Raw genomic sequence first — 72,089 nt, 5'->3', positions numbered from 1 at the left:
ATGGAAAAAACACGTTTTTTCCTCCATCTTAACTTTTTCCTCCGACGAAGGCCTGCTCGAAAATTGGCATATCCAACATTTGCCAACTTTGATGTAAATCAAAAAATTGCTTTTTTTATAAAACGTGTGACTGAACCATAGCTAAACGGTGGTGATGGATGGATGCCACAAACAATTTAAAGTAAAGAAAATATCCAGAGCATGTAATAAGAAAGGCAAGTCAAAAACCTGATGCTAAAGAAAGATGTTTTTGTTGATTACCTAACTACAAGAGGTAATTTAAAAATGGCATACATGGACACTCTTGTGGGGATCAACTCAATAGGGAGCCAGTCACAAGGACCAGTGAGGTCCAGCTGGACAGTTACTGGTTGGCTTAAGCAGTTTCCAGTCCAGTTTTAGGTTCCATGGGCAAACCACCATAGACTCCAGCAAACTGGTCCTAATGCGAAGCAGACAAGATGCTGTGCGGTCAACTAGGGCCTTCCTGAGGCTACTCATCGGTCCACGGTCTGGGAGGGGAGGCTTTGGCTGCAGGGGCAATGTCCCTAGAAGTTCTCTTGGCCCAGCAAAAGTCCAGTTGCCACCTGACTACTGGCCTCCAGTCACAGTGAAACCAGCAGATCCCTTTAGGGAAGGCTAGTGTCCGACTTGGGTGACCAATCTGCACTTTTGAGCAGTTGGACTTTTAGCAGTCGGGCTGCACATCAGCAGTAAGAGGGGAACAGGGGATTTCAGCTACTGACCGGCCAGGACAGTCTTCTTCAGTTTTTGTGGCCCTGGTGTGTAACAGAAAGTCAGCCAACTGACTCCGGTAGTAACGTCTTCTGTTGCTCAGGACCAACCTTTCCATGAGCCAGGCACCATAGATGCAGTCCTCTCTTTGCATGCCCCAGGATGAGCGATACAGTCCAGCGGTTGGTAAAGTCTCCCTTACCAGGTCCTAGGACCAGTAGGGCAGTTCTTCTCTGGTCCTGGCCCCAGTCCAGATGTGATATGAGGTCTGAGTGGTAGGGGTGCCAAATTTATGCTCAGAAAGTGCCCTTGGGGGATGCATGGGTCACTAGCCAGTGGGTTACCAGATCCCTGCCCTCCTGATGACGTCCGTCAAAGTGTGGCATCTAGCTATTGCAGAGTACAATATTCTGCCACCTCCCAGGATGGCAAAACCCTTCTTGCAGTGTGTGGAGCTTGGTAACCCACCCAGGAGGTGCAGCTACCTGAGAGCCACACTCCCACGGAAAAACTGGTTTGGCAACTGTTCTTGCCTCTCTGTTCCCAACGCCAACCTGTCTACCTGAACAAAAGAGCAGCCTCTCTTGTGCGTGCCCACCATTTGCCCTTCAACTGTGGTTTCCCCTTTAAAACTCACCATTTGGGCAAACACTCTGTGTGGATTCCTGCCCAGGAGAGGTATTGCCTCCATTGTTTCTTTTCCTGAGAGTTGTTCACACCTCTCCCCAGGAGGGAAGAAGGCTGTCTTGTCGACAGCATTTGCGAATAGCCATTGGAAAACTTGGGCAACAGAGTGGCAACCTTCTAAAAGTTGCATTTCTTTAAAAGTAACATTGAATTCCACTTGGCCATCAAGTTGGGGTTAATGGAAAAATTATTTTGATACCGTAAAGTATCAGCTTTTGTAGTCCCATCCAGGAGTTAGCACAGCTGAGTTTCTATTGTACTCACCAATGAGGCTACTAGCCCTTCCATAGTAAAAACAACATTTTGGGGTTTTTAATTTTAGAATATATTAAAAGATATGTCCTATCTTTTAATCTACAGCACCCTTCCTTCGGACTAGATAGGCCATACACAACGCAGGAGCAGCCTAACTGTACCACCACGTCTCTTTCCACACCCTCGCCAGGTCCCTCTGCTCCACCCAGATGGCCCTGGCCACCATCCCTCGCATCTGCAAAACCACCGCCAGAGGACTATCCTTCACCTACATTGCAGCAAAGAGCTGGAACAACCTCCCTCTGCAACTCAGACAAAGCCTGTCGCTCACCATCTTCAGGAAGAACCTCAAGATGTGGCACATCGGATGTGGCCCCTCAGCTCCCCTCCAGCGCCTTGAGACCCTCACGGGTGAGTAGCCGAGCTTTACAAAAACTGATTGATTGATTGATTGGCCTGCTGTAGAGGGTGGCTTGGATAGATTAAAAAGGGAAGTGTGGGCTTTGTCATTAGTTTAAATTTCAAAGTTGAGTTAGCAGTTGAGAACTTCTTTGCCCGTCTGCAGGGCAGGCTGGGAGACAAGTTTTCACATTGTCACATCCAGTGTATCACAATAAGTGCTGCAGCCTTGGTGGGAACTTCTAGGCCCTAGGTACCCCTGGTGCCATATCCTAGGGACTTGTAAGTGAGTAAAGTTACACCAATTGTGTATAAGCCAATCAAACACATACCTTTAAGAGTCCGACCACTTGCACTAAGGCCTAGTTAGCAGGCCTCAGTGCATTATCAGAGTCCACAAACCAGCAGCATCAGTCCAAAACACTGGGGGTGATCATGAAAAAAGAGGCAGTTCCTTCCACAAATGAAGTTGCTAGGGGACCCTTTCATTCTCTTCTGGTAATGGGCTTTGTAGTACAGCTTGTTCAGTTTGTACTGTCAGCAATGAAGCCCCGCTCATAGGTGAAAGTTTAGCTATGCAGACTGTGGTAGCGGATAAAAAAGGCATAGCAACTGTGAACAAAAGTGCAAAAGAGTAGGTTCCCTGAATGTGGGGAAGAGGGTAAGACAGGTGGATAAAATGAACACAATATCCTGTAGCTATTTTGTTGTTCTTTAGCCTACAGGTCCCTAAATATAAAATATAGGGCCTGATTTACAAGGCCCTAGCGCCTCCTTGCGCCACACTAGCCTAATTTTATTTATGCTCGTGTGACTCAAGGAGGCGATTTTCACAGTGCCATATTTACAAAGTGGCAAATTGCATACACTGCGCCACTTTGCGAGCCTTTGCCCCACATAATGGCTGTGTCAGGCATAATGTTTTCAAGGGGGGTGTTCCCGCATTAGGAGGCCCGCAAAATTGGCGCGGTGAAATTTACAAAATTTCACTGCGCCACTTTTGGCTTAATTTTGAAAGCCTGCTCAAAACAGGCGTTAAATTGACACACTCATTTTAATCAATGCGCCTCCTTGCATTTTGCTGCATTAGCCTCAATATTTTTGTCGCTGGTGCAATAAAGTGCCACAATAGGATCAAAAATATTGACGCTATTGGCCCAACGTGCGCCATAGTGCCCGGTATTGTAGTTACGGCACACCCATGGTGTTGTTAGGTGGTGCAGGGGCGATGCGAGAAAACTGGCGCATTTGTACTGATGCATCTGTTTCTTGTAGTGTACACACATTAAACATTCATGCCAACCAAGCCTATTTCAAGTGGAAGAATCCTGATATTTGGAGTAAAAATGGCTTTATTGTAGCTGACTCCCACCTAAAATTGCCTTGTTTCTAAGTTAGTCAATGGGAAAAATAAATTCCCTTGATTTCTTTGTTCACTTGTTGCTCACTCTTTCCTGTTTCGAAATATTGGCATGTATGCTTAAATGGAAATTGTATAGTAGTGAAACTGATCTGTGGAAATGCATTGTTTTGGCAGGAAAGCTCAGTTGGTCAATGTGATTCCTGGAGACTTCGAATGTCTGTGTGTAACATGAAGGCCACTAATGAGAATCCAATTTGTGCACTGAGAAAAAAGTGTTGTGTATTTATAGTGCTATGAGGATCCATCTTGTGACAGTAAGCACTGTCAGCATGCACCTTATTAGGTTACAAATGTATTTCACACAGTATAACACATGCTACACAACTTAAATATGTATAGGATAGCCATTGTATAAGATAGGCTGCTCCAAAGTCTGCAGAAAAAGATTTGAAAGCAAGTACTTTCTAGTAATCTTCTCAAAATGTGTGTTGTTCATGTCTCCAAAATCTCCCACCCCACCCTGACTCACTGGGTGTGCTACGTCATCGACACGGCCCTCGTGCACAGCAGAATGTAGAAAATGTTAGTGAGCACCCATGCCATACTAGATGAAAAGCCTCCTCCAGCAGGCTTCTCACAGACAAAAAGATAATCCTGGTCTGAACCAGAGGTTGACCAGCACTGAGAATGTGAAGGTGGAGCTGGACACCACACAGTCTTAACATATTGTCAGAGCTTCATCCTGGTGGCCCATTCCTCCCATGATTTGTGGGCCTAGATTCCATGCCCCTCACTTTCCTAGACACATTAGTATATATGACCAGATTCGTACCACATGTCATGCTATACTTGACACCTTTCCATCCCCTCTACCACCTCCTCCAACATTAGAACATATACTCACTCTCCTCCCTGCATAACACCACACAGAACTTGTCACCGGCAGCTCCCCCGCATGCGCGTTCACATTGGGAGGAGATATGGACTTCTCCATGACAGACGCAGAGTGGTCCTTCTGCGGTCAATTAGCACAACTTTCCCCTAATTATAGACTTCGGCTTATCCATTTTAACTTCCTGCAATGCCTTTTCCACATTCCCCTTCAGCTCTTCAGGATGGGTCTGGTTCCTGACTCTAGCTGCTTGTGCTGTAATCTCACACCAACATCTTTTATTCACCTTGCCTGGTTTTGTCCGAGAGTGGCATTCTTTTGGACTGAAGTCTTTTAAAATATTCACATGGTAACAGCTCCCTCTCCCTCTTTCACCCCCTTGGTGGGCCTGCTGAGCTATGCTAAAGATGTACCCAACTCACATTGTCGTCTGACTGCCATGCTGCTTCTGCTGGCTAAGCGTAGAGTGGCTATACACAGGGTGAGGAAACCCACCCCCTCCATCAGGACCTGTTTATGTGATGTAGTGTACTGTCAGCAACAAGTGACAAACTCCTGGAAATTGATGCCTCAGAGATCCCGCCCTAATGATATCTTGGGTCCTTTCATCACCTTCCGTCATAACAGAAACCCTGGTACATCGCCAGCAGCCGCTACCACAGCGGATGCAGGTTCGGAATGAGAGCCCTCCGGCTCCTTTATGTTCAGGATGCCTGGTGGCCACCCCAGGGTCCTTGCAAACTCTCCTATGTCGTTATTTCACAATAATTAAGCTGTCGCAACACCTCCTTTGGGCACGGGGTACTGTATGTTCTCTTATGTGCTCTTGACATCACATAATGTATCGTGATCTCAAGCTTATTGCAGTGTCTTTGCCTACTGGGAGCTGCCAACAAATTACTGCACATTGTGGTGGTTTAATGCTGTTGTTGCAATGTTTGTATAGACAAATGCCAATAAAGAAAATTTAACATTTAAAATGAAATAGCTGGAGACCATGCACGGTGAGCGGGTCAGGAGGATGCAGAGGGCTGGGCAGCCTGAGCATGTCTCTTCTTCGCTGCTGTCACATGCAGCGATATGCGACCCTTGCAGACTCTGGGTCTGAAAATCTAAATCCCACTATGTCCTAGGGGATTTAGATTTCGGCGGATGGGATATCGCTCACCGTTGTGATGGAGTAACCCGTCTGCCAATATCTAAACCAGGTCCTCTCTTCCCTATCACCATTCCTTCTGCGTAGCAAGCCTTTTATATTATGCTCTTCAGACTCCTTCCCTATCATAAGCCATCGGCCCAAGCATCATTTCACATTTATTTACAGAGATACCTTAGAACAGGCAGTTCCATATATTTCTAATCTTTCCAAACACCAATGACTAGGATGTCACGCTGGGACCCTGTGGAGATGCTCATAAGATGAGGGTGTGCTTAGGGCAGGGATTACTTCCGCTCGGTGGGGCAGGCTGGAGAGAGATGCTTATCGGGGGAGTGTTTACAGGGCTCTACCATGCGAAAGAAGATGCAAAGTAGCAGATCGCTGGGGGATAGGAGAGGGAGATACTAGCCTCATTTGGTGTAGATTAGCTATTATTCATTCCAGTGGAGTGCCATTTTTGTAAACAATATTTTAGAGATCATATTCGTGTCAGACAATATTCTGGCAATGATATTCTGGTAACACACCCCAACGGAAATATGTGAGTATCTGGGCAATGTCTTCATTTCAATGAAGATGCTGGCACCCCGCAATAAGTATTTTAATGGTAATGTTTTATAGTAAGGTGTCTAGTCCAGGGTTGGGTAAAATTTGCATTACGCTGGCGTAATTAGTGTAATTTCGCTTAGTGTTATTCTTGTTTCGTGAGTTTCCTGAAATTGTGCATCATATAATTATGTACCGTTTGAGCGCCATTTTTGCAATAAAAAATTACTTCGAATGGACGGGAACAACCAAATCCAAGAGCATGACTGGCTGCTGTACATGTGCTTTTGTTTTTTTTCACACTATTTTTAGGCACAAAATGCATCCTTGTGTTCAAAGTGGATGTATTTGTCTCTAAAATACAGATTTCATGTAATTTTGCTGGAGTTTCACATAATAACACAAAAACAAATTATGCGAATTTCGCTCAACCCTAGTCCTTTCCTGTCATGTAAATAGAGATGCTTACCGGGAGCATTTTTTTGTACTACTAGCATGTAGGAGAGATGCTGGCCTCATTGAAAGATGTTCTCCTGGAAATGTTTTCATAGCAGGGGTTCCCCTCATCTGAAGGGAGATGCTGACACCCTGCAGGGATGTTACAATCAATGAATGTTTCCGTAGTTGGGATCTCTGCCATGGAAAGGGAGGTGCCCAGGCTGGAGCGTAGTTTCTATTGATGCAGCAGGTGAAGTGGCAGGGGGGACCACTGAACCCTGATTATTATTTTATTCTATATTTCAAACAGCATCCTTCCTTGCACTAAGGCCCTTGACACACTGGCTATAGTATTGGTCCTGGCTACAGAGAGATGTTCCTATAAAGAGAATGTATCTTGTAGATTTGACTGCACCTGTGTTTGCGGCCTCCCTGCGTGGGAACGCCCCCCTTGCATACATTATACCTAGAGCAGGTATAATGTGGTGCAAGGGATTACAAATTGGCACATTGCTAGCATTGCACTACTTTGTAAGTATGGCAAAGGAGAATGGCCTCCTTAACACCACATTAGCGTAAAAAAAATGATGTTAGTATGGCACTATGGCCCTATTTGACCTGTTTTCATGATGAAAACATCTGGAATAGATGGCAGCTGTGCGAACTCTCTTGAGGCACATGACCTCATTGGCCCACCACCAAAATTACCACACTCAGCACCACCAGCACGAACTGGTGTGTGGCCCACCACCAGAATCACCACGCACAGCACAACCAGCTCGGCAGCCATCTTGGATGTGTGTGTGGCCCACCCACAGAATCACCACGTCCAGCACTGCAGCCATCTTGAAGTGCTGTGTGGCTCACCACTTGGATCACCACACCCAGGACCACAAACATTTCCGCCATCTTGGAGTGGTGTGTGGCACACAAGAAGGCCTTGAAGAATGGAGGGCTTGAAGGTGCAGCGCCTCGGAAATATAATTCTTGCAGAAGAGAGCCTTTATCGCCGCTGCTAAAAATGTTTTCTGTTTGAAATGTGAATTTTTGTACTTGGTAAAGATTTGTCCATAAAGCAGTGACACCTTCTGTGTTCATGTGCTTGTTCTGGTAAATAGTTTGATGATTATTAATTGAGAAGTTTTTTTTGGTGACACAGACTCATTGGCTTAGTTTTTAAACTGCTTGTTGCTCCGTGAGCCTGATTCTTCCACTTCCCCCCAGTTCTCCGCCTCCCGGTCACTCCAGTTTGGACTCGTCAACCCCAGAGCATGAACAGAGTGAACAGCCTTATCTGTTACTGACACTATTCTGTGACTTCTTCTGACCATTCACTGCGCAATGTCTTCTTTGCCACCCACAGATGAACTCCACGTGGTATTGGCTTCTGATGGTTACCTAATATCATTCCCTGAGCTAGCTCCCTGTGGCTCCTGGGTGAACTCCTCGGAAGGAGTGCCATTGGTACTTTATTTGTAACATAGTAAGAGCAGGTGACCAATGAGCTGCTCAGACACCCGCGGCTGGACCTACATGAGGTCAGAGCGCGAATAGCGGGGGCGCAGTCCCAAATCCACCTCAGGCCTCTTTAATTTACTGCCAGGCACTCCCTGCCCCGTTATCTCACTCTTACAGGTGTCTGCTTTCTCTCTATGGGACAGATTTTCTGTATTTCTTTTCCTCCGTCTTTACGTTTTGTTTGTTTTTCCCTCTGTTGGCCTCAGGAAATTTCTGATGTGGAGGTATTAGTGCCTGTGCCCTCACCAGCAACCACCGGCTCAAATCAAGCACTGAGTGCCATGACTGGTTGTAAAATGCCCATTTCTGCACCTGGGTGGACTCTCCAGGTATACACCATGGGTATGAGTAAAATGATTGGCCCTCTGTAGAGTGGGCCTCCAATAGTAGCCAGACACTCTGGGTGTGTTGGAACACCTTTATCATCACATATATTATACTGCTCTAAAGACCCCGCACACTTCCCCGCTCTAACCTTTATACATTCTCTGAGGCTCACATCAGAGTTATTATTGGCACCAAAAAAGGGAGAGGGGAAAGTGTCTCAACTACCCTCCCTGGGGTCGTATCATGGTGCAGGACCTTAGAGAGATGACACTACACCCTCTGTTGATATATAGAGGGGCCCATCCCAGCATATACCATGGCTGGGTCTCCACTCCTATAGGTTGCTTCCCTGCTACTCCTGTGCTGACTTGAGAGCCTATACTGTATATCATTAATACTCAAAGTTGGTCTGGTGGCAACATGCTGCCCCCGACCTTCACATGCTGACCCTGGGCTGCTGTTTACTGACTCAGCACTGGGGTGCTGTTTACTGACTCAGCACTGGACTCCTGTTTACTGACTCAGCACTAGGGGGCTGCTTACTGACTTAGCACTGGACTCTTGTTTACTGACTCAGCACTGTGGTGCTGTTTACTGACTCAGCACTGGACTCCTGTTTACTGACTCAGCACTGGGCTGCTGTTTACTGACTCATCACTGGGGGGGCTGTTTACTGACTCAGCACTGGGGTGCTGTTTACTGACTCAGCACTGGGGGGCTATTTACTGACTCAGCACTGGACTCCTGTTTACTGACTCAGCACTGGGCTGCTGTTTACTGACTCATCACTGGGGGGGCTTTTTACTGACTCAGCACTGGGGTGCTGTTTACTTACTCAGCACTGGGGTGCTATTTACTTAAATAAACAGACAAGCATTTATTTAAAGTTTAATTGTGTGACAGTAAGGAAGTAACTTGGAAGTCCTGCACCCTTAATCTTTAGGAACACCTTCCCTTTTAAAGACATACTGCAGCTAAAGTTCAAAAATATGATAAAGTCTCTTCAAAATTAAAAAGGAATATTTAATCAACATGCAGAACCTTGTCACCTTATTACAGCAGACAATATTAGTGCATTTAGGAGCATTATTATATAAATGACAGTTTTCAAACATGAATGAAGAAACATTAATTCCTCCCCCCACCCTGACAACAATGCCAATAGTGAACTAAGGTGCAAGTCAGTTGTTACGTACACTCTTGGGGTAGTCTGGGTTCTAATACAAGAACACGATAATAGTTAATTAAATTGAACACAGCACATATCTTGAAGTCATGGATTTCAAAGTCTTTCTGTATGTGATGATAAAGAAAAAGAGGAGAGAAAGTGAAATAAAACCATTGCCTAGGATTACACATTGTATACATTGGGGAAGCTGAGATTAATCCAAGGTTTTTTAGTTTCACATTGTGCGATTCAGTCACTAGAAGTTTATGCTTTGTTTTCCCTACTCCCACCTTACCACTAATTCCCCCCCGCTGCCCAACCGCTACCCCACTGGCATCAATTTGGCCCTTGGTCACATCTCAGACCATACTTTTTGACCTCTTGGAAAATGTTTGTGAGTACCCATGCTATATATGATACAAGATTGCACCCAGTAAGAGTAGCATCTTTTTACCTCTGGGCACTTCCTCTGCCCTTTATTACTGTGTTTAAACTATGACATACAGATCACTCCAAAGCTAGTATATACTGGCATGGATGGCCAAGCCTTTAGCCGCACTGTCTCCAACGCCCTTGCTTAGGCACAGCTACAAGACTGCTGTGACACCATTTTGAGCAGTCTCTGTTGCACATGCACAACCCCAAAACACTTCTTACAAATGTCACACTCTGCTCACACACCTTCTGTCCGCCCATACACTTATATAGTATCTAACGCTTAAGCATTCTCTCATCTCTTTTCAATTTACATTCATGGGTAGGCGGAGAGATAAAACACTATAAAGGCACCACTCTGGACCTCATGCACAACATCGAAACACTATCCAAGTGCACCACTGAGACACACACTTCTCTCTATAGCACTCTCACAGATTAGCATCTTATCTGCCCACAAATGTGCTTCGTTGTCTGGCCATGGATGTGAAGAGCTATAGGGCTAAAGCTATAATGGAACACAAACAAACGCTTTTTCATCCGAAAGGTGGTTTGTGTCTTTAGAAGCAATTGGAGTTTTTGGAAATGAATTCAGCACTTTTGCTCACATGTTTGACTTGGTGGCAGGGCCAACCCATCCATTCATCTTTCCTCCCATTATAAATTGAGGAGCACATTTACTAGGAATTGGCATAGGGCAGTGCCACAAGCCTTTCTGCTGCTCTGCCCTATGCAGAAATGTACCATATTTACAAGATACAGTGCATTTCTGTCCTTTCCCGCGGTGCTGGTTCACAAATTGCTGCCCAGTGGCAACACAGGCATGGAAGGCAGTGCTTAATTTGTAAATAAAAAGGTGCTGGTACCCAAAGCTCTCCTTTGAAACTTGCGGCTGCTGCAATTATATGTGCAAGTACAGAATACAGAGTCCTTTGTGACGCTTTTTAATTTTTATTTTCCTCTGCCTTTCCCATATGTGTCCTTTGTTTGCAATAAATGCCTGATGCAGAAAACTTAGTGCCGGCCCTCAAAAATAAGTGCCAGTGCCCCACACCGGAAACCACCAGCTCAAATTAAGCACTGATGGAAAGGACATATTCCTGCACAAAAACAATCACATAGAGGAAACAACAAGAAGAGGTGGAGATATTTCGCCTTGTTGCACCTGTCCTGGGAAGGTGTACTGTTTTGATGCATTCCCAAGTATACAGATTCTTGTAAATTCGGGAATTCGTCAAAGCCTATGGGTGTTGCATGGGATCACCCACCACAATGCACATGAAACGCCTCCCCAACTCAGAGTAAGACAATGCAGTGACTTGCGATGCGTTGCCTTACACCAGGTGCCTCCAAATCATGAACCACCAGTATCTCCCAAACCCCTTCACAGTAGCTCACAGCCCTGAGTTTATCTTCAAATAAGCACAAGGTCACATTTTTTCTTTTAAAGTTAAGGGAAGGCTCTGTTTATTTTACATTATTATCTTCAGGCTGCAGATAGCAGGGCCTGAGAAGAAGCAGTGCTGGAGTCAGAATTGTGACCGAGGGCAAAGACGTGAAGAACTGAAGCATTGAGGTATTTAATTCTTAAACAAAAGTCCTTGTCAACTCAATATTGGAGGTGAGATCAAAATTATGTTTCTCATTGCTTTTAAATCAGAGAAAATGAAAATGAAAAGTTACCTTATTAATCAAGTTAACTTTTCTTTTTCTTTTTTTCAATTGGTTTTCAAAGTGTGTCATTTACAAACAGCAGGCCTCTTGCTCCCAGTGGCCAATAGGACAGGGTGCCATTTTTAGAAATTTAAAGTGCAGTAAAATGTTCCATATTATGAACATTTTTGCATAATAAATTTTTCCTATTTAAAAAAATGTTTGTGCTACACATATATTAGTGCCACATACGGCAAAAGGTATGTCTTGTGCCAAGCTACATATGGCACAGGTTTTCAGTCACCCATACACATATTGCCTTTCATACATCTCCAAAGACACCCAGCTATATCATAGTGCCGCTAGTCAAAGTATTTAGTATCTGGCTCTCTGGCTCTCTGGCTATTAGGCCTAAATTCAATGACTGTGGGCGTGGAGGAGTCTGGTAAAAATGCACGAGTTGTTTAGCCTTCAGTAGCTCACAATGATATTCACTGACAAGGTTGGAGCCCCTGCCTTACACCACATCTACGAGGCCACGTAAAGCCATGCAAAGTGACGCACCAGAGGCACAGGGGGCTTGTAATAATAGATAACTGATGACCGAAAACCGATGTCCTAGCACAAGGGAATAGAAAGCGGTGGTGTCTCCCACATTCATTTTGGCCTGTGACTGACATCACTACTCACCTTTAGCACAAATTGCCCATTTGCAAAGACTCGCAAAACTCCTGGTGCATTAATATTCATGAGGCAGTGGTCGTTTCGCGACTCCCTGCAAACTGCTGTCAAGGCAGGGATGAAGGCATGAGAGAGACACCTGCATCACTAAAAGCTGAATTTTTTTTAGTGGCATGCCCTGACCTTTAGGGGGGCAGGGGCTGCTTTAAATAAGAGGTGGCGCGCAGTGGGTGGGATTGGGGGAGCCTGGATTCAGGGACTGCTGTCTGTTTGCCACAATGCCACCTACCCACAGCCATCCCACTGGGAGAGTTTCTTTGCGGGTGCATGCCACTCCCTTTTGGGTGTCAGTGCATCATCAGTTGATTATGACACCCCATTTCAGTCTGTTTCATTGATGTATTACTCGGTAAAGTGTCAGGTGGACGGTGGGGACTCCCACCTGCAGATGTCCCCCAAACCCTTTTATTAACAAGATATTGCAAAATGTACTTTGCGAGTTGGAAAACATTTTGCGATACCCAAAGCCTGTGCTTTTCAAAGCACAAGTTTTGCAACCACAGAACAGTTTTGTACAGCTGGAGAAAGTGTCAGTATACAGCAGGGCGAATAGATGCAGTGGGGTCTCTCCCATATGTTTATATAAACTACACTCCTTTGGGGTATGTACAGCTCACAAGGGGGAGAGTGGGTGGTGATGGTGGTGGGGGACTCTCCCAGGAGGTATGTTTATGTAAGCTACCCTCCCTTGTGTCTGTACAGCTCACAAGGGGGCAAGAGGGGTTTCTGTGAGACCCTCCCAGCAGGGACGTGTGCCTAGAAGGTGACCTTCGCCTGAAAAGCGCCCAGGGCCCTCTGCCCCTCACTGTCCACCAGGCAACTCTCCCCAGTGATGGATTCACAGACAGGATGTTCAGAGCTGCCGTCCCCCTGTGTCTCTCTTCATTGCCCGCTGCTGTCAGCGACCAGAGGCACCTGCTCAGAAGGGCCTGGCCCCTGTCTGAAGGGTGAAAGATGGAGCTGTGGACCAGTGGAGCGGGGAGTGCCGGAGGCGGCGCGCCTGGGGGGTCGCCAGACCCCCTGACCCCTCTGAGCACTGAAGTAAACAGTCCTCAAACTGCTGCATATTTATAGCTTCTGACGGCAGCGCTGGGGGTGGGAGCTCTGGGGCTGGTGCAGGAGCGGCACAGCGCCCAGTCCTTTCCCAGGCAGGCTTCCTGTGGGGGGTCCTCAGGACGTAGTGCCCCCTGGACCTGCCCTGGGGGTGCCCTGACCTACAGAGTGAAGAGAAGACACAGCTATGTTCTTCTTTTCCTTCTTTATTAGGTGAACAGCAGGAAAACCAGCACGCACATCCAACCCTGGCAAGTCCAGCAAGCAACTGAACTCTGCCCAACATTCCCCCCAAGACATTCTATTCTATAACTGTAACTAGGGAAACAATACATTCTAATCTCAAAATACAGCATTTCTCCCCGTAACAAAACGAATAACAGATGAGTTAAAATAAGTTAAAACATTTACATACATCAAAACATTTAAATACCTATACACGCCATCCAAACATTTGAATACCTATATATACATTCCATAACACTCAGCAAATTTGACAAACTACATCATTTAGTATAATATTTCTCCAAATAACTTGGTCTCCTACTCACCCTCTTTCCTATTTGTGAATCCTCCGCCTCCTTCACCACTTTATCACCACATTTATCATTCCGCTTCTGCACATTTCCATCATTACACTTTACCACACTCTCCGTACTCCATCTTTTCCCATCATCCAAAACCACAGTATATTTCCTCGCATCAATCACTTGTTTTGGGATAGACCACTTTGAAAGACCTTTCCTGTTACCTTCACACATCCTGGTTTGCACCCAGTCTCCTTCCACGAACCGGCCTTCCATAGATCTACTCATTAATCTTCCATCATACCTCTTCTGCACTTTTTTCACTCGACCTAACAACCCTTCTTCATCAATCCTACTCTTACCAGCCCTTCCCATCCACCCAGGCACCGCAATGGTACATGGTTTTCTGCCTTTTAGCAACATGAACGGGGTTTCCATTGTAAGAGAATGCGGAGTAGTTTGATAACTCCACAGCAATTTTTTTATTTCTTCCTCCAATCCAAACCACTCTGGAGCGATAACTGTATATTCTCATTCAACACCCTGTAAAACCTTTCCACCAGTCCATTTTCCCTGGGATGAGCTACTGCTGATCTAATGTGCTTAACCCCACAGCAAACCAAATACTCATCAAATTATTTCGATCTGATGTGAGGACCATTATCCGTCAGTAGGATTTCCGAATAGCCCTCCCTTCTCCACACCTCCTCACAAAACTCTATGATAGCCCCTGATTTGACATCTTTCACCATACTCACCTCAGGCCACTAAGAATGGTAATCCATCATTACGATTGCATTAAGCTTCCCGCTGCCACTAACTTCAAACAGGCCACCCACATCCATCCCTACCTTCTGCCACGGTTTGTTAGGAAAAAGCACTGGGACAACCGGAGTCTTTTCACACCTATGTGTTTTATCGCAACAAGCACAACACACAATTTCTCACAAACCGCTCCACATCTCAATCCATACCGGGCCACCAAATCTTCTCTAGCCTTCCTTTTCATAACCAACATGCCTCCATGACCTTCATGTAGATTTTCCAATACTTGCTCCCTCAAACTATATGGTACAATTAGCTTGTCTCCTCTCCTCACGACAACCCCTTGCTCAGACAGTTCGGATCACACATTCTTATAATTCGCCAATTTGTCCACACAGTCCACTAACTCGAACCACCGCTTACCCAAATTTTCCTTCAACGTTTGTATCTCCACATCATTTTCCACAGCTGTTTTCCACATTTCCTTTTGCATCTCCACATCATTTTCCACAGCTGCTTTCCACATTTCCTCCGATATAGCCTTAACATTCATATCTCGAATATCAGCCACCAACCAGTCCTCATCATCTTCCTCACCAGTTCCCTCTACAGGTAATCTAGACAAACAGTCTGCATTCACATTCCTCACTCCCGGCACATGCTTTACTGAAAACGTATATTCCTGTAATCGGTACAACTACTTGGCAATCCTGGACGACGCTGGACTGGCCCACCTGGTAAAAAACAAATTAATTAGTGGCTTATGATCCGTTCGCAATTCGAACTTCCTTCCCCACACATAATTTCTAAAATATTGCACACCCCACTAACATGCGAGTGCCTCCTTTTCTATAGCAGAATAAGTCACTTCAGCACCCCTCAGTGCCCTCGAAGTGAATGCCAAAACATGTTCTTTACCCTGATGTGCCTGCATTAAAACAGCCCCCAATCCATGCATACTCGCATCCGTTGCTACTATGGTAAATCTCTGAGCTACAAAAGGTATCAACTCAACCGCTTTGATTATGCTCTTTTTAAGTTCCTCAAATGCCCGTTGACACTCATCCGTCCAAATATACTTCTGATTTTTTTTCTATCAAACCATGCAAGGGTTGCGCTACATCAGCAAAATTCTTTAGGAATTTGGCATAGTACTCTGCCAACCCTAAAAATTATCTCAATAGGTCTTTATCTACAGGAGTAGGTGCCCTCTCAATTGCTTCCAACAAATTTGTCTTAGGCTTTATCCTATTCCCAGAAATAGTATGCCCCAGATACTCTACTGCGGAATATCCAAACTTACATTTACTCAACTCAGCCGTTAAACCAGCCTCTTCCAAAATCCGACATACCTTCCTCAAGACATTATCGTGTTCATCCACACTCTCTGCCCACACCAACACATCATCTTGAAAAAACCTCACATTTTTAACACCTCCTAACAGACTTTGCATCACTCTCTGAAACACTGCTAAAGCAGACGCAAGACCAAATGGCATGCGCCTGAACCTGTATGCACCCTCAGGTGTAACAAAAGACGTGAGATGTTTCGACTCCGGATGCAATATTTGGTGGTAAGCACTTGAATAAATCCAAAACTGAAAACACCTTACCACCCTCAACTCCAGCTAACAACTCATTTATGTTTGGTATGGGATGTCTATCTATCCAGATATTGTCATTGAGATCCCTCAAATCCACGCACATCCTGATCTTACCATTTGGCTTCCGGGCCAACACCACTGGGCTCAACCACTCTGACGACTCAGTTTCCTCTATCACCCCCAACACCAACAACTTATCCAAGTCTGCCTTCAATGCATCCTTCAAAACTACTGGCACAATCCTCACTTGTGCTGAAACTTCTTCAGACAACCTAGTTTCTCTCCAAATAAATTAGGAAACTCCCATTTCCACTTCACTGCACTCTCGTCATGTGATACTGACAGAACTTGTGTCAACACCTGCTCCTCTGCATTAGTGTCTAGCTAAATCTTTAATTCCGTCTGTTCGTTCCACCCCAACAAACACCGACCATTCTCCACCACATATGTCCAACATGTAATTTTTTTGTGCTTAAACATTATCACTCCTTGAAAACACCATAAAATAGGTATCCGGTTCCCCCCATAACCCACCAATTTCACCTTGGGTTCAGAAAGGATATTTTGGCCTACTTTATACCACGTCTCTTTATCGATTAACGTGTATGGGGAACACAAATCTGCCCACGCGTTAACCAGAACACCATTCACCTGCACACTACACTTCGGCGGCTTATACAAATCATTCTCTAACATCAAAAGTTTCCTTTCACATCCATCCATCGTAACATCATTCAGCATAAACACTTCTATCTGACTGTTATCACTCTCATCATTGGATTGGATCTGCTCCTTACTCTTTATCTCCTGGCGAACCAAATTTGCGCTTTTCTTCTTCCGCAATGTTCTCTTTTGGTTACACACCTTAGAAAAATGCCCTTTCTTGTCACATTTAAAACATTTAGGCGGTCATTCTGACCTGCCAGGGCCGGGGACCGCGGGAGCACCGCCAACAGGCTGGCGGTGCTCCCAAGGGCATTCTGACCGCGGCGGTATGGCCGCGGTCAGAGATGGAAAACCGGCGGTCTCCCGCCGGTTTCCGCCGGTTTTCCGCTGCCCTGTGGAATCCTCCATGGCGGCGCAGCTTGCTGCGCCGCCATGGGGATTCCGACCCCCTCACCGCCATCCTGTTCCTGGCGGTTTTGACCGCCAGGAACAGGATGGCGGTGAGGGGTGTTGTGGGGCCCCTGGGGGCCCCTGCAGTGCCCATGCCAACGGCATGGGCACTGCAGGGGCCCCCGTAAGAGGGCCCCTAAAAGATTTTCAGTGTCTGCCATGCAGACACTGAAAATCGCGACGGGTGCTACTGCACCCGTCGCACCCTTCCCACTCCGGCGGCTCCATTCGGAGCCGGCTTCCTCGTGGGAAGGGGTTTCCCGCTGGGCTGGCGGGCGGCCTTCTGGCGGTCGCCCGCCAGCCCAGCGGGAAACACAGAATAACTGCGGCGGTCTTCTGACCGTGCAGCGGTATTTTGGCGGCTCCCGCCGGCACCGTGGTTACCGCGGCCGGCAGGAGTCAGAATGACCCCCTTAGCCTCCAAAGCAGGACAGCTCACTGAGGATGCTAAATGCTTCGTGCTCCCTCACCGATAATTTTTTTTGACAACTGCCCCTTCACATATTCTTTGCTGCATCTGTCCTTGTCAACAACTTGCACAAACGTGTCCCCATCATCCTTTTTCCCTAATTCTTCCACATACCGGGAGGTATCTTCAATGTGTTTTGCTATTGCAACCGCTTCCTCGACACACACAAATTGATCAACAGACTCATTTGGAGCTTGTACTCTTGAAAAGAACCTATGTCGTTCCACTACAATACTAGTCTTCCTACTATAATGCGATTCTAATGCCCCCATTGCCCTGGTATATACATCATCGCCCTCATTTTCCGCGATTGGAACCACCTTCCCCATCACCAATACTGCTCACTTGGGGTAAAGTTTTGAATACCTCCTGGCGAACCAGGGTAGGTCGCTCCCCCTGCCGCTGCAGCTCCTCCAGGTTCCTGAGTTCCTGAGACCCACCTCACAGTAAGTACCCCCCCCTTCCAGCCCCTCGCTCTGCCCCGCGCTACTCACCCTCTCTCCTGCTCCTGCTTCTTTTCTTCTTCTCTGTTCTTCTGTTCTTCCTCCTCGCTCCTCGTCTGTAATCTTCTTCTGTACTCTTCTTTCCCCCGTCTTCACTCTTCTTCTCTTCTTCCTCATCTTCTTCTGTGGTCTTCTGCCCTCTGTTCTTCGTTTTCTGTATCTTCTTCTGTGTTCTTCTGTGTTCTTCTGTGTTCTTCCGGTCTTCCTTTCTTCTCTCCTTCCGGTCTTCTGATCTTTCTTTCTTCTCTCCTTCCGGTCTTCTGTTCTTCTGTTCTTCTTGTCTTCTGCCTTCGGCTCTTCTGCCTCCTCCGTCCTCTTCTCCCCGCGCCTGCCCTCCTGCTCCTGCCTCATCCCCCTCCCCCACTCGCATCCCCCTCTGTATCTCCCCTATCTAACCCGTTCACTATCTACCTCCCTCACTCCTCCTATCTACCTATCTCTCTATCTCTCTATCCCACTATCTAACTCCCTCACTCTCCACCTCCTGCTATCTTCCTATCTCTCTATCTATTTCCCTATCTATCCATTTCCCTATCTATCCATTTTCTCTATCTATTTCTCTATCTCTCCCCCCCTCCCTCACCCCCTCTATTACCTATCTTCCTATTCTCTCACTCTACCTCTCACCCTCACCCACCTCTACAACCCCCCCTCCCCTATCTTCTCAACCCTACTCCTATCTTTCTCCCTTATCTCCTAAACCTCCTAACACTCACCCCCCTCCACCCTTAAACTCCCCTCCCCCAGCTCTTCTCACTCTACCTGTCCCCCCCTCCCTCGCGTTTCCCGCCGCGACCTCCTGCACGCCCCCGCCCCCCAGCTCCCATTCGCCCCCACCTGACCCCTCCCCCCCTCCTACCTCATATGGCAGCCGCTGCGCGGCAAGCCCGTCTGCGCCCGTCCGCGCCTGTCCCGCGCCCAGCGCCACGACCCCTGGTCCCCAGCTCTCCCAAGCCCCGCTGACCCGCTACGACCCCACCACCCTCCACGCCCTCAACCCAGGATGCTCCAACAATTGCTTCCAAGCTCACCCCAAACGCACCCATGGACCCTTCGCCTGCAACTCCTGCAAACGCACCTTCCAGCAGGCAACAACCACGACCACAAGCCCACGCGCCATCAACCACCTCAAGTGCATCCTAGTCAACGCTCGCTCCGTCCACAAACACGCCGTTGAACTCTGGGACCTCCTGGACTCCATAGCACCGGACTTCGCCTTCATCACGGAGACCTGGATGAAAGCCTCCTCGGCCCCTGACATCGCCACTGCCATCCCCGAAGGCTACAAGATCTCCAGAAAAGACCGCACCAACCAGGTAGGAGGAGGTATCGCCATCGTCTTCAAAGACTCCATCAGCGTCACCACCTCCACCGAAGACACCCCTCTCGCCGCTGAACACCTGCATTTTCAGATTCGCACCGATCCGAGGACCACCCTCAGAGGATCCCTCATCTACCGTCCTCCCGGGCCACGCGCCCCTTTCAGCGACGCCATCGCCGACTTCATCTCCCCGCACGCCCTCGCCTCGCCGGACTACATCCTCCTAGGTGACCTCAACTTCCATCTGGAACAAAACAACGACCCCAACACCACCACCCTGCTCGACAACCTCGCCAACCTCGGCCTCAAACAACTGGTGAACACCGCCACCCACATCGCCGGACACACGCTTGACCCCATCTTCTCCGCCAGCAAACACGTCTTCTTCAGCCACGCCTCCGCCCTACACTGGACCGACCACAGCTGCGTCCACTTCACATTCCGACACGAGACCCGCCACCTCCGCACCCAACCCATCCCTCGTCGACAGTGGAGCAAGATCCCCGAAGAGCAACTCTTCTCCGCACTCGCCGCCAACCAACCCACCCTCACCACCGACCCTAACGATGCAGCCCTCAACCTCACAAACTGGATCTCCAACTGCGCAGACATCCTTGCTCCCCTCAAACGCACGCATCGACAGACCAACACCAAAAAACCTCTCTGGTTCTCTGACACCCTCAAAGAATCAAAGAAAACTTGTCGCGCCCTTGAGAAAGCCTGGCGCAAGGACCGCACCCCTGACAACATGACCGCCCTCAAGAACGCTACCCGCGAACACCACCACCTGATCCGCGCTGCCAAAAGGAACTTTTTCACCGACAGACTGGACAAAAACAGACACAACAGCAGAGAACTCTTCAGCATCGTCAAGGAGTTCTCCAACCCCAGCGCCAACGCCAACGCCGTTACGCCCTCACAGGATCTGTGCGAATCCCTCGCCACTTTCTTCCATCGCAAGATTAGCGACCTCCACGACAGCTTCGGACACCAAACCCAACCAAACACCACCGAACCGGCATCCACAGCCATCACCCTCAACAACTGGTCCCACATCAACACGGAAGAAACCAAATCCATCATGAACTCTATCCACTCCGGCGCCCCTTCGGACCCCTGCCCGCACTTCATCTTTAACAAAGCCGACGACATCATCGCCCCGCACCTCCAGACCGTCATCAACTCTTATTTTTCTTCTGCTACCTTCCCCGAATGCTGGAAACACGCCGAAGTCAACGCCCTACTAAAGAAACCTACGGCTGACCCAAGCGACCTGAAAAACTTACGCCCCATCTCTCTTCTGCCTTTCCCAGCCAAAGTAATAGAGAAGACCGTCAACAAACAGCTGACCACCTTCCTGGAAGACAACAACCTGCTCGACCCCTCACAAACCGGATTCCGAACCGACCACAGCACTGAAACCGCCCTCATCTCAGTCACTGACGACATCAGAACCCTGATGGACAACGGTGAAACAGTCGCCCTCATTCTGCTCGACCTCTCGGCTGCCTTTGACACCGTCTGTCACCGCACCCTAATCACCCGCCTCCGCTCCACCGGAATCCAAGGCCAGGCCCTGGACTGGATCGCCTCCTTCCTCTCAAACCGTTCCCAAAGAGTTTACCTCCCTCCGTTTCGCTCAGAACCCACCGAGATCATCTGCGGAGTACCCCAAGGCTCATCACTCAGCCCGACACTCTTCAATGTCTACATGAGCCCCCTCGCCAACATCGTACGCAAGCATGACATCATCATCACCTCCTACACCGACGACACCCAACTTATACTCTCCCTCACCAAGGACCCCGCAAGCGGCAAGACCAACCTACAAGAGGGTATGAAGGACGTCGCAGATTGGATGAGGCTCAGCCGCCTAAAGCTGAACTCTGAAAAAACGGAAGTCCTCATCCTGGGCAACACACCGTCCGCCTGGGACGACTCCTGGTGGCCCACGGCCCTCGGCACCGCACCGACCCCCACAGACCACGCCCGCAACCTCGGCTTCATCTTGGACCCTCTTCTCACCATGACCAAGCAAGTCAGCGCCGTGTCCTCCGCCTGCTTCCTCACCCTCCGCACGCTCCGCAAGATCTTCCGCTGGATCCCCGCCGACACCAGAAAAACCGTGACCCACGCCCTCGTCACGAGCCGCCTGGACTACGGCAACACCCTCTACGCCGGGACCACAGCCAAACTCCAAAATCGCCTGCAACGCATTAAAAACGCCTCGGCCCGCCTCATCCTCGACATACCCCGCAGCAGCCACATCTCCGCACACCTGAGACACCTGCATTGGCTCCCAGTCAGCAAAAGGATCACCTTCCGACTTCTCACCCACGCACACAAAGCCCTCCACGACAAGGGACCGGAATACCTCAACAGACGCCTCAGCTTCTACGTCCCCACCCGCCTCCTCTGGCCTCGCACTCGCTGCTGTCCCTCGCATCCGCCGCTCCACGGCGGGTGGGAGATCTTTCTCCTTCCTGGCGGCCAAGACCTGGAACTCCCTCCCCACCAGCCTCAGGACCACCCAGGACCACTCCGCTTTCCGGAGACTCCTAAAGACCTGGCTGTTCGAGCAGCGATAACCCCCCTTTTTCCCCTAGCGCCTTGAGACCCGCACGGGTGAGTAGCGCGCTTTATAAATGTTAATGATTTGATTTGATTTGATTCCTTCCCTCCACCCCCAAATTGTGTTTCAAAAAGGCTAACTTTCTTTTTGCTGTAAAAATATCCCCACCTAATGCCTCGAAGTACGTTTCAAAAGTATCACGCCAATCCTCCCATGTCAAAGTTGGCTCTCCAGGCATAGCAAAGAACGTCAGTGGAGCAGCTATGGATTGCATGTTGCACCTCAACAGGAAAAAAGAAAAAAACAAGAAAAACTACAAATACTACTACACCCAACAAAAAACACAGAAAACCCACAAAATTGTACAAGTCTTATAAAACAACAAACAAAATAGAAAAAGTAGCTACCGATGTCAAACGCCGATGTACATGACCAAATCCATAAGTTCTGGTTCCAGGTTCTGAACTTCAACGATGATTACAAGTACATATTCCCATAGACGACCTGTGCATGAATCCAGTACATATGCAGGAAGATGAAAAGTGAAACTCCCAAAAACTCGCTTCCAGAAGACAAAATGTGTAATGACACACGAAGAAATATATCCACAAACTGTACATTTTGTACCACTTCACGACGTTTAATGATACACCGCACGCTTCATCTTGTTTTTACAGCTGCTCCCAAAATAGGCATGATATCGAGGGACTTCCCCTCGGAGAAAGTCTGCAGTCTGCAAAAAATACTGCTGGTTGCTATCGCAACCAAACTCCAACACGGACAAGTCTTCACGCGCGAATGCGCGTCACACCTCAGTGCATGCTGTGAGGACGGAGAAAGTCTGCAGTTCGTCTGCAGTTCACAGAACGCTGCTGGTTGCTATCACAACCAATCTTCAAGGGGGACCCAATCTTTACACGCGGATGCGCATCAACTTCAATGCACGCTGACAGCACGTCAGCACAGAACACAACACTCCACGGATTCCGCAGTCCGCGCTGACAGTATGTCGGTGCTCGAAGATGCTTATTGAAAGTAAATAAGCACGCACAAGCCAACGGCAGCACCAGGTAAGTGCAAACTTCAAATATATATGCACTTCAAATACTGAATACCTTCGGAAAGTGCCTACCAGCCGATCCTCACACTGGTAAAAAAACAACGATGTAAGCACGACAGTCCTTCATTTGTAAACACCATCCAACATCCTGGGTCCACAAAAATGGCGAATACAACACAGAAGGTGCTTGGATCAAGCAACGCCCACCCCCCCCACCCCACCAATTCCATGAGGAGATCACACCTGCCCTTGAGGGTGCCATGACCAATGGAGGGTGCTTGGAGCAAGCAATGCCGCCCCACCCAGCAATTCTTTGAAGGGATCAGACCTGCCCTGGGGGGTGCCATGACCCTCAGAGGTTGCTTGCAGCAGGCCCTGCTCTCCTGTCCCCCAGCCATGCCATGGAGAGATCAGAACTGCCCTGGTTGTTGCCTAGACCAACAGAGGGTGCTTGGAGCAGGCCACGTCCCCAGCAATAAAATTAAGGGATCAGCTATTCACAGGCAGAGTTCTCATCTGGCATAGGCGGGGGAGAGGGCATGGGAGTATCCTTCAACTCTGGGTCTCCTTGGGAGAGGAGCTGGGCACAGTAGCAGGAAGGTATCCTTAGATATGGCACTCTCCCAGCTGCTCAAAACTGTGTCAGAAGTCCTAGCACCAAGAACAACATGAAATCAGAATCCAGCGGTGTGTGTGAGGCTTACCCATGCTGTAAGGGGCCCTCAGAGTCTAGTGATGTGGCTGTGAGGGTTCCTGTCAGCATATCTTGCAGGGGAGGTCACATTGTCAGGGATTTCTTAAGAATTTTGGGGGCCCTGGGCCAAAGGTATTTTGGGGGGCCCCTATTGGGAACAGCTTTGAATTTATGATTCAGTTTCAGCTCTTTCGCGCCCAATTTGGCCAGGCAACACTTCCAAGTTCTAAATGTGGTTACATCTAATATTCAGGGACAGTGATTTCGGTTTTTAGCATTGTAACATAGCAGCAGGTCACTAATATATAAGGTCGATAAAATGAGTACCATTGAGTTGGGTAACAATAAATATCTGTTATTCAGCGCCAAGATGCCTGCGGGTGAACGTGCGCTTTACAAATACATATGTTACGTTATGTTAATATTACTGCAAGTAATCTCTGTTACATCCTCCCATTTCTCGTATCTGAGGTTCAGTTTTGATCTGACAAACTTTTTTTATGGATGTTGCATGAAACAGAAACACAACATTTCTCTGCATAATGTCTGCAGAAGGCTCTCACACACCACGCACATTGAAAATAAATGAAAGGAAAATGGCTTTTAAAACAATCTCATTGAGAATTATTCAAGGTAATCAGGCCAAGAGTCTCTACATAAAAGAGCTGGCTCTTCCAGGGGCCCTAAGCCAGAGCCCACTCTGTCCAAGCCTTAAACCGTCTCTGCATGTTGTGTTCGTCACTGGCCAGCAGAGGTGTCGTCAGTTAACCATTCAAAACCGCATGCTGGTGGCGCCCTCTCCTGCACTGAACAAAGCACTGCACAGGAAGGGTCGGAGGGCAGAGGTGGAAAGTGAGCCAATCATACTGTCCCTGAGGACAGAGGGAGGGGCTAAGATTCAAGCTACCCTACTTGTTTCCTGCTGCTTTACTGTTAAACACTGTAGGAGGCTGGCCCTCTATGTACTGTGTAAAGCTAGGCACACTGTGCAAGGTGTCCAGGCAACCACACATTTGTTTACAGAGGTAAAAACTAGATCACCTAATGCTCTAATTTTTAAGGTAGCTTGGTCGAGGAGTTAGGGCAATCTTGGAGAAGTGCAAAGCATTTGTTTTACTCACAGTATCAATCCTGCAACTCACACACTCAAAGGAATAACTCAAGATCAATTTATAAAAAGACTTCAGATTTATATATACATTTTAATGCCAAGGTTATCAAAATTGGTTAAATACTTTTAGATAAATGGATTTTTGAAATTTAAGAAAAATATAATTTTCGCGCGTAATTACACGCTACAGGAATCAGTGGAAGGTCACCTTTAGAAATACATAAAAAATTACACAATTGCTTTACCGAGTACTTCTTTTGCAGCTTGGTCGAGGTCGTCGGTGGGCTCCCGGTTCCGGTGGAAGCAACGGGGAAAAGTCTCTGAAGCTGGTGCAAGGCCACTGCGGGGGACCACTTGGAAAAGCACTGCACAGGTAAGTTTAGAGGTGGTTCCTTGTGGTCCCCTTGGAGTGTTGAGGTCGCAAGGGTTGGGGGGCCCTTAGGGCACAACAGGTTCTGTGTTGCAGGACACAGGGAGGCTGGGTGCAGAGCGAATTGGTGAGCCAGCAACTCTGCGCAAAGATGCCCTTGGAATCTGAAGGTAAGTCACTTTAAGGGTTGCTTACAGGACAACGGGGGCACTCTGGCGGGAGGTCCAGGGTGTTCCTGAAGTCCCTCAACTGGATATTCCTCATTGTCCTTTTTCAGCCCCGGGCGGGCTGGTTTTCCTGGTGTCTGAAGGCAGCTGACCAGTACCCAGGGTATTAGTACGGTTCAGCCCCTGGAGGGTGCAGTGCCACTAAACTTGGCACACTTGCAGGGTTTGTCCTTTTGGTTGTTGGTGTGTCGTCGGGTCTGGCTGAATTCAGGAGTTACCGGCCAGTCTGTGAAGTGATGCTGGAAAATATGGCGGCAACAGTAGCTTGTCTAAGGCCGCACCTTCCCATTCAATTTATTGAGAACAGTAATGGTGCTCAAACACTAAGAAGAGTACCTGTTGCCAAAGTATGTATACTGGGATAGAAAAGATCCTACACCAGTTAATATGAAGTCAAAAAAAGGGGCAATTTGTGGAGCACACGTATATACAGAATTTCCAGCTGTCAAACATACTGGATTCAATAATCTATACACACTGGCAGAAACATATGAAATTACAGTACACAAATAAAATTCACACAAAAGAAAAAACAAATTATCAATTGATACGTGGCAAATATATATAAATCTATTTAATATACATAGTTGTATCCATTGCAAAATATAATTCTTGACAACCACAGTTCAGCTTATGTTGAAATATATTGGTATACAATTCAGCCTGGTTGGAAAAATAAATCGAGATAGGTGCATCTGTAAACAATCTCGCATGAGTTTCCAGGATTCAGCCGACACGTGTTTCGTCCTGTAATAGGACTTTTTCAAGGCTGATTGAACAACAACATATAGAAATAATATTACAAATATTATAAATACATTAGTTTATCAAATTACACAGTATTACACAAGTTAAAAGCCTCTTAATATATTCCCACCATGTGTGGTGAGACAGATATCAAGTTAGTGACCATTAGAAAATATACAAAAAACTAAGCCACATGCCAAAAACAAATCACCAAGTAAAAAGTCGAATCCAACAAATACAAATAATAAAAATAATGAAAAGCGAAAGGGATGAATATTAAGAAGAGAAACCCCATAAGAGATCCATGTTTTAGAAGTGTAGTGGAATTAGTATGTTGTGAATAGACAGTATTCCATATTAAGACAGTTGAGTCGCTACTTATACCTTCTTGTGAATGAAAAGCTCCATAGTAATCCAAAGATTTCCTACGAGTATATGAAAAAAGTATAGTTTCTTATCATAAGATCATAAATTCAATTTAACCAGATAATTAAAAAATATCCAACACAATATGTCCACCAACCTTATAACTACTTATCCTCATGGTGCGTCAATGTTCACGTATTATGGGACCGAATTGATGTATCCCAAAAAGAAAAACAATAATATGGTCCACACTACACCTCACACAAATACATCTGGAATGAACCAAATAAAAGGAGTACAGACACAGTTACCATACTAGCACCAAACCATATCTATCCCCAAGTTATCTGTTTCAACATCAAGTGAGTTTCACAGATGCAGTTTTTGTAGTAGAAGTGTGTTGCTTATACATTATCAATGTTGAAAATACTCATCAGTCCCCATATTGCCTGTATGTTTATGACAATCACCATCCAAAATCATACTATACCGCAAGTGAACAGCCATAAAACATTTCTGTGAAGTGACCCTGACTGGTTTGCTGGTTATCTGGGTTTCTTGAGGTCAGTTCAGTGTCAAGCTGCTCCGCAGCACCGATTGTTGGGTCCTGGGTGCAGCAGGCAGGCTTTGGCACCTTTTCTGTGTGCAGCAGGTCCACAGTTCTCATGCCTTGAATTCTCTTGGTGCTGGTCTTCTCTGTGTCCTTCAAATCTGATTATCTGGTCTAGGGGAGCCCACTAAGTACTGTATTTAGTGGTTGTTTTAGGGGAAACCTGCCTTTGGGCGATTACACCCACTATCGTGACCACTTCCTGTGGGAAGGGTCACTTCCCTAACCCTGAGTGGCTATTTTCCTTCCATCCTAGATGGAGGAAAATGAAATGGAGTGCCCACCTCGCAAGCAACACCTTAGGGTTGGTGCATGCAAGGTGGGGCCACTCCCCCTACTCTTTGTGTGGTTTCCCTCCTTTGCTCCCTCTAAAAGTGGGAGTTTACAAAGGGGGTAACCATCTGCTGCTAGCAGCAGGCCTAGGGGTAGAGTTTCAAAGGTGGTTAGCCCTTTGAAGCTCACCGCCAAGGCAGTGCACATTCCTGAGGGAGGGGATGTTAGCTCCTCCACCCAGGAGAGGCATTGTTCTGCAACCCAGAGAGACAGGGCTCTCCCCCAAAGTTTGTAGATTGGGTGTCTGGCGGTGGCAGGCTAGATGGAACCAGTCAGCAACCATGCAAGGATACTTATCTTTTGCAGGGGGCATCTCTAAGGTGACCCCTGGGTACTTTTTTATAATAAATCAAGCACTGGCACCAGTGTGGATTTATATTTCTGAGTTGTTAGATACCAAACAACCCAGGGTGCAGAATAGCCATTATGTAGCTGGGGAACTCGTGTTGGCCAGTGTCCGGCACATGCATTGAAATGGCTACCTGGTTCACTCACTATGTCCCAGGTTTGGCAAGGACACAGTGGGGGCATATTGCTCATGCAGCGATGCCCTCACATCGCATATCATGCACCCTGCCTTGGGATGGAAGGCCTGCCAGTGGGTGTCGGGTGGCTTACCCATAGTGTATGCAGTGTATGATGGACAGGGCACACAGGCAGTGTGCCATGTCGACTTTGGGTTTTAGGTTTGCACCAGGACACTCAGCCTGCAATGGCAGTGCTGGGTGCATCTGAATGCATGGCCCTAGAGGGTGCCGCAATCAGTGCTGATGCCCTCAGGGGCCATAGTACCCCATGCCCTGGGTTCCTAAATACCTTTTTACTAGGGACCTATAGTGGTAGCTAGGGGTGTATCCAATTGTGCCAGTGCTTCACAACAGTTTTGGGGAAAGAGCTGTGGCCCAGGGAACCTGATTAGCAGGGGCCTGGCACTACACCTTCTAGGCCACATCAAGCATCAGGCAAACAGTGGGGGCTATCTACGTCAAAAAAAGGCCATTTCTCACAAACACAGACAGCTTTGGGCTGCTGGCTCTTCATGTACCAGGAAGCCCAATGCGTCTCACAAACAGAGAAGCATATTTACGAGCCCCTTGTGCCACCGGAGAATCACTTTTTATGAAGCTCTGGCAACGCAGACTACAAAATCATATCTATGAGGCCATGGGAAGCCACTTTGCATGGATTTGAATGGCCTCATAGATATGGAGTAAGGCAAGGCAGCACAAGTTACTGCGTTGCCTTACTCTGCACTCTGGAGGCATTCCATGGACATTGCAGGGGGTGTATTTGTATTTGTATGTGTATTTTGTATTTGTAAAGCGCGTTCCGGACATCGCATCGAAGCGCTAACTAGAGTGAAGTGCCAGTAACAGCAAGAGGGGGAGAAGCAGCAACTTTCTGGAGGAACAGTTATAATTTGAGGGAAAAGAACCAGGTTTTTCCGAAAAGGCATACAATTTTCCTCTTTTCTAATATGAAGCGGGAGAGTGTTCCAGAATTTAGCTGCCACCACTGAGAAAGCTCTGTCATCCCATTTAGATTTCCAGCTGTGGAGGACTGAGGCCAGATAGAGACTGGTGGACCTGAGGTGGCGGATAGGCACATACCATTTCAGAGTAGTGCAAAGGTATTTGGACCCTTCGGAATGGAGCGCCTTATGTGTGAGGCAACGAGCCTTGAAGACAATGCGCTTCTCTACAGGTAGCCAGTGCAGCTGCCTCAGGCTTCCGCTGGTGGTTGCCGAACCTCGGAAGATCCAGCACCAGGTGGCTGCAGTGTTCTGAATCAGTTGCAGTTTGTGGACAGAGCCTTTGTTGATGTTCAGCATCAAAGCATTGCAATAGTCCAATTTAGAGATGACTAAGCCAAGCACCACTAAGATTCTGAGATCCTTCTGTAAGAAGGGGAGGATGTTCTGGAGGGTTTTAATCGCCCAATAGCAGGTTTTAATAGTCTGATTCACCTGTAGGTCAAAAGACATAGCATTGTCAAATAATATCCCTACATTTCTTGCCACTGGTATCGGTGCAGGCAGGTCTCTGCAAGATTGCCGCCACCAGCGAGAGCTGTTGGTGCCGAAAAACAGGCTTGCACTTTTTTTCTCTGTTCATTTCTAGCTAATTATGGCTCATTGATTTATTAATCTCATTCATGCACTTGTTAAACCTGTCTGCAACCTCCTCCCATTCTTATTGACAGGGATAATAAGCTGGATGCCATCAGCAGAGGAGGAAACCTGAAAACCGAAAGAACGGACCAGCTTTGCCAGCGGTGCCACGTATAAACTAAACAAGGTGGGGCTAAGAGAAGACCCCTGAGGAATCCCACAGGGAAGCTGAAAAGGGGCAGCTCTTAAATCACCACAGCTCATGATAGTTGATCTTTCACACAGAAAGGACTTCAAGATTTCCAAAGCACTATCTCTTACCCACGCTTGATAAAGGCGATGCACCATCAATTGCGGAGAGACGGTGTCGAATGCAGCCGAAAGATCTAATAGAACTAGAATGGCACCCTCCTCTTGATCCACTACCTGGTGTATTGAGTCAGAAGTGGCAATTAATGCGGATTCTGTACTGTGCACTTTCTGAAACCCGTGCTGGGAAGGATCTCAGCAGCTGCTTTCCTGAAGGAAGAGGATTAGTTCAATATTAATGTGCTTTTTAAGAATTTTAACCAGGGTAGGTAATAAAGAGATGGGACAAAGATTCTAAAGATCATTAGGGGTGCCTCCTGGTTTCTTTTTGAGCTGGATTACAATTGCTTCTTTCCAGGAGAGGGGAAAAAGCCCAATGTTCAATTCATCGTGGTAGACCAATTCTAATGCTTCAGAGACTAGGTCAGGAGCAAGCCTCAGTACTTTAGGGGGGGAAGGATCGTTAGGGAACCCTGACCCAACCCCAGACAGCAGTACTTTAATCCTGTTAGCTGGTAATGGATGGAATTTGGTGAGTAGAGGACTGCTGTTAGTCCCCACATCCACCCAAGAAACATTCGGGTCCAGATCCACAGGGTGCTGGGCAAAATTAACCTGGATCTGTAAGACTTTGTTTTTGAAGAAGTCTACTACCTTACTGCAAAAGGCTTGAGATTTCTCTAGTTCCAGGGGAGAGGTTGAGGAAGTAAGGGAGCGGACCACTCTAAAGAGTTCCCTAGGTGCATTGTCTGCTTCCTTAATTTTAAGAGTGAAATAGTCCGATTTGGCTTTCTTAATCACCAGTTTATAGTCCCCAAGCAAAGACCTAAGCTTGTCTCTTTCCACTGAATTTTGACCCGGTTTCCATCTGCGCACCTGCCTCCTATATAGTCTTTGCAGATCCTTGAGTTCCTTGGTGTGCCAAGGAGAGGATTCTTTCTTACAGGCCAAGGGTTTAATTTTCCTTAAGGGGGGCAGTAAGTCAACAGCTGCCCTTATCCTCTGTTTGTACCTTTCCACCGCAGAGCTAAACAGCTATGCATCCTGCTCCCAGCCATTCTTCAGGGCCTGTGCAAATGTCTGCTCCCCAATTCTGCCCCAGTGTCTGATTAACTTGGGGGTTAGGGGGTGTGAGTGCCCCCCCCGCCAGCCACACTAAAGGATAATAGATGATGATCAGACCAGTCAAGGGCCACATTCTCCAAAAAGGTGCAACTAGCATGGCGAGAAAAAAATATCATCCATCGTATGTCCTGCCCGATAGGTGTCTGACGTAACCTTAAGGTCCCGATCAAAATTAGACATCAAGTCAAGAAAAGTGTTAGTCGCATCGTCTTGTTTATCCTGAAGGTGAAAGTTAAAAACTCCCAGCACAATACATTTAGAGTTTACAATAAGTGGTTCAATAATGGATGGCCAGTGAAGCAGAAAAAAGTTCTTAGGACCAGGGGGACGATAAATCAGAAGGCCCTCGAAGAACACCATATTCCTCAGGCCAACCTTAAAGAAGGCACCTTCGCAAATTTCTGGGCTAACGTTGATAGAGTCTAAGAAACAGTGAAGTTTATTCCTGAAAATCACTGCAAGTCCCCCTCCCCACTTATAGGTTCTATCGAGTCTAGAAGACTCATAGCCTGGAGTAGAAGTGTAGGAGGCTGGACTGGCTTGCAGTGAGTACCAAGGGGTACTTGCACCTAGCACCAGGCCCAGTTATCCCTTATTAGTGTATAGGGTGTCTAGCAGCTTAGGCTGATAGATAATGGTAGCTTAGCAGAGCATCTTAGGCTGAACTAGGAGACGTGTGAAGCTACTACAGTACCACCTAGTGTCATATGCACAATATCATAAGAAAACACAATACACAGTTATACTAAAAATAAAGGTACTTTATTTTTATGACAATATGCCAAAGTATCTTAGAGTGTACCCTCAGTGAGAGGATAGGAAATATACACAAGATATATATACACAATAGCAAAAATATGCAGTATAGTCTTAGAAAACAGTGCAAACAATGTATAGTTACAATAGGATGCAATGGGGAAACATAGGGATAGGGGCAACACAAACCATATACTCCAAAAGTGGAATGCGAACCACGAATGGACCCCAAACCTATGTGACCTTGTAGAGGGTCGCTGGGACTATTAGAAAATAGTGAGAGTTAGAAAAATAACCCTCCCCAAGACCCTGAAAAGTGAGTGCAAAGTGCACTAAAGTTCCCCTAAGGACAAAGAAGTCGTGTTAGAGGAATAATGCAGGAAAGACACAACCCAGCAATGCAACAACTGTGGATTTCCAATCTAGGGTACCTGTGGAACAAGGGGACCGAGTCCAAAAGTCACAAGCAAGTCGGAGATGGGCAGATGCCCAGGAAATGCCAGCTGCGGGTGCAAAGAAGCTTCGACTGGACAGAAGAAGCCGAGGTTTCTGCAGGAACGAAAAGGGCTAGAGACTTCCCCTTTGGTGGACGGATCCCTCTCGCGTTGGAGAGTTGTGCAGAAGTGTTTTCCTGCTGAAAGGATGCCAACAAGCCTTGCTAGTCGCAAATCGTGCCTTTGGCGTTTTTGGACGCTGCTGGGGCCCAGGAGGGACCAGGAGGTCGCAAATTGGACCTGAAGAGAAAGGGGACGTCGAGCAAGACAAAGAGCCCTCACTAAAGCAGGTAGCACCCGGAGAAGTGCCAGAAACAGGCACTATGAGGATGCGTGAAACGGTGCTCGCCGAAGTTGCACAAAGGAGTCCCACGTCGCAGGAGACCAACTTAGAAAGTCGTGCAATGCAGGTTAGAGTGCTGTGGACCCAGGCTTGGCTGTGCACAAAGGATTTCCGCCGGAAGTGCACAGGGGCCGGAGTAGCTGCAAAGTCGCGGTTCCCAGCAATGCAGCCCAGCGAGGTGAGGCAAGGACTTACCTCCACCAAACTTGGACTGAAGAGTCACTGGAATGTGGGGGTCACTTGGACAGAGTCGCTGGATTCGAGGGACCTCGCTCGTCGTGCTGAGAGGAGACCCAAGGGACCGGTAATGCAGCTTTTTGGTGCCTGCGGTTGCAGGGGGAAGATTCCGTCGACCCACGGGAGATTTCTTCGGAGCTTCTGGTGCAGAGAGGAGGCAGACTACCCCCACAGCATGCACAAGCAGGAAAACAGTCGAGAAGGCGGCAGGATCAGCGTTACAGAGTTGCAGTAGTCGTCTTTGCTACTATGTTGCAGGTTTGCAGGCTTCCAGCGCGGTCAGCAGTCGATTCCTTATCAGAAGGTGAAGAGAGAGATGCAGAGGAACTCGGATGAGCTCTTGCATTCGTTATCTGAAGTTTCCCCAGAGACAGAGACCCTAAATAGCCAGAAAAGAGGGTTTGGCTACCTAGGAGAGAGGATAGGCTACTAACACCTGAAGGAGCCTATCAGCAGGAGTCTCTGACGTCACCTGGTGGCACTGGCCACTCAGAGCAGTCCAGTGTGCCAGCAGCACCTCTGTTTCCAAGATGGCAGAGGTCTGGAGCACACTGGAGGAGCTCTGAACACCTCCCAGGGGAGGTGCAGGTCAGGGGAGTGGTCACTCCCCTTTCCTTTGTCCAGTTTCGCGCCAGAGCAGGGGCTAGGGGGTCCCTGAACCGGTGTAGACTGGCTTATGCAGAATTTGGCACATCTGTGCCCAAGAAAGCATTTCCAGAGGCTGGGGGAGGCTACTCCTCCCCTGCCTTCACACCATTTTCCAAAGGGAGAGGGTGTCACACCCTCTCTCAGAGGAGGTTCTTTGTTCTGCCATCCTGGGCCAGGCCTGGCTGGACCCTAGGAGGGCAGATGCCTGTCTGAGGGGTTGGCAGCAGCAGCAGCTGCAGTGAAACCCCAGGAAGGGCAGTTTGGCAGTACCAGGGTCTGTGCTACAGACCACTGGGATCATGGGATTGTGCCAACTATGCCAGGATGGCATAGAGGGGGCAATTCCATGATCATAGACATGTTACATGGCCATATTTGGAGTTACCATTGTGAAGCTACATATAGGTAGTGACCTATATGTAGTGCACACGTGTAATGGTGTCCCCGCACTCACAAAGTTCAGGGAATTGGCTCTGAACAATGTGGGGGCACCTTGGCTAGTGCCAGGGTGCCCACACACTAAGTAACTTTGCACCTAACCTTTACCAGGTAAAGGTTAGACATATAGGTGACTTATAAGTTACTTAAGTGCAGTGTAAAATGGCTGTGAAATAACGTGGACGTTATTTCACTCAGGCTGCAGTGGCAGGCCTGTGTAAGAATTGTCAGAGCTCCCTATGGGTGGCAAAAGAAATGCTGCAGCCCATAGGGATCTCCTGGAACCCCAATACCCTGGTTACCTCAGTACCATATACTAGGGAATTATAAGGGTGTTCCAGTAAGCCAGTGTAAATTGGTAAAAATGGTCACTAGCCTGTTAGTGACAATTTGGAAAGAAATGAGAGAGCATAACCACTGAGGTTCTGATTAGCAGAGCCTCAGTGAGACAGTTAGTCACTACACAGGTAACACATTCAGGCACACTTATGAGCACTGGGGCCCTGGGTTACCAGGGTCCCAGTGACACATACAACTAAAACAACATATATACAGTGAAAAATGGGGGTAACATGCCAGGCAAGATGGTACTTTCCTACACAACCCCCCCCCCAAACGAAGGACAATAAGACTAGCCATGACCTGATGAGTCTTCATTGTCTAAGTGGAAATATCTGGAGAGTCCATCTGCATTGGAGTGGCTACTCCCAGGTCTATGTTCCACTGTATAGTCCATTCCCTGTAGGGATATGGACCACCTCAACAATTTAGGATTTTCACCTTTCATTTGTTTTAGCCAAAGTAGAGGTTTGTGGTCTGTCTGAACAATGAAGTGAGTGCCAAACAGGTATGGCCTCAACTTCTTTAGAGCCCAGACCACAGCAAAGGCCTCCCTCTCAATGGCAGACCAACGCTTTTCTCTAGGGGTCAACCTTCTACTAATAAAAGCAACAGGTTGATCCTGGCCCTCAGAATTAAGTTGTGATAGGACTGCCCCTACTCCTAATTCAGATGCATCAGTTTGGACATAGAATTTTTTTAGAGTAACAAAGGCTTTTCAGGACAGGTGCAGAGCACATGGCCTGCTTCAGCTCCTCAAAAGCTTTCTGACAGTTTGCTGTCCATAATACCTTTTTAGGCATTTTTTTGGATGTGAGGTCATTAAGAGGGGCTGCAATGGCGCCATAGTTCTTAATGAACCTCCTGTAATACCCAGTGAGGCCTAGGAAGGCTCTCACCTGAGTCTGAGTGGTAGGGGGAACCCAATCAATAATAGTTTGGATTTTCCCCTGAAGTGGTGCAATCTGTTCCCCACCAACAAGGTGTCCCAGATAAACCACCTTACCCTGCCCTATCTGGCACTTTGAAGCCTTGATAGTGAGGCCTGCCTTTTGCAGGGCCTCCAAAACTTTCCATAGGTGGACCAGGTGATCATCCCAGCTGGAGCTAAAGACAGCTATATCGTCCAAATATGCTGCACTGAAAGCTTCCAGCCCTTGCAGGACTGTGTTCACCAACCTCTGAAAAGTGGCAGGTGCATTTTTCAAACCAAAAGGCATTACAGTAAACTGGTAATGTCCTCCAATGGTAGAAAATGCAGTCTTAGGTTTAGCATCTTCTGATAATTTGATCTGCCAATACCCTGCAGTCAAATCAAAAGTGCTTAGATACTTGGCAGATGCCAGTGTATCTATAAGCTCATCTGCCCTGGGTATAGGGTGAGCATCAGTTTTGGTTACCAAGTTGAGACCTCTATAGTCTACACAAAACCGCATTTCCTTCTTTCCATCTTTAGAATTGGGTTTTGGTACCAGTACCACAGGAGAAGCCCATGGACTGTCAGAGTGCTCAACCACTCCTAGTTCCAACATTTTCAGAACTTCTTGCTTTATGCAGTCCCTGACATGGTCAGGCTGCCTATAGATCTTACTTTTGACAGTTAAACTGTCTCCAGTATCTATAGTGTGCTCACACCAAGAAGTGGTGCCTGGCACAGTAGAGAAGAGTTCTGAAAATTGTCCTAGGAGATTTATGCAATGGTCTTTCTGCTCAGCAGTAAGACAATCTGCCAAAACTACACCTTCCACAAGAGCATCTTGTTCTGTGGAAGAGAAGAGATCAGGTAGAGGATCACTGTCTTCTTCCTGTCCCTCATCAGTTGCCATGAGCAGGGTGAGATCAGCCCTGTCATAGTAGGGTTTCAGGCGGTTGACATGGAGCACCCTAAGGGGACTCCTGGCAGTGCCTAAGTCAACCAAGTAGGTGACTTCACCCTTCTTTTCAACAATTGTGTGGGGCCCACTCCATTTATCTTGGAGTGCTCTTGGGGCCACAGGCTCCAAGACCCACACTTTCTGCCCTGGTTGGTACTGAACCAAAACAGCCTTCTGATCATGCCATTGCTTCTGGAGCTCTTGGCTGGCCTGAAGGTTTTTACTGGCCTTTTTCATGTACTCAGCCATCCTTGATCTGAGGCCAAGTACATAGTCCACAATATCCTGCTTAGGAGCTTTTAAAGGTTGTTCCCAACCCTCCTTTACAAGTGTGAGTGGACCCCTAACAGGGTGTCCAAAAAGAAGTTCAAAGGGGCTGAAGCCCACTCCTTTCTGGGGTACCTCCCTGTAGGCAAAAAGGAGGCATGGTAGAAGGATATCCCATCTCCTGCGGAGTTTTTCAGGGAGACCCATAATCATGCCTTTGAGAGTTTTATTAAATCTCTTCACCAGTCCATTTGTTTGTGGATGATAGGGTGTTGTGAACTTGTACGTTACACCACACTCCTTCCACATGGCCTTTAAGTATGCAGACATGAAATTGCTTCCTCTGTCTGATACTACTTCCTTTGGGAAGCCCACCCTGGAAAATATTCCCAGGAGGGCCTTTGCCACTGCAGGAGCTGTAGTGGTCCTTAAAGGAATAGCTTCAGGATATCTTGTGGCATGGTCCACTACCACCAAGATAAACCTATTGCCTGAAGCAGTAGGAGGGTCAAGGGGGCCAACTATGTCAACCCCTACCCTTTCAAAGGGAACCCCAACCACAGGCAGTGGAATAAGGGGTGCCTTTGGGGTGCCTTTGGGGTGCCACCTGTCTTGCCACTGGCTTGACAGGTTTCACAGGACTTACAAAATTCCTTTGTGTCCTCAGAAATTCTAGGCCAATGAAACAGGGGAACAAGACTGTCCCAAGTTTTCATTTGTCCTAGATGCCCAGCTAAGGGAATGTCATGTGCCAGTGTTAGGAGGAACTTTCTGTACTCCTGAGGAATCACTAATCTCGTGGCAGCTCCAGGTTTAGGATCCCTATGCTCAGTGTACAAGAGGTTGTCCTCCCAGTAAACTCTGTGAGAGTCACTGACATCCCCATTAGCCTGTTTGACAGCTTGCTGTCTGAGACCCTCTAATGTGGGACAGGTTTGCTGTGCCACACTCAGCTCCTCTCTGGCAGGCCCCCCTTCACCCAAAAGCTCAGCAGTGTCTGCTTCCAGCTCCTCTGGTGTAGGTTCTGCACAGGGAGGGAATTCTTCTTCCTCAGAAGTAGAATCCACTGTAGAGGGAGGGATAGTAGGAAGTGGTTTGCTTCTACTAGCCCTAGCTTTAGGGAGCACTTGGTCCATTGTTCCAGGATCCAAGCTTCCCTGTCCTTTTTGCTTTTTGGCCTGAGCCCTTGTCAAAGCAAAAATATGCCCTGGAATGCCCAGCATTGCTGCATGGGCCTCCAACTCCACATCTGACCAAGCTGATGTCTCCAAATCATTCCCTAGTAGACAGTCTACAGGTAATTCTGAAGCTACCACAACTTTCTTTGGACCAGTTACCCCCCCCAGTTGAGATTTACAACAGCCATGGGGTGGCTTTGTGTTATGTTGTGAGCATCGGTTACTTGGTACTGGTGTCCAAGTATGTGTTGTTCAGGGTGTACCAGTTTCTCAATCACCATTGTGACACTGGCACCTGTGTCCCTGTAGGCCTGGACCTCAACACCATTTATTAGGGGTAGTTGCTTGTACTTCTCCAAGTTATGGGGGCAAGCAACCAAAGTGGCTAAATCAATAGCCCCTTCAGAGACTAAAGTAGCCTCTGTGGTCTCCCTAATCAGACCAACCCCAACTAAGTTACCAATAGTGAGCCCAGCTACTCCCTTGGATTGGCTATTAGTAGGTTTGCTCCCACCACCACTGCTATTAGTAGGGACACTAGGTGTAGCAGTAGGGGTTGTAGTGGTAGGAGCATTGGTGCCTTTCTTTGGACAACTGGGATCTGTTGTCCAATGGCCTTTGATTTTACATATATAGCACCATGGTTTCTTTTCCTTGTTCTGATTAAAAGAGGATTTGGACCCACCACCCCCACCAGAGTGTTTTTGTGGGCCTGATGAAGACTCATTTTTAGATTTGTCCCCACCCTTGTCTGAAGACTTACCATCCTTCTTTTTGTTGCCATCTTTGTCACCCCCTGTATGAACTTTTCTGTTCACTCTTGTTCTGACCCATTTGTCTGCCTTCTTTCCCAATTCTTGGGGAGAGGTCAGATCAGAGTCCACCAAGTACTGGTGCAACAAATCAGACACACAATTATTAAGAATATGCTCTCTCAGGATTAAGTTATACAGGCTGTCATAATCAGTAACTTTACTGCCATGTAACCACCCCTCCAAGGCCTTCACTGAATGGTCAATTAAATCAACCCAGTCTTGTGAAGACTCCTTTTTGGTCTCTCTGAACTTTATCCTGTACTGTTCAGTGGTTAAGCCATAACCATCCAGGAGTGCATTCTTAAGAACTTGGAAATTATTAGCATCATTTTCTTTCACAGTAAGGAGCCTATCCCTACCTTTTCCACTAAATGATAGCCATAGGATAGCAGCCCACTGCCTTTGAGGGACATCCTGTACAACACAGGCCCTCTCAAGTGCAGCAAACCACTTGTTAATGTCATCCCCCTCCTTGTAAGGGGGAACTATCTTGTGCAGATTCCTGGAATCATGCTCTTTTGCAGGATGACTGGGGAATACTGCTGCTGCCACCATGGGTATCTAAACCCAACTTCTGTCTTTCCTTGTCTAATTCAAAAGACTGTCTATCCAAATCCAGCTGTTGCTTTTTAAGCTTCAGTCTGGTTTGTTCCACCCTCAACTTATTGAGTTCCCTCTCTAACATTCTGTCATCAGGGTTGGTGGGAGGGACATTCCTGGAAACAGAGCTATGATGGGAATGAACAGAAGTAGACCTGTCCCTTACAGAAGCCACCCTAACAGCTTGGTTAACAGAAACATTACTACCAGTATGGTGAGAATAAATGCTTTTGTTATGATGTGAGACAACACTATTTGTATGGTGTGGCTCATCATCATTCCCAACTATGCTAGACTGTCTAGTAATGGGCAGGCTAGGAAGTTTCTTTCCTGAATCTTTTCCTGGGGGAGTCCCTGAATCAGATTGAGAACTATTAGGTACTTTTTCAACAGATGAGGCACCTATGGCCTTATCCTGTTCCCTTGTCATATGCAAGTTTGGACAGATCAACATTTTGGCCTGTGCCAGACATTTTTTAGAGAGAGTTAAAGTGCTAGAAAAAGAGAAAAAAGTTTTCAGAACTTTTTGGAAAGACAGAAAAAAAACTTTTTAAACTTTTAAGAACTTTTTGAAAGTTTAGAAGTACTTTTCAGCACTTAGAAAAGAGTGAAAAGAGGAAATGCAAAACTTTTTGGCTATGTGTATATACACTGACCTTGTTTTGTATATTTTTCTCTTATGAAAAGTACAATGACAAGAGTGGTAAGTAGTCTCAAGCACTTATCCCACCACTGCACAACCAATGTAGGAGGCTGGACTGGCTTGTAGTGAGTACCAAGGGGTACTTGCACCTAGCACCAGGCCCAGTTATCCCTTATTAGTGTATAGGGTGTCTAGCAGCTTAGGCTGATAGATAATGGTAGCTTAGCAGAGCAGCTTAGGCTGAACTAGGAGACGTGTGAAGCTACTACAGTACCACCTAGTGTCATATGCACAATATCATAAGAAAACACAATACACAGTTATACTAAAAATAAAGGTACTTTATTTTTATGACAATATGCCAAAGTATCTTAGAGTGTACCCTCAGTGAGAGGATAGGAAATATACACAAGATATATATACACAATAGCAAAAATATGCAGTATAGTCTTAGAAAACAGTGCAAACAATGTATAGTTACAATAGGATGCAATGGGGAAACATAGGGATAGGGGCAACACAAACCATATACTCAAAAAGTAGAATGCGAACCACGAATGGACCCCAAACCTATGTGACCTTGTAGAGGGTCGCTGGGACTATTAGAAAATAGTGAGAGTTAGAAAAATAACCCTCCCCAAGACCCTGAAAAGTGAGTGCAAAGTGCACTAAATTTCCCCTAAGGACAAAGAAGTCGTGTTAGAGGAATAATGCAGGAAAGACACAACCCAGCAATGCAGCAACTGTGGATTTCCAATCTAGGGTACCTGTGGAACAAGGGGACCAAGTCCAAAAGTCACAAGCAAGTCGGAGATGGGCAGATGCCCAGGAAATGCCAGCTGCGGGTGCAAAGAAGCTTCTACTGGACAGAAGAAGCTGAGGTTTCTGCAGGAAGGAAAAGGGCTAGAGACTTTCCCTTTGGTGGACGGATCCCTCTCGCCTTGGAGAGTTGTGCAGAAGTGTTTTCCCGCTGAAAGGACGCCAACAAGCCTTGCTAGTTGCAAATTGTGCGTTTGGCGTTTTTGGACGCTGCTGGGGCCCAGAAGGGACCAGGAGGTCGCAAATTGGACCTGAAGAGAGAAGGGACGGCGAGCAAGACAAAGAGCCCTCACTGAAGCAAGTAGCACCCGGAGAAGTGCCAGAAACAGGCACTACGAGGATGCGTGAAACGGTGCTCACCGAAGTTGCACAAAGGAGTCCCACGTCGCCGGAGACCAACTTAGAAAGTCGTGCAATGCAGGTTAGAGTGCTGTGGACCCAGGCTTGGCTGTGCACAAAGGATTTCCGCCGGAAGTGCACAGGGGCCGGAGTAGCTGCAAAGTCGCGGTTCCCAGCAATGCAGCCCAGCGAGGTGAGGCAAGGACTTACCTCCACCAAACTTGGACTGAAGAGTCACTGGACTGTGGGGGTCACTTGGACAGAGTCGCTGGATTCGAGGGACCTCGCTCGTCGTGCTGAGAGGAGACCCAAGGGACCGGTAATGCAGCTTTTTGGTGCCTGCGGTTGCAGGGGGAAGATTCCGTCGACCCACGGGAGATTTCTTCGGAGCTTCTGGTGCAGAGAGGAGGCAGACTACCCCCACAGCATGCACAAGCAGGAAAACAGTCGAGAAGGCGGCAGGATCAGCGTTACAGAGTTGCAGTAGTCGTCTTTGCTACAATGTTGCAGGTTTGCAGGCTTCCAGCGCGGTCAGCAGTCGATTCCTTATCAGAAGGTGAAGAGAGAGATGCAGAGGAACTCGGATGAGCTCTTGCATTCGTTATCTGAAGTTTCCCCAGAGACAGAGACCCTAAATAGCCAGAAAAGAGGGTTTGGCTACCTAGGAGAGAGGATAGGCTAGCAACACCTGAAGGAGCCTATCAGAAGGAGTCTCTGACGTCACCTGGTGGCACTGGCCACTCAGAGCAGTCCAGTGTGCCAGCAGCACCTCTGTTTCCAAGATGGCAGAGGTCTGGAGCACACTGGAGGAGCTCTGGACACCTCCCAGGGGAGGTGCAGGTCAGGGGAGTGGTCACTCCCCTTTCCTTTGTCCAGTTTCGCGCCAGAGCAGGGGCTAAGGGGTCCCTGAACCGGTGTAGACTGGCTTATGCAGAATTGGGCACATCTGTGCCCAAGAAAGCATTTCCAGAGGCTGGGGGAGGCTACTCCTCCCCTGCCTTCACACCATTTTCCAAAGGGAGAGAGTGTCACACCCTCTCTCAGAGGAAGTTCTTTGTTCTGCCATCCTGGGCCAGGCCTGGCTGGACCCCAGGAGGGCAGATGCCTGTCTGAGGGGTTGGCAGCAGCAGCAGCTGCAGTGAAACCCCAGGAAGGGCAGTTTGGCAGTACCAGGGTCTGTGCTACAGACCACTGGGATCATGGGATTGTGCCAACTATGCCAGGATGGCATAGAGGGGGCAATTCCATGATCATAGACATGTTACATGGCCATATTCGGAGTTACCATTGTGAAGCTACATATAGGTAGTGACCTATATGTAGTGCACGCGTGTAATGGTGTCCCCGCACTCACAAAGTTCAGGGAATTGGCTCTGAACAATGTGGGGGCACCTTGGCTAGTGCCAGGGTGCCCTCACACTAAGTAACTTTGCACCTAACCTTTACCAGGTAAAGGTTAGACATATAGGTGACTTATAAGTTACTTAAGTGCAGTGTAAAATGGCTGTGAAATAACGTGGACGTTATTTCACTCAGGCTGCAGTGGCAGGCCTGTGTAAGAATTGTCAGAGCTCCCTATGGGTGGCAAAAGAAATGCTGCAGCCCATAGGGATCTCCTGGAACCCCAATACCCTGGGTACCTCAGTACCATATACTAGGGAATTATAAGGGTGTTCCAGTAAGCCAATGTAAATTGGTAAAAATGGTCACTAGCCTGTCAGTGACAATTTTGAAAGAAATGAGAGAGCATAACCACTGAGGTTCTGATTAGCAGAGCCTCAGTGAGACAGTTAGTCACTACACAGGTAACACATTCAGGCACACTTATGAGCACTGGGGCCCTGGGTTACCAGGGTCCCAGTGACACATACAACTAAAACAACATATATACAGTGAAAAATGGGGGTAACATGCCAGGCAAGATGGTACTTTCCTACAAGAAGCTACTGTAAAATGTGGGCCGGAGTCTACCCTGACCCATGTTTCCGTGATAAACAAACAGTCCAGGTCTAAGGATTCAATCATGTCGCCAATTTCAACATTATGTTTAATGAGCGAGTGGGCCTTAATCAAACCGCATTTTAACTGGCTCAAACCGCCATCTCCCCGTTACTTAGGCATAGTAGGTAGGTCCTGCTGGATTGTACAAATAGGCCTGTGTGGAGCCGTCTGTACAGTCTCCCAGTTGCAATCACCACAGCTCCAGCCCTCCATCTGATCAGGGCATGCCCGCTCGCAGCCCTTACAGATTTGCTTATTTGCTAAGTTCAGAAGGAGCTGTCAGGGGTACTGGATACGAGGGAGGTCCAAGGTGGTAGGGGCAGAGTCCCCTGTCCCCGGCTCCCAGCCCCCGGACCAGGTCGGGCACGGACGGGTGCAGACAGGCTTGCCTTTGCTGCCACGACCTGATCGGTTTAAATACCAATGGTCGCTCCATTTGGCCAAAGCAAACGTCCCGCAGCTGGTCTGCTGAACCTGGGCCCCTACACTCAATTTGGCAGCTGCCGAGTAAAAGGGGAGGGCTCTGACAGGGCCTTTCTCCCTTAAGGCAGCAAAAATGGTGAACAGACACAGCGAGTGCCTAGCAAATGTCTAAATACAATAAAATGACTGTTAAGATGATGGCACAATTTTTATAAAGTTCAGAGCATTTTTAGGCAAGAGAATAAAAGAGAAAAAGTAGTGAGGTAAGAGTAAGGTAAAAGCAATTAAAATGGTAAAAAAAATTGCTATCTCAAATCCCCACTTCAAAAGGACTAACTCACTCACTTCATGAATCCGCTGTTCCCAAGCAACACCCATGGATTTTGATCTTCCGCAGATTTCCAAACCCATGTAAACCTTGGGATGTGCCAAAACCTTCTGCCCCTGAGGTGAGGCATAACAAGGAGAAATAATGTTATTTCTTCTCCCCTTTTCCTCTTTCTATGTGTGTTGCAGAATGCAGCACACGTAGAAAGAGGAAAACAAATCTCAGGATTGTTTTTGTGCAGGAATGTGTCCCTTCCTGCACAAAAACATTCCTGCTGATAACACAGGCACCCTTGCACCCCTGTGTTGGTGCTAGGCTGCCAAAACAGCGCCAATGCAGGGGGAAGGGACAGGAATGCACCATATTCCATAAATACGGAGCATTCCTGCCCTTTCACTTTGGAGAGCAGCAAGGTGACTTGTTGCCGTGCCCTACACCAAATACCCGTAAATGAGAGCCAGCGTGTTCTGTCTATAATAGGCATCCTGTAGAACCTGTAGAACAAGTCCAGTTGTCCTGTTGGAGATCTGCACTCTATAAGTGCGCATACCGGTGTCCCTAGAAGGCTTCACTGTAATATAAATGGCTCCCTTGTGGAAGGCTCACTGCTGGAGAGAGAGTCATCAGAGTAAATGAAGGCTCATTACCCCTCTGCAAGCCCCAGAGAGATTATCATTTTGTGAGGTATTCCATAATTAATCAACCACCCTGGTCTGTTACCCGTCTCCTGATTCCTGTGGGATATATGCCCGACTGGCTTCATTTAAGGGCATCTGTGTCCATTCACCACAGCATGCGTGTTGCTGTGTTGACGATGTGGATATGAAAAAGTGATGGGTGAAATGCTTTAATTAATCTTAGCCACTGGTAATTACTTCAGGCCACATCCCAATGCATCGCTATTTTGCACATCTTGCAACCTCGGTTTGTACCCAGCCATACGCAAATCAGCCTTGAACTGCTCCAATAGGAACAGACCAGCCCAACCCGCCAGGCCACGTCCTCCATGCACTGGAACACAAGCAACCTGAGACTGGCTTCACACCTCATTGGGGGTTATCAGTCGAGTATAGCTTGGTTCTAGTGGCACAGTGAGCACAGGACCCGTGCCTGGGCATATGCTTCACAATTAAGACGTTGAATTGAAGGTTACAAAACATTAAGGGTGGAATGCTTGTGCTAATGTCAGCCACTGGTAATTACTCCTAGCCAATCGGTATTTTACCCATCATGACATCTCAGTTTGTACCCAGCCATATAGAAATCAGTCTTGACCTTGTTCCAATAGTAACAGACGAGCCCGACCCACAAGGCCAGGTCCTCCCTGAACCGGAACACAAGCAGCCCAGGACCAGTCTCACCCTGGTTGGGGCTCTTCATTTGGGTGTAGCTTGGTTCCAATGGCATAGTGAGGAAGGACTCATGTCTGAGAATACTTGTCACACTTAGTGGACAAAAAGAGATAGAAGGAATTCCTTCCTTACCGAGACCTGGACCAACCAGAACCAGAAACCCCCTTTCAGAAGGAATTCCTTCCTTAGCGAGACCTGGACCAACCCCACCTTGGGTCCAGACATCACCATCGCCATTCCCTACGGTTATAGCATCCTAAAGAGGGACTGGCCCTCCCACCTGGGTGGAGGACTCGCCATCGTACACAAGTCCCCACTACGTGTCTAGGCCGTCCCAGAAGAACACTGCACCACCATGGAACACCTTCACTTCCTGGTCCACTCCAACCACAACTCCTCCATCCGTGCCATTCATAGACGACATTGTGGACATTGCTACCCCCAGGCCCTGACGTTAGTCAACTACCTCCTCCTCGGTGACCTGAATTTCCACCTCGAGGACCGCACCAACCCAGACACATTGCAGGACACACACTGGACCCCATCTTCACCTCAAGCAACTGGATCACCATCGAGACCACATGCACCCCAGACTAGACCGGCTACTGCTGCATACACTTCACAATCACTGCACCCAGCAGCCGCACCGCACCTCCAGGACCCCCCACAGGAAATGCAATGAAATCACCAATGAGAAACTCACCTCATCATTCGCCAAATCCCACCCTCCTCCATCCGACAATGCCAACACAGCAGCGCGCAATCTCAACGCATGGATCACCGAATGCGCCAACACTCTAGCCCCTCTCCGGCGGTCATCGGCCAAACGTGTACCTTAGAAAGCCAGCTGGTTCACCACCGAACTCTAAGAATCAAAGGATCCCGCAGATGTTTAGAGAAAAAATGAAGGAACCACCAATCGAGCGAAGCCCTCACCTTATTCAGAGCCTCAACCGCCATCAACCAAGGAAAAATCAAGAACGCAAGGAAGGATGCACTCTGCACACAAGCGCATCAACCCCTCTGCACAGAACTTTAAGGAACTCTTCTCAGTCATCAACGAGATCACAGATCCCCCCTCCGAAGCCACCAACATCCCCCGTCACAGGACCTCTGCAACAAGCTTGCCTCCTTTTTCCACCAAAAGATCCAGGTCATCTGTGACAGCTTCCTCCTGGAAAATCCTGGCACTGGAACCTGTGACCCCCCCCCCCTGCCAGAACTCACCCAGACCATCCACAGCTGGTCCACGCTCACCGCAGAGGAAACAGTCAACATTATGAACAGCATCGACTCCGGAGCCCCCTCGCACCCCTGCTCGCACCACATACACATCAGAACCAGTATATCCATTGCTCCCGTGCTCCGTAACACAATCAACTGCCTCCATCAACACGGGCACCTTCCCCGGGGACTGGAAAGATGCCGAAATACACCCTCTCCTGAAGAAACCCATCAGAACTAAAGAATTTCGGGGCCATCTCGCTGCTACCCTACCCCGCCAAAGTACTGGAAAAAGCAATCAACGCACAACTACGGAATTTCATCAAGGCCAACAACTCCCTGGACAGCTCCCAGTCCGGCTTTCGCAGCAACCACAGCACGGAGACAGCCCTCCTGGCGGCCACCAACGACATCTGATTACTCCTAGACCGGGGCCACACCGCAACACTCATACTCCTCAACCTCTCAGCAGCATTTGACATGGTCTCCCACAGCACTCTGCGCACCAGACTCCACGACATAGGAATCCGCGGAAGTGCCCTGGAATGGATCCACTCCTTCCTCTCCGGGAGGATGCAGAGGGTCATACTTCAGCCCTACACTTCCAGACCCACAGGGGTCAACTGCAGAGTCTCCCAAGGATCCTTACTGAGTCCCACACTGTTCAACATATATATGGCCTCTCTTGCTGCCATCATCAGAAGCCACGGTATGAACATCGTGTCATATGCTGATAACATACAACTCATCATTTCCCTCACCGAAGACCAGGACACGGCCAAAAGGAACATCTACTCATGAATGGAAGCTGTCGCCACCTGGATGAGAGAAAGCTGCTGCAAGCTCAACTTCAACAAGACTGAGCTCATCATCTTCAGAAATGCCACCTCAGCTTGGGACGACTCCTGGTGGCCCACATCCCTCAGGGCCCCCAGCACCTACTGAGCACACCTGCAGCTTAGGAATCATCTTCAACTTCTCCCTATCCCTGCCCCCCCATGTAAACTCTGTTGCCTCCTCCTGCTGGCACACCCTCTGCAAACTTCGGAAGATCTTCAGATGGATCCCAGCAGACTGACGCAGGACAGTCACCCATGCCTTAGTCACTACCAAGCTAGACTACGGCAACCCCCCCTACACCGGCACCTCAACTAGAAACATCAAAAACCTTCAAGTCATCAAGAACACCGCTGCCAGACTCATTCTGGACCAGCCACACCAAGAACACATCTCCCAACACCTGAGGACCCTCCACTGGCTACCGGTCACGAAGCGAATCACCTTCAAGCTTCTCACCCACACGTACAAGGCCATACACAATGCAGGCCCAGCCTACTTGAACCACTGCGTCTCCTTCCACACCTCCGCCAGGTCCCCTCGCTCCACCCAGATGGCCCTGGCCACCGTCCCTCACATCCCCAAAACCATAGCCGTAGGATGATCTTTCACCTACACTGCAGCAAAGAGCTGGAACAACCTCCCCCTGCACCTCAAACAAAGCCCGTCGCTCACCATCTTCAGGAAGAACCTCAAAACGTGGCTCTTCGGATGAGGCCTCTCCGCCTCCCCCCAGCACCTTGAGACCCTCACGGGTGAGTGGCCGTGATTTACAAATATTGGTTGACTGATTGAATGCTTGAACTAAACTCAGCCACTGGCAATGACGTGGGCTGCAACCCTGTCCAGCCTAACTTTGCACATCATGCCACCTTAGATGTGGCTATGATCTGGTGACTGCTCCTATTGGATTAATTCAAGCATTCACATTTTATTTGTATACTAAGTTGACAGTGTAGGCACAACATTGACAGGTTTCCTAGCTCTGGGTTGACAGCATGCATGGATCCAGTAAGGAACTGGTTGGAGGGACAAGACAGACAATATGGATTGAGGGGACAAACACCCCCTCAAACATGCTGCAGTCTTCTGGACTCGACACAGAACAATATGCAGAGTCCCCCATTGCCTGCCTTCTTCAATGCCCTGTTCAATCTCACACCTACCTCCCTTCCTTGTAGTGCCACGTTCCTTTCATTGTAGGCACCCGGATACCCCCCTTCCCTCATACCTCGCAGTGCAGCATGCTGTTTGTCTATCACACCATGACCATACTTCCAATCAATCAATCAATCAGTCAATTAGAATTTGTAGCGCACTAAACACCCGGGAGGGTATCCAAGCACTGAGGTCTGTGCTGGTTCTTAGGCATCAGTTGAAAAGCCAGGTCTTTAGTCCCCTTTTGAGCTCCTGAAGAGAGGGGGAAGTTCAGAGATTTAAGGGGGAGGCTGTTCCAGGATTTTGCAGTGAGATAGGAGAAGGAGCGCCCACTGCTGGTGCTTTGGCGGATGTGGGAGGGGAGGAGGTAGAGGGAGGTGAAGTGTAGGAGTCTGGAAGGTTTGTGGAAGCTCAGGCAAGCTGGTCCTTGGTTGTGCAGGGCCTTGTAGGCGAGAGTCAGGATCTTCAATTGGCATCTCTTGTGGACAGGGAGCCAGTGGAGTTTCTTCAGGTGGGCGTAATGTGGGTGCGTCTGGAGAGTTTGAGTTTGCGTCTGGCTGCTGAGTTCTGAATGGCCTGCAGCCTCTTGAGGCTGTGACCAGCAAGTGAAAGGATTTTCAAGTTTTAAAATCATTAATTAGCATATTGATGAAATCACAGGAAATTGCATTGCATACCCTATTGCTCGATGATGACATCACAGGAAATCCTATTTCAGAGTACAACACTGTTTTAAAAGGCTGGTTGGTAATTTTCTTCCTGCTCAGTGAGTTTGCATTCAACCAATACATGGTTAAATCAGCAAAGCAGGAAAATGACAGAGAAATTTGGAGGCTGTGCTTTTACTGAAAAGGCAGTAGCTCCCCTTTGCTGCTTTCTCAGGTTTCGGCATGTGTGACGGGGTAAGTAGACCACACAGAAGCAAGTTACTGCCTACCTTTGACCCTGTGCTAGGGCCATTTTCGCATGGTGCCTGTAGGAGGCTGGACTGGCTTGTAGTGAGTACCAAGGGGTACTTGCACCTTGCACCAGGCCCAGTTATCCCTTATTAGTGTATAGGGTGTCTAGCAGCTTAGGCTGATAGATAATGGTAGCTTAGCAAAGCAGCTCAGGCTGAACTAGGAGACGTGTGAAGCTACTACAGTACCACTTAGTGTCATATGCACAATATCATAAGAAAACACAATACACAGTTATACTAAAAATAAAGGTACTTTATTTTTATGACAATATGCCAAAGTATCTTAGAGTGTACCCTCAGTGAGAGGATAGGAAATATACACAAGATATATATACACAATAGCAAAAATATGCAGTATAGTCTTAGAAAACAGTGCAAACAATGTATAGCTACAATAGGATGCAATGGGGAAACATAGGGATAGGGGCAACACAAACCATATACTCCAGAAGTGGAATGCGAACCACGAATGGACCCCAAACCTATGTGACCTTGTAGAGGGTCGCTGGGACTATTAGAAAATAGTGAGAGTTAGCAAAATAACCCTCCCCAAGACCCTGAAAAGTGAGTGCAAAGTGCACTAAAGTTCCCCTAAGGACAAAATAGTCGTGTTAGAGGGAGAATGCAAGGAAAACACAAATCAGCAATGCAACAACGATGGATTCCTGACTGAGGGTACCTGTGGAACAAGGGGACCAAGTCCAAAAGTCACAAGCAGCTCGGAGATGGGCAGATGCCCAAGAAATGCCAGCGGTTGGTGCAAAGAAGCTCTTACTAGGCTGAAGAACTGTGAATACTGCAGGAACGACAAGGGCTAGAGACTTCCCCTTTGGAGGATGGATCCCCCACGCCTTGGAGAGTCGTGCAGAAGTGTTTTCCCGCCGGATGGACGCCAACAAGCCTTGCTACATGCAAATCGTGCGTTTGGCGTTTTTGGACGCTGCTGGGGCCCAGGAGGGACCAGGAGGTCGCAAATTGGACCTGCAGAGAGAGGGGACGTCGAGCAAGACAAAGAGCCCTCACTGAAGCAGGTAGCACCCGGAGAAGTGCCAGAAACAGGCACTACGAGGATGCGTGAAACGGTGCTCGCCGAAGTTGCACAAAGGAGTCCCACGTCGCCGGAGACCAACTTAGAAAGTCGTGCAATGCAGGTTAGAGTGCCGTGGACCCAGGCTTGGCTGTGCACAAAGGATTTCCGCCGGAAGTGCACAGGGGCCGGAGTAGCTTGCAAAGTCGCGGTTCCCAGCAATGCAGCCCAGCGAGGTGAGGCAAGGACTTACCTCCACCAAACTTGGGCTGAAGAGTCACTGGACTGTGGGGGTCACTTGGACGGTGTCGCTGGATTCGAGGGACCTCGCTCGTCGTGCTGAGAGGAGACCCAAGGGACCGGAGATGCAGCTTTTTGGTGCCTGCGGTTGCAGGGGGAAGATTCCGTCGACCCACGGGAGATTTCTTCGGAGCTTCTGGTGCAGAGAGGAGGCAGACTACCCCCACAGCATGCACAAGCAGGAAAACAGTCGAGAAGGCGGCAGGATCAGCGTTACAGAGTTGCAGTAGTCGTCTTTGCTACTATGTTGCAGGTTTGCAGGCTTCCAGCGCGGTCAGCGGTCGATTCCTTATCAGAAGGTGAAGAGGGAGATGCAGAGGAACTCGGCTGAGCTCATGCATTCGTTATCTGAAGTTTCCCCAGAGACAGAGACCCTAAATAGCCAGAAAAGAGGGTTTGGCTACCTAGGAGAGAGGAAAGGCTACTAACACCTGAAGGAGCCTATCACAAGGAGTCTCTGACGTCACCTGGTGGCACTGGCCACTCAGAGCAGTCCAGTGTGCCAGCAGCACCTCTGTTTCCAAGATGGCAGAGGTCTGGAGCACACTGGAGGAGCTCTGGACACCTCCCAGGGGAGGTGCAGGTCAGGGGAGTGGTCACTCCCCTTTCCTTTGTCCAGTTTCGCGCCAGAGCAGGGGCTAAGGGGTCCCTGAACCGGTGTAGACTGGCTTATGCAGAATTGGGCACATCTGTGCCCAACAAAGCATTTCCAGAGGCTGGGGGAGGCTACTCCTCCCCTGCCTTCACACCATTTTCCAAAGGGAGAGGGTGTCACACCCTCTCTCAGAGGAAGTTCTTTGTTCTGCCATCCTGGGCCAGGCCTGGCTGGACCCCAGGAGGGCAGCTGCCTGTCTGAGGGGTTGGCAGCAGCAGCAGCTGCAGAGAAACCCCAGGAAGGGCAGTCTGGCAGTACCAGGGTCTGTGCTACAGACCACTGGGATCATGGAATTGTACCAACAATGCCAGGATGGCATAGAGGGGGCAATTCCATGATCATAGACATGTTACATGGCCATATTCGGAGTTACCATGGTGAAGCTACATATAGATAGTGACCTATATGTAGTGCACGCGTGTAATGGTGTCCCCGCACTCACAAAGTTCAGTGAATTGGCTCTGAACAATGTGGGGGCACCTTGGCTAGTGCCAGGGTGCCCTCACACTAAGTAACTTTGCACCTAACCTTTACCAGGTAAAGGTTAGACATATAGGTGACTTATAAGTTACTTAAGTGCAGTGTAAAATGGCTGTGAAATAACGTGGACGTTATTTCACTCAGGCTGCAGTGGCAGGCCTGTGTAAGAATTGTCAGAGCTCCCTATGGGTGGCAAAAGAAATGCTGCAGCCCATAGGGATCTCCTGGAACCCCAATACCCTGGGTACCTTAGTACCATATACTAGGGGATTATAAGGGTGTTCCAGTAAGCCAATGTAAATTGGTAAAAATGGTCACTAGCCTGTCAGTGACAATTTGGAAGTAATGAGAGAGCATAACCACTGAGGTTCTGGTTAGCAGAGCCTCAGTGAGACAGTTAGGCACCACACAGGGAACATATACATGCACACCTATGAGCACTGGGGCCCTGTGTGACAGGGTCCCAGTGACACATACATATAGGCCACAAACCTATGAGCACTGGGGTCCTGACCAGCAGGATCCCAGTGACACATAACAACCATACTGAAAACATAGTGTTTTCACTATGAGCACTGAGGCCTGGCTATCAGGATCCCAGTGAGACAGTGAAAACAGTGACAAACATCCTGACATACACTCACAAACAGGCCAAAAGTGGGGGTAACAAGGCTAGAAAGAGGCTACCTTCTCACAGTGCCTTTGTTGTAAGGAGGGTTGGGGCACCACAGCTGAGTTCCAAATTATGTGTAGTTTGTGCAGAACACTCCTCCATCCCAGGGGAGGGTCCTCCACTATGGCGGAAGAGCGTCGCCACCCCCTCACCCCCACAAGCAGCAGCCGCTGCAGTCCTTTAACAAAACAATAATAAACTGTGTTTATCATTTCGTTGTTAAAGGGGCGGGGCTATGGGGGATGACGGGGATGAGGGGGAGTGCACTGTGCACTCCTCTAGTGTGCATGTGTGCTTGGCCGGCTGTCTCGGTATTGCCAAACTCACATGCGCACTGTGCTCTCTCCAAACCGGCACTGTGTTGCCGGGCTGGAGAGAGCAGGCACAGGCTCCCAGTCTGCCTGGGAAGGCCCTGGCTGCCGCGCCGGCCAATCCGAATGCTGCTTTTATGCGGCGTTATGATTGGCTGTAGGGCAGTCTGGGAGCCTGTGCCTGCCTGCAGTTGTCAGGAAAGAGGAGGTGTGCGGCGGCGGAGCAGATACCTTTTTCTTTTTTTTAAATAATTAAATGTTTTTGTCCCCTCCCCTGGCATGCGCTCTCCCGCACCTTTACTGCACAGTGAGCCGCGACTTCTCCATCCACCTATATACTTATGTGTGACAAGTGTGTTTTTGTCATATTCCCTCTGTTTATGCTAATTCCTGCCCATCACACTCCTCCCTTCACTTTCATGACACCTCTCACTGCAGACATCTGCTCCACCACCCCAGTAGTGCCCCGCCCCCCTCTCTGCATGCAGTCCCGCTCCTTCCAGTCTTCTATGCAGTCACACCCCTCCCATCATGCAGTCCTTTTTCCTCATACTCCTCCCTGCAGATTCATGACACCTTTCACCGCAGCCATTTGCGCCACCCCCCTAAGAGTCCCACGTCCCCTCCCTGAACGCAGTCCTGCACCACCCACCCCTGGCAGTGCCATACTCCCTAATGCATGCAGTCCTGCCCCTCCCAGTCTTCTATGCAGTCACACTCCTCCCGCCATGCAGTCCTTGTCCCTCACACTCCTCCCTGCAGATTCATGACACCTGTCACCGGAGACATCTGCTCCACCCCCCTGGCAGTGCCACGTCCCTTCTCTGCATGCAGTCCTGCTCCTCTCCCTGGCAGTGCAATGCCCCCTCCCTGCATGCAGTCCTGCTTCACCCCCTGGCAGTGTCATGCTACCTCTCTGCATGCAGTCCTGCTCCTCTCCCTGGCAATGCCATGCCACCTCTCTGCATGCAGTCCTGCTCCTCTCCCTGGCAGTACCATGCCACCTCTCTGCATGCAGTCCGGCTCCACCCCCTGGCAGTGCCATGCCACCTCTCTGCATGCAGTCCTGCTCCACCCCCCTGGCTGTGCCATGCCACCCCTCTACATGCAGCCCAGCTCCACCCCCTGGCAGTGCCATGCTACCTCTCTGCATGCAGTCCGGTTCCAACCCCTGGCAGTGCCATGCTCCCTCTCTGCATGCAGTCCTGCTCCACCCGCTGGCAGTGCCATGCCCCCTCTCTGCAGGCAGCCCTGCTCCACTCCCTGGCAGTGCCATGCCACCTCTCTGCATGCAGTCCTGCTCCACCCCCTGGCAGTGCCGTGCCCCATCTCTCAATGTATTCCTGCCTCTCCCGTCTTCCGTGCAGTCACACCCCTCCCGCAATGCTGTCCTTGTCCCTCACACTCCTCCCTGCAGATGTATGACACCTCTCACCGGAAACATCTGCTCCACCCCCCTGGCAGTGCCATGCCACCTGTCTGCTTGCAGTCCTGCTCCACCCTCTGGCAGTGCCATGCCACCGCTCTGTATGCAGTCCTGCCACACCCCCTGGCAGTGCCATGCTCCCTCTCTGCATGCAGTCCTGCTCCACCCTCTGGCAGTGCCATGCCACCTCTCTGCATGCAGTCCTGCTCCACCCCCTGGCAGTGCCATGTCAACTCTCTGCATGCAGTCCTGCTCCTCTCCCTGGCAGTGCCATGCCACCTCTCTGCATGCAGTCCTGCTCCTCTCCCTGGCAGTACCATGCCTCCTCTCTGTATGCAGTCCTGCCACACCCCCTGGCAGTGCCATGCTCCCTCTCTGCATGCAGTCCTGCTCCACCCCCTGGCAGTGCCATGCCACCTCTCTGCATGCAGTCCTGCTCCACCCCCTGGCAGTACCATGCCAACTCTCTGCATGCAGTCCTGCTCCTCTCCCTGGCAGTGCCATGCCAACTCTCTGCATGCAGTCCTGCTCCTCTCCCTGGCAGTGCCATGCCACCTCTCTGCATGTATTCCTGCCCCTCCCAGTATCCCTACAGTCACACCCCTCCCGCCATGCAGTCCTTGTCCCTCACACTCCTCCCTGCAGATTCATGACACCTCTCACCGGAGACATCTGCTCCAGTGCCATTCCCCCTCTCTGCATGCAGTCCTGCTCCACCCCCTGGCAGTGCCACGTCCCCTCTCTGCATGCAGTCCTGCTCCACCCCCTGGCACTGCCATGTCCTCTCTCTGCATGCAGTCCTGCTCCACCCCCTGGCAGTGCCACAGCACCTCTCTGTATGCAGCCCTGCTCCACTCCCTGGCAGTGCCACACCACCTCTCTGCATGCAGTCCTGCTCCACTCCCTGCAGTGCAATGCCCCCTCTCTGCATGCAGTCCTACTCCTCTTCCTGGCAGTGCCATGCCACCTCTCTGCATGCAGCCCTGCTCCACTCCCTGGCAGTGCCATGCCTCCTCTCTGCATGCAGTCCGGCTCCACCCCCTGGCAGTGTCACGCCTCCTCTCCCTGGCAGTGCCACGCCACCTCTCTGCATGCAGTCCTGCTCCACCCCCTGGCAGTGCCACACCACCTCTCTGCATGCAGTCCTGCTCCTCTCCCTGGCAGTGCCACGCCACCTCTCTGCATGCAGTTTTGCTCCACTCCCTGGCAGAGCCACGTCCCCTCGCTACATGCAGTCCTGCTCCTCTCCCTGCAGTGCCGCGCCACCTCTCTGCATGCAGCCCTGCTCCACCCCCTGGCAGTGCCACGCCACCTCTCTGCATGCAGTCCTGCTCCTCTCCCTGGCAGTGCCATGCCACCTCTCTGCATGCAGTCCTGCTCCTCTCCCTGTCAGCGCCATGCCACCGCTCTGCATGCAGCCCTGCTCCACTCCCTGGCAGTGCCATGCCACTTCTCTGCATGCAGTCCTGTTCCACTCCCTGGCAGTGCCATGCACCCTTTCTGCATGTATTCCTGCCTCTCCCGTCTTCCGTGCAGTCACACCCCTCCCACCATGCTATCCTTGTCCCTCACACTCCTCCCTATAGATGTATGACACCTCTCACCGGAGACATCTGCTCCACCCCTCTGGCAGTGCCATGCCACCTCTCTGTATGCAGTCCTGCCACAACCCCTGGCAGTGCCATGCTCCCTTTCTGCATGAAGTCCTGCTCCACCCCCTGGTAGTGCCACGCCACCTCTCTGCATGCAGTCCTGCTCCACCCCCTGGCAGTGCCAGGCCACCTCTCTGCATGCAGTCCTGCTCCACCCTCTGGCAGTGCCACGCCACCTCTCTGCATGCAGTCCTGCTCCACCCCCTGGCAGTGCCACGCCACCTCTCTGCATACAGTCCTGCTCCACCCCCTGGCAGTGCCACGCCACCTATCTGCATGCAGCCCTGCTCCACTCCCTGGCAGTGCCTTGCCACATCTCTGCATGCAGTCCTGCTCCACTCTCTGGCAGTGCCATGCCAACTCTGCATGCAGTCCTGCTCCTCTCCCTGGCAGTGCCATGCCTCCTCTCTGAATGCAGTCCTGCTCCACCGCCTGGCAGTGCCATGCCTCATCTCTGCATGTATTCCTGCCCCTCCCAGTATCCGTACAGTCACACCCCTCCCGCCATGCAGTCCTTGTCCCTCACACTCCTCCCTGCAGATTCATGACACCTCTCACCGGAGACATGTGCTCCACCCCCCTAGCAGTGCCATGCCACCTCTCTACATGCAGTCCTGCTCCACCCTCTGGCAGTGCCACACCACCTCTCTGTATGCAGTCCTGCCACACCCCCTGGCAGTGCCATGCTCTCTCTCTGCATGCAGTTCTGCTCCACCCCCTGGGAGTGCCATGCCACCTCTCTGCATGCAAGTCCTGCTCCACCCCCTGGCAGTGCCATGCCAACTCTCTGCATGCAGTCCTGCTCCTCTCCCCGGCAGTGCCATGCCACCTCTCTGCATGCAGTCCTGCTCCTCTCCCTGGCAGTGCCATGCCTCCTCTCTGCATGCAGTCCTGCTCCACCGCCTGGCAGTGCCATGCCCCTTCTCTGCATGTATTCCTGCCCCTCCCAGTATCCGTACAGTCACACCCCTCCCGCCATGCAGTCCTTGTCCCTCACACTCCTCCCTGCAGATTCATGACACCTCTCACCGGAGACATCTGCTCCACCCCCCTGACAGTGCCATGCCACCTCTCTGCATGCAGTCCTGCTCCACCCTCTGGCAGTGCCACGCCACCTCTCTGTATGCAGTCCTGCCACACCCCCTGGCAGTGCCATGCTCCCTCTCTGCATGCAGTTCTGCTCCACCCCCTGGGAGTGCCATGCCACCTCTCTGCATGCAGTTCTGCTCCACCCCCTGGAGGGTGCCATGCCAACTCTCTGCATGCAGTCCTGCTCCTCTCCCTGGTAGTGCCATGCCACCTCTCTGCATGCAGTCCTGCTCCTCTCCCTGGCAGTGCCATGCCTCCTCTCTGCATGCAGTCCTGCTCCACCACCTGGCAGTGCCATGCCCCTTCTCTGCATGTATTCCTGCCCCTCCCAGTATCCGTACAGTCACACCCCTCCCACCATGCAGTCCTTGTCCCTCACACTCCTCCCTGCAGATTCATGACACCTCTCACCGGAGACATCTGCTCCACCCCCTGGCAGTGCCACGCCACCTCTCTGCATGCAGTCCTGCTTCACCCCCTGGCAGTGCCATGCCACCTCTCTGCATGCAGTCTGGCTCGACCCCCTGGCAGTGCCACGCCACCTCTCTGCATGCAGTCCTGCTTCTCTCCCTGGCAGTGCCACGCCACCTCTCTGCATGCAGTCCTGCTCCACCCCCTGGCAGTGCCATGCCACCTCTCTGAATGCAGTCCTGCTCCTCTCCGTGGCAATGCCATGCCACCTCTCTGCATGCAGTCCTGCTCCTCTCCCTGGCAGTGCCATGCCACCTCTCTGCATGCAGTCCGGCTCCACCCCCTGGCTGTTCCATGCCACCTCTCTGCATGCAGTCTGGCTCGACCCCCTGGCAGTGCCACGTCACCTCTCTGCATGCAGTCCTGCTCTTCTCCCTGGCAGTGACACGCCACCTCTCTGCATGCAGTCCTGCTCCACCCCCTGGCAGAGCCATGCCACCTCTCTGCATGCAGTCCTGCTCCTCTCCCTGGCAGTGCCAAGCCACCTTTTTTGATGCAGTCCTGCTCCTCCCCCTGTCAGTACCATGCCACTTCTCTGCATGCAATCCTGCTCCTCTCCCTGGCAGTTCCATGCCACCTCTCTGCATGCAGTCCTGCTCCACCCCCTGGCAGTGCCATGCCTCCTCTCTACATGCAGTCCTGCTCCTCACAATCTTCCATGCAGTCACTCATGCCCCTCTCATCATGCAGTCCTTCTCCCACATACCCCTCTCTCCACTTTCATGACACCTGTTTCACTTCAGACATGTGCTCCACCCCCCTGGCAGTGTCACCCCCTCCCCGCATGCAGCCCTCTCCCACAGCAGTCTCAAGCCCCTCCCTCCATGCAGCACCACATCCTCACAGTATTCACTGCAGTGGCACGATTCCAATCTCTCCTGAGGTTTCCATGACCCCCCTCCCTCTGTACAAGTTACCCTCCCCTCTCACACACGTCTACACTGCAGAGGCTCTCCGCCCCCCCTCGCCACTGATCCCTCCAGCCTTCACCTCCACTCCCCACTAATGCGTCATTCTCTCCATGGGACGCAATCCTTTAAAACCCGCTCTGGCCGGGGAGCCGTGGATAAATCATGCTGCCAGCCCCGCTAAAGAGGGCCGGATTATTCCGAAAGTGACTGTGAGAGCTGGTTTTATTTAAAGACACCCACGGGGGGCCAGCCGGGGGCAGCCTGCTGCAGGGCGCTGTAAGCACCACACACACCTTAGTGCATAGTGCAAGCGTGTCTGCGTGAGTCTAGGAAAGGTTTTGTACTGGAAGGATGTCCTATACTTACATTAACTTAAAACCTTTCCCACTTTGGACATGTGCTATACAGTGCAGCCTACATGCAAAGTGGGAAACCTTGGGAGAAATAAAAGCATTTCTCCTTTTGAATAACTCCTGCTTTCAAACAGTGTTCATTTTTGGCACAAAATCCTGTCTACTATGCTTAGTATGCAGGAGTTTGTGTCATAAACAGTGGGTGGTTGCACAGGAATGCCCCCGGTACCACGCATAGAACTCTCCCTTGATGCAAAGCAGGGCTTCACACTGGTGTGAGCTACTTTTTCTTATAAACCAATGGAAATACCAAGTTGCATAGGTTTGTAAATACCAGAAAGCATTTTGCCTTGGGTTCACATCAAAAAAGTAATGCAAGCCTGAGGCAAACCTTTTGTAAACCTGGGACCTTATTTAAACTATGTGCACATAGGCCCACATTATGACAATGGCGGTATAAAACGCCTACCGCTGCGGAGACAGCCGACAAAAGACCATCACCCCGACTACCATCCGTTCACCACATTATGACCACAGCCGGACTTCCGCAACAAGAAGGACGTAAATCCGGCTGTGGTGATACTGGCGGATGGTGGTAAGGTGGCGTGGCTACCACCAGCAGCGCCACGCCAGTAGACCGCCGCCAGCCGTATCATGACACATGATACGGCCTGGTGGTGCTCTGCTGGCGGGCGCTGCTGGCGGTAGCAGCGCACCATCCCGTTCCCTGCCGGAAGACCCCCCTGGATGCAGGTAAGTTGGACTTCCGACAGGGGGGGTGTTGTGTGTGTGTGTGTGTGTTGGGGGTTGTGTGCATGAATGTGTGAGTGTGTGCGTGAATGCGACTGTGTGTGTAGTGTTTGCGTGGGTGTATGCATGTGTGAGAATGCGTGTCTGCATGCCTGTGTGAATGTGTGTACGGATGTTTGCGAGAATGAATGGATGTATGCGTGAATGAATGAATATTTGCCAGTGTGAGTAACTGTGTGTATGCGTGGTGCGTGTCTGCGAGTGTGTGCGTGTATGGGGGGGTGGGGGATCGGAAGGGGAGGAGCATGGATGAAGGTGGGGGCATCTGGGGAGTGTTTGGGGAGGGGTGAGCCTCCTACCAGTGACAGGGAATGAATTCCCTGTCACTGGTAGGGCCTACCGCCATGGTTTTCATGGCATTGCGAACGCCACAAAAACCATGGCGGTAGGTACGCTCAAATGGTTGCTGGCAGTACAATAGCGGCCGCCCGGCTGGAGATATGTTATCTCTCTACCGGCGGCTGCTACCGCCATGGTGGTAGGAACGGTAAATTGGCGGGTTGGCAACAGCCAACCCACCGATGTCATAATGTAGTGGTATGTACCGCCAGCCTGTTGGCGGTACTACTGCCACATTATCACTTACCGCCAGGGTCATAATGACCCCCATAGTCATATTTTAGAGACACCATGCTTACAGTGTATGCATAGAGCATAAAAATGGCTTCATACAGAAGAGACGCAGAGAGAAGGTTCTGTGCACAGTCCATGAACTTTAATTTCAGTATGTTGAAGGGCATCATTTTCACAGTGTGTGCAACAGGGCATTCTGAAACCAGGGGATCAAGGACAGTCTGTGCAGGGGCACTCTGTTTGGAGTGTATGCACACATAGGCCCTCATTCCAACCCTGGCGGTCTATGACCGCCAGGGTGGAGGGCAACGGAAGCACCGCCAACAGGCTAGCGGTGCTTCCAGGGCCATTCTGAGGTTAGAAAAGGGGAACCAGCAGTTTCCCGCTGGTTTTCCCCTGGCCCAGGGAATCCTCCATGGCTGCGCTGCTTGCAGCGCCGCCATGGGGATTCCGACCCCCTTCCCGCCAGCCTGTTTCTGGCGGTTTACACCGCCAGAACCAGGATGGCGGGAACGGGTGTCGTGGGGCCCCTGGGGGCCCCTGCACTGCCCATGCCACTGGCTACTGCACCCGTCGCACCCCTGCAACACCTCCGGCTCCATTCGGAGCCGGCTTCTATGTTGCAGGGGCTTTCCCGCTGGGCCGGCGGGCGGCCTTTTGGCGGTCGCCCGCCAGCCCAGCGGGAAAGCCAGAATGGCATCCGCGGTCTCCTGACCGCGGAGCGGCCATTCGACGGTGACCGCATGGCGGGCGGGGACCGCGCCCGCCGCGGTCAGAATGACCGCCATAGTATTGACAGCAGTATCTACAGGCATATTTACAATATACTCATGTCTGGGATTGAGAGCAGCCTGCTGCATGGCGTCATGTTTAGAGCGTGTTTACTTATGGAAGTGAGAATAGGCTGTACAGGTGCTTCATGTTTACAACAGAACATGCCAGAAGCAGAGAGCAGCCTGCTGCATGGTGTCATGTTTACAGTGTGTTTACATATGGGAGCTAGAGTCACCTGTACCTGTGCGTCATGTTTACAACTTAAAATACCCAAAGCAGAGAGAAGCCTGCTGCATGGCATCGTTGTTAGAAATAGGGTCTCTAGTTGGCAGTCGATTTGCACCCTGCCCAAGTAGGATCACTCACTCTAGTCAGGATAAGGGGGATACCCACTCAGATAACCCCTGCACACCCTACCACACCCCCATGGGAGCTTGGCACGAGCAGTCAGGCTTATCTCAATTGCACATAACACACAGTAACACAGTGAAAACACCACAAAAGGACACCACACCAGTTTTAGAAAAACAGCCAATTTTTACCTATATAAAACAAGACCAAATATGATAAAAATCCAACTACAGTAATAAAAACATGAATTCTGCAAGATTTACTCTTAAATACAGTTCCTTGAAGTCGATAGCTCCACCTGAGGCTATCACAGCTACGTGATCAACAAAACCAACAGTTCAGGAAGCCTGTGGCATCGCGGGCCTGCTACGGTGTCAGGAAGACCCACAAACAGTACCTTTGGAATTGCAGGGCGTCGTGATCCTTGCAATGAGATCTGGAGAGCGGCGTCGCTGTCGTCGTAGTGTTGGTTCTGGAGTCAGTGCGGGGGTCGTTGGGCCGTTGAAGTCACACGCATTGTGGATCGAACTCCAGGCTGATGAAGTCAGGAGCGCTGGCGTGGATGGCATCGGGCTGCTGTGTGAAGCGGGCTGATGCGACATGCAGTACCCACAGGTCACAGATCTGGCAGCAGCTCGTGACAGCTTCCAGCATCATCGGTAAGACTGGGGCTGCGGTGTGAAGTGGGGCGGTGCAACATGGGGTGTCACCAGGTCACAGTGCAGGCAGCGTCGTCGTCATTGCAGTAGCGCTGTCATTGGTAGGCCCAAGCCTTCGGTGCGGTGCGGTCTGGTGCAGGACGGTGCTTTGTGAGCCTCACGAGTGGTGTCCACAGGCCATGGTGCAGGCACTGGAATCGATGGTGCTGGCGTCGGTGGACCAGGGCTGCGGTGCGGGACGGGAAGGTGCTTTGTGTACCTCACGCAGGCATCCACAGGCCATGGTGCAGGCAGCAGCACCGGTGTCAGTAGGAGCAGCGGCGTCGGGGTGCCTAGGCTGTGGTGTGAGCAGGTGATGCCGGAGTGTGGTGCCCACAGGTCGCGGTGCGAGCAGCAGGCCGGTGAAGTCATCCAAAGACAGCGTCAGTAAGACCAGGGTTGTGGTGCAAAACGGGGCGATAAGGCTCCATGCGGCATCAGCAGGTCACTGTGAAGGACAGCAGCATTGTTGATGGCGTCGCAGTGGTTTTTCTTCTTTTACAGCACAGAACACACAGTTCCCAGTGCTGCAGGTCGAGGAAACTGAAGTCTTTGGTGTACCTGAGACTTCCAATAGGAGGCAAGCTCTACTCCAAGCCCTTGGAGAACTTTCTCAAGCAGGATTGACAGCAAAGTTCACCTTTTGCTCTCTTTTAAGGCAGAAACAGCAACTGCAGGCCAACCCAGCAAAGCAACACAGCAAAGGGGCAGTACTCCTTCTCTAACCCTTCAGCTCTTCTCCTTGGCAGAGGTTCCTCTTGATTACAGAAAGATTCTTAAAGTCTGGGGTTTTGGGTCCAATACATATACCCCTTTCTGCCTTTGAAGTAGGCAAACTTCAAAGAAAATTCTCAGTTGTTTACAAGATCCTTCCTTGTCCAGGCCAGGCCCCAGACACATACCACGGGGTTGGAGACTGCATTGTGTGAGGGCAGGCACAGTCCTTTCAGGCCTAAGTGACCACTTCTCCCTCCACTCTAGCTCAGATGGCTCATCAGGACATGCAGGCTACACCCCAGCTACCTTTGTGTCACTGTCTAGAGCAGAGGAGTGAACAGCCCAACTGTCAAACTGACCCAGACAGGGAATCCACAAACAGTCACAGAATGGTTTAAGCAAGAAAATGCCTACTTTCTAAAAGTGGCATTTTCAAACTAACAATCCAAAAACCAAGTTCACTAAAATATGTATTTTTAAACTGTGAGTTCAGAGACCCCAAACTCCATATTTCTATCTGCTTTCAAAGGGAATCTGCACTTTAAAGTATTTTAAAGGCTAAAATACTTTACATGTTAACATATGAGAGAGATAGGCCTTGCAACAGTGAAGACTGAATTTAGCAGTATTTCACTGTTAGGACACGTAAAACACATCAGTACATGTTCTACCTTCAACATACACTGCACCCTGCCTATGGGGCTACCCAGGGCCTACCTTAGGGGTGCCTTACATGTAGTAAAAGGGAAGGTTTAGGCCTGGCAAGTGGGTGCACTTGCCAGGTCGAATTGGCATTTTTAAAGCAGAACACACAGACACTGCAGTGGCAGGTCTGAGCCATTATTACAGGGCTACTAATGTGGATGGCACAATCAGTGCTGCAGGTGCACTAGTAGCATTTGATATAAAGGTCCTGGCCCCCCCTTGTGCACTTTACTATGGACTTACCAGTAAATCAAATATGCCAATCATGGAAAAACCAATTACCAATACAATTTACACAGAGAGCATATGCACTTTAGCACTGGTTGCAGTGGTAAAGTGCCCAGAGTCCTAAAGCCAACAAAAACATGGTCAGAAAAAATAGGAGGAAGGAGTCAAAAAGTTTAGGGATGACCCTTAAAAAAGGGCCATTTCCAACACAATGCCCCACCAGCCTAAAGTCAGGGGAGAACAATCAATACCCTGAGCAGGGGCATGTTCCAGTTCTACGCCTTCCTGACTCCAGTTGGATCCCTCTGTCCATACTCTCAGATACCATCTGTGCTGCACCTATCTTTACTTTGTTCACAGATGAATCCCAGGGGCAGACAGTACCACAATGGCCAACACAGTGGAGTGCCCAATCTACCCCGTGGTGTGACTCCTGTCCCCCACCTCAACTCTGTCCACTAGGACAGCGAGCCACAGTGGCCACTGACAGTTGTCAGAGATGAGAGCCAGGCCCCCGGCCTCTCAAGGCTCTCCAACCACTGTGACTGGGGAGTGGGGGCAGTAGCCCCAGGTACCTGGCACCCTTTTGACCACTCCCCCTTCCACCAGGTCAGGGATGACAGCATGACACTGGTCCTCCCCTCTGGGGCTCTGTACCCTCCCTCTAGGAGCGGCACCCCCAGAGTCCAGAATTGTCGGCTGCTTATAGAAGCAGTCCTGCACAATTCTCCTAGCAGTGCAGGGATGTTAACCTACAACTGCTCTTCCAAACTAAGACTGTTGAGACAGTACCTGACTGTGCCTGACACTCAACCCACACTCCTCTGTGGTGTCTCCACACTCTATGACCAAGACCTCTACCTGGGGGGATCCCCTGTCACTTTCACCTAGAGCCAGTAGAGTGTCTCTCCCACCACTAGGAATATGACTCCCCATGCCAGTTCCCCAGTCCACCTCAGGGACCCTGCGCACCTCTAGAGCTATCTCATACCCCTGAACCTCGTGGTGTGTGTAAATCCACTCCTTCAAGTCAGGAACAAGTCTCTGGGCATGTGCACTTCTTCTGCACAGGACATAAGATTTTTGCTCCCACCATCTGAACTGGACTCAGCCCTAATTTCTTCCAGCTTCAGCTCTTCACAGCTTGGTTCATGAGCTACAGACATTCCTTTTTCTTTGGCTAAGGCTCTCTCAGCCTCAGTTCTCTTGAGCTGTTCATCCAGCTCTCTCATCCACTGCTCCTGAGCCAGGAGCCATCCTTCTCTCTGGTTCCCTTTCAGGGCCACTGTCCTACTACTCACTAGTCCTCCTCCTTGGAATTATCTGGTAATGTTGCCTGCCAGCGTTTCAACTCAGAAAAAATGGGAGGAAAGAGGCAAAAGGTTTAGGGATGACCCTGCAAAAAGGGCCATTTCCAACAGTCATGTTTACAGTGTGTTTACATATGGAAGTGAGAGTAACCTGTACAGGTGCCTCATGTTTACAACATAACATGCCTGAAGCAGAGAGCAGCCTGCTGCATGGTGTCATGTTTACAGTGTGTTTACATATGGGAGTGAGAGTCGCCTGTACAGGCACATCCTGTTACAACATAAGCATGCCCGAAGCAGAGAGCAGCCTGCTACATGGTGTCATGTTTACAGTGTGTTTACATATGGGAGTGAGAGTCACCTGTACAGGCACATCCTGTTACGACATAAGCATGCCGAAGCAGAGAGCAGCCTGCTGCATGGTGTCATGTTTACAAGGTCTTGACATAAGGAAGGGAGAGTAACCTGTACAGGTGTATCAAGCTTGGGAATGAAAGCAGCATGCTACATGGCATCCATGTTTACAGTGTGTTTACACTTGGAAGTGAGAGTAGCCCGTAAACCTATAAACCCGTAAACCTATCAACCTGTCTGGGAATGAGAGTAATCTGATGCATATTTACAGTGTAATTAAGCGTGGGAATTGGTAGCAGCATCCCATGCACACATACTGGGCCCAATTCACAAAGGTAAACTTAGACCTGAAGTCTAACTTTAGACGTGAAGTCTAAGGACCCAATTCATAAAGGTAAAATTAGAACTGAAGTCTAAATTTACCTTTGTGAATTGGGCCCTGAGACTGCAGGTCAAAGCTTACACTTCAGGTCTAAGTTTACCTTTGTGAATTGGGCCCTTTGTATTTACAATTTAAGCATGCTGAGTTTGAGAGCAGTCAGCAGGTGGGCATTGAGTTTACAGCGTTTTTACATATGGGACTGAGATCAATCTGTCTGGGCATATCATGTTTACAATAGAAGCATGCCTGGGGTTGTCTGTGCGAAATCACACCATTTACAGTGTGTGCACCCTTACGTTTGAAAGCAGCTCACTCAGGTGTATTTGTTTATCATATATAATATACCTGAAATTGAGAGCAGTCTGCTGCAGAGTGTCATTTATATTTCAGCTCAACCTGTGCATGAATATTATTTTTACAACATGAGCATTTTTGGTACTGAGAGAAGTCTGCTGCATGTTTACAGTATTGATTACCTGGGAGAGAGAAAGCACTCTTCCCTTTGCCCCATGTTTACAGTTTTGCATACCTGGGAGAGAGAACATTCTCTCTATTGCTCCATCTTTACAGTAGGTGCATACCCGAGACAGAGAGCACTCTATTGCCCATGTTTACGGTATTGATTACTTGGGAGAGGGAGCACTCTTCCCATTGCCCCATGTTTACAGTTTTGCATACCTGGGAGAAAGAGCTCTATCTCTATTGTCCTATGTTTACGGTGGGTGCATACCCAGGAGAGAGAGCACTCTTTTGCCACATTTTTACAGTATTGATTACCTGGGAGAGAGAGCACTCTTCCCATTGTCCCATGTTTACAGTTTTGCATACCTGGGAGAAAGAGATCTCTCTCTATTGCCCTATGTTTACAGTGGGTGCATACCCGGGAGAGAGAGCACTCTCTCTATTGCCCCATGTTTACAGTATTGATTATCTGGGATAGAGAACACTCTTCCCGTTGCCCTATGTTTACAGTTTTGGATACCTGGGAGAGAGAGTGTTCTCTCTCTATTGCCCCATGTTTACATTACGTGCATACCTAGGGGAGAGAGGAGTCTCTGTATTGATCCATGTTTACAGTATTGCATACCTGGGAGAGAGAGCACTCTCTCTATTTCCACATGTTTATGGTATTACATACGCGGGAGACAGAGCACTCTATTGCCCCATGTTTACAGTATTGTTGACCTGGGAGAGAGAGCACTTTTACCATTGCCCCATGTTTAAAATTTTGCATACCTGGGAGAGAGAGAACTCTTTCTATCATCCCATCTTTACAGTAGGTGCATACTCAGGAGAGAGAGTATGTCCCATGTTTATGGTATTACCGCAGGCGCCTAGAGAAAAATGGAGGAATAGCCAAACCAGAGAAGACCTCGCCTCCTTCAGAGCCGCAACCGCCATCCACTGTTGACACATCAAGAACGCAAGAAAGAACGCACTCCGGGAATGCATCAACTCCTCCACACACAACACAAAGGAACTTTTCTCTGTCAACGAGTTCACAAATCCCCCTTTGAAGCCACCAGCATCCCCGTCGCAAGACCTCTGTGACAAACTCACCACCTTCTTCCACCACAAGATCCAAAACATCTACGACAGCCTCCTCCCGGAAAACCAACCTAGCACCAGAACCTACAACCGACCCACCCCCCCAAAACCCACCCAGACCATCCACAGCTGGTTCACGCTCCCCACGGAGGAAACAGAACGCATCATGAACTGCACCTACTCTGGAGCCCCCACAGACCCTTTCCCATCCCACATCTACGAGCCAGCACATCCATCGGCCCGAGCTCAGGAACATGATAAACCACTCCATCAACACTGGAACCTTCCTCGAGGACTGGAAATGCGCCAAAGTACGCCACCTCCTAAAGAAACCCTTGGCCGAGCCATGAGAACTAAAGAACTTCCAGCCCATCTCACTGCTACCCTACCAAGCCAAAGTACTGGAGAAAGTCATCAACACACAACTACAAAATATCATCGAGGTCAACAATTCTCTGGACAGCTTCCAGTCGGGGTTCGGCAGCAACCACAGCATGGAGGCAGCTCTTCTTGCAGCCACCGACGACATCCGATCACTTCTAGACTGCGGCCACACTGCAGCACTCATACTCCTCGATCTCTCAGCGGCCTTCGACACGGTCTCCCACAGCATACTATGCACCAGACTCCACAACATAGGAATCCGTGGAACAGCCCTGAAATGGATTCACTCCTTCCTCTCCGGAAGGACTCAGAGGATCACACTCCCTCTCTACACATCTAAACCCACAGGAGTCAGATGCGGAGTTCCCCAAGGATCCTCTCTGAATCCAACTCTTTTCAACATATACCCCACTCGCAGCCATCGTCAGAAGCCATGGAATGAACATAGTGACACACAACTCATCATTTCCCTCACCGAAGACCCGGATACGGGCAAAAGGAATTTCCACTCTGGAATTGAAGCTGTTGCCACCTGGATGAGAGAAAGCTGCCTCAAGCTCAACTCTGACAAGACAGAGCTCATCATATTCGGAAATGCCACCTCAGCATGGGACGACTCCTGGTGGCCCACATCTCTCAGCACCCCGCCTTCACCGACTGAGCACACCCGCAACCTAGGCATCATCCTCGACTCCTCACTATCTATGCCCAGACAGGTAAACTCAGTCACCTCCTCCTGCTGGCACACCCTCCGCAAACTCTGGAAAATTTTCAAATGGATCCCAGCAGACTGGCACAGGACAGTCACCCACGCCTTATTCACAAGGAAGCTTGATTGCAGCAACGCTCTCTACACCAGCACCATGACGAGAAACATCAAAAAGCTGCAACTCATCCAGAACGCCACCACCAGACTTGTCCTTAACCTCCCATGCTAAGAACATATCTCCCAGCACCTGAGGACCCTCCACTGGCTCCCGATAGAAAAACGAATCACCTTTAAGCTATTGACCCACACGTACAAAGCCATGCACAACTTTGGACTGGCCTACCTGAACCATCGCAGCTCCTTCCACACCCCCACCAGAGCCCTCTGCTCAACTGCCTCTGGCCACTATCCCTCGTATTTGAAAAACCACCGTCAGAGGACGATCCTTCACCTACATCACAGCAAAGAGCTGGAACAACCTGCCCCTATACCTCAGAAAAAGCCCATCATTCACCATCTTCAGGAAGAACCTCAAGACGTGGCTCTTAGGATGAGGCTCCACCCCCGAACTCCCCTCAGTGCCTTGAGACCCAAACGGTTGAGTAGCCGCACTTTACAAAAACTGATTGATTGATTGATTGACCTGGGAGATAGAGCACTCTCTCCTTTGTCCCATGTTTACAGTTTTGCGTACCTTGGTGAGACAGCATACTCTCTCTATTGACCTATGTTTAAAGTATGTGCATACCTGAGAGAGTGAACATTCTCTGTTTTGAGATGGTTACAGTATTTTCATACCTGGGGAGACAGAAGTCTATTTATTGCCCCATGTTTACAATATGTTGATGCCTAGGAGAGAGAGAAATCTCTCTGTTGGCCCATGCTTATAGTATTGCATTACTGGGCGAGAGAGCACTCTCTCTCTTGCCTAGGGTTACAGTATTTGAGCCTGACTGGAAAACGACAACCTCCCTATTGTACTGTGTTTGGACTATCTGCATACATGGGGCTGTGGCTGCACAGGGCCCTAAGAAATCTGCTTTACCAAAGCATGCCCAAACATTGGTTGGATTGGGGAAGGTGTTAACCTCAAAATGTATGAGGCAATGTGGAGGCTATTCATATTCAGTCTGGAACAGCACAAAACAGCTTGTTTCCCCTTTCCTCAAACTGGGAGCAAACTGCTCCAACTACCAGTGTAGGGCATTAATACCCCGACAGAGAGGCTCTGGGACTGCTGCCAGGGGAGTCCATTACTACTCAACCTAGAGCCACCCGTGGAGTGCATTAATACTCAGAATAAATCTGCTGGAACTGCTGCCAGTGGAATCCATTATTAATCAGCCTAAAGCCACTGAACCTGCTCCCAGTGGAGTCCATTGTTACTCAGTGTAAAGCCACCTGACCTGCTTCCAGTAGAGTCCATTAATACTCAAACTAAAGCTGCTGGAAATGCTGTCAGTGGAGTCTGTTAATACCCTGCCTAAAGCCACTGGACCTAATTCCAATGTATTCCATTAATACTTAGACTAGAGCCACTGGAACTGTTGCCACTGGATTCCATTAATACTCGGCCTAAAGCAGCTAGAACTGCTGCCAACTGAGTCTATTAATATACAAGCTAAAGCCACTGCACCTGCTGCCAGTGGAGTCCATTAATACTCAGCCTAAATCCACTGGAACTGCTGCCAGTGGGGTCCATTAATACCCACCTCCCCTCTCCCCAAACACAGAGGACCAAAAAGGACCTGCCACCAGTGGTGGCCATTAGTATTCAGAGTAGAGCTACTGAAAGTTTTGCCAGTGAAGGACATTAAAAGCTATCTCCCCTCTCCCTAAACACGGAGGGGCAAAATATGACCTGCCGCCCTTGGAGGCCATTAATATTCAGAGTAGAGCCACTTGAACTGCCACAAGTGGAGGCTACTAACCTTCAGACTAGAGTCAAACACAACAGAGTATATCCTCTCTCCCCAAACAAGAAGCACACTGCAGCAGCCACCAGTGAAGGCCATTAATACTCAGACTACAGCTACTGAACCTTCTGGCAGTGGAGGCCATTAATAATCTAACTAGAGCCGTTGAACCTGCTGCCGACAGAGGCCATTAATAATCATTCTAGAGCCCCTGGACTGGCTGCCATTGGAGTCCATTAATACTCAGAACAGAGCACACTCAACCTGCTGCCAGCAGAGGCTATTAATGCTCAGAATAGAGCACATTGGATCTCCTGCCAGTGGAGGCCAATAATACTCAGACTACAGCCACTGAATCTGCTGTCAATGGAGGCTATTAATACTCAATCTTGAGTCTCTGGATCTACTGCCAGTAGACTCCATTAATAATCAGACTAGGTGCACTGGACCTGCTGCCAGTGGATTCCATTAATACTCAGACTAGAGGCTCTATAACCGCTGACAGAGAAGGCCATTTACACTCAGCCTCTGGATCTGCTGCCAGTGGAGGCCATTACTTCTCAGCTTAAAGCTGCTGTAACTGCAGCCAGTGGAGTCCATTAATACTCAGATTAGAGCCTCTGGATCTGCAGCCAGTGGAGGCCATTAATACTCAGTCTAAAGCCGCTGTAACTGCAGCCAGTGGAGTCCATTAATACTCAGACTAGAGCCGCTGTAACTGCTGCCAGCGGAGGCCAATAATACTCAGTCTACAGCGTCTATATCTGCTACCAGCGAAGGCCATTAATACTCAGCCTAAAGCCGCAGTAACTGCAGCTAGTGGAGTTCATTAATACTCAGATTAGAGCCCCTGTAACTGTTGCCACCGGAGGCCATTAATACTCAGTCTAAAGCCTCTGGCCCTGCCTCCAGTGGAGGTCATTAATAGTCAGACTAGAGCCAATGGACGTAATGCCAGCGGAGGCCACTGATACTCAGACTAGACCTACTGAAAGCAGAGGGCTTCCCCTGGAGTCAGTGGAAGGGATGAGGAATGGCGAGAGGATGTGTGCTCTAGGGAGATGGGTGGAACGAGGGATCAGAGAGATGGAAATAAGGTGACAAGAGGAGAGGTAGGCGGTGCTCGACAGACTGCTAAACATCCAGTATTTGCAGACTGTAAACATAGGGCACTATTGAGAGAACCTTATGCTATGCAAATATCTTGAACATAGAGCTCTACAGAGGCTGCTGCAGTCCCCCCTCACAACCCATATGTACATCCTGCAAACTTACAGGCCAACAGAGGCTGCATTATTTCACCCCTCTTAATCTAAATGCACAGACTGTAAACATAGGGCCCTATAGAAGTCCTATAAAGGCCTCACTATTCCATCCCCTAACCTGTATGCACAGACCAACCGAGGCGGCACTGTATCCTTTTCATTCACAATAGTTTTCTGTTGGTTATAACTAGTTTGTTCTAACACCGCTGGACGATGTTAGATCAAACAGGGAGAATCAATGTCCATGTAGTGGGTTAGAGCTAAGGCCATAGGATTTAGGGACAGATGTATCAATCTTTACAATAGCGATTACCTAAATGCGATTTTTAGCGAAAAGCAATTAAGTAATCGCTATTGGAATGTATGAAACTCCAGGAGTTTCATACTGTGATTCGCAAGGGCTCGCAAATGGACTTACCTCAGGGCTCGCAAATGGACCTACCTCATCAATATTCATGAGGCAGGTCGCAATTTGCGAGCCACTGCGAATGGCTACAATCACAGGGATGGTGGCCTGCTGGGCTCAGCAGACCACCATGTCTTTTCAATAAAGCAATCTTTTTTTTTTTAATTGCAGCCCATTTTCCTTAAAGGAAAATGCGATGCATTTAAAAATGAAAAATTAAAAGTTTCCT

This window comes from Pleurodeles waltl, chromosome 3_2 (assembly GCF_031143425.1).
Source record: "Pleurodeles waltl isolate 20211129_DDA chromosome 3_2, aPleWal1.hap1.20221129, whole genome shotgun sequence".
Lineage (NCBI taxonomy): Eukaryota > Metazoa > Chordata > Amphibia > Caudata > Salamandridae > Pleurodeles > Pleurodeles waltl.
The sequence above is the reverse complement of the archived record's forward strand: the minus strand, read 5'-3'. Positions refer to the sequence as shown.